Raw genomic sequence first — 72,089 nt, forward strand, 5'->3', positions numbered from 1 at the left:
TCAAGCTTCACCATCACAAGGATTTTCTCACTTCATTCAACCATCCACCTCATTCCACCCATTGTAAATACATCATTAACTTTCTAGTGATTACTAACACTAACCATTAACATACTAACACAAAATAGCCATTGACCTAATCATAAAAGACACATCACCTCAAGACATGTGTATAGTAACTCTCTCTCTCTCTCTCTCTCTCTCTCTCTCTCTCTCTCTCTCTCTCTCTTTCTCTCCCCTTACTTATTTTCACCTTATCTACCATCAATAATGCTCTTTTTTGAGCCCACATCCATTACCCAAGCAGAGAAAGAAGGCCCACAATGTTTTGATATTCAAAAAAATCATAATCCTGATTTGTTAGCTTGTAAATTAGGGTTTTCAATAATCTTAATGAGGGGTCTCCAACCTATAAATAGGCCCCTCTCCTTCTTGTAAAACAACCTCCAGTATTTCACATAGCACCCCAACACTCTATGCGTGAGGAGAGACTTAGGTGTAGCAACCACTTTGTGAGCTTCACTGTTGGTGTGAGAGAAGCTTTCAAGCTACACATTGCAAGTAAGTGAGCGTGAGTTCAATATCTCAAAACCACTATTGTATATGTTCCTCCATCATCAATAAATTGATGTTTGGTGCATCAAAGGCGTGATTCGACGTTCAAATCTTCATCCTTCTACTTGTGCGATACGGTTTAGTGAATTCAAGGTGACTTGTGTACTTTGAGTTTTATCGTTTATCTGTTTTAAAAAGTGTTTTAGTGTGTTTTCATTGCCAACTTTGTGTCCATTGTAAGAGGGTATTGTGGTGAGAGGTCTCCCACACCCTAAGATAGTGTGAGTGTGTTGGCAATGATTAGCAATCACTAAGCATTGAGTGAGTTTTTATACAAGCTCTACGATAGCAACATAACGAACCATCTCCATTTGCAAGTCACAAATAAGGTATTACGCAAGATCCATTCCTCTCTCTCTTCCCTTTGCTCTAGCTCTCTCTGGCCCATTTTATGTGAGTCTTGGTGTGAGGTTGCTTGTGTGTGTTTTGTGGCGCATCCTCTTAGTTGTGCCAAAATCTCTCTTGCGTCCTAGTTCGCATACCATAACTAGGTGGTACCCCTTCATTTGTTTGGATATGGGTTTGTTGTTGTTGTTTCTTGCTTGTGGTTGCCCCAGCCCCAATTGAGCAGCAAGGGAGCCTTGAGAGGTGTTTAGAGGTCGCCTCTCTTGTTGCTCGCCCCGGACCCGCCTCAGTAGCATTGAAAGTCGAAAGACTAGTACTTGTACCAATACCAATATACCAAACATGTATCTATACCAGTATACTGGCTCTCAGCATGACCCTTATAGAATTGCCTATTTCCTATCCTGAGGAGATTCTTAAGCAAATGGATGCAGTGGCAATTTATTGGCAATCTAGGTTTGGCAACGTAGATATAGAGATTATGTTTGATCATATTGTGTTAGATGCATTTAAGAAAGCTTTAAAGAACCCTTAATTAGCACCAGGGGTGTTCATAAGGGTCACAGAAAATGGATCCCAATGTGAGAAAGATGGCAGTATGGTTTTGCATGCATATAATCAAGATGAAGTGTTTTTCAACATGTGGATTGTAGCCTATCTTTTGTATACGCTATGCACTTTGGTACAGCATGTATCAAGCTTGTCTTTAAGCTACAGGCTTGGTGGCTTATTACCAATATCAGGAAAGGCAATGGACCTTTTTGACAACACCCAAGAGGATAGTGACTCTTTTGCTAACTTCACATGTAGCGGTAAGCTAGGTTCTGAAGAAAATTGGGACTTGCCACATCAACAAGGAGGCCATAAATAGAGGAATCTTGGTACAATCTCCGGGATCATGATCCTAAGTATTTTTTTGGAAGGAGCTAAAGTACTCAATTATCCTTTCACTCATGGTGGTTATAAATCCTATCCTTTTTGGAATGAAGCAAGACATCTTATTGTTAGGACATTGCAGGTGACTATATATTGGGATTCTGGAGAATATTGGCACAAAATTTTGGAAGCCATAGGCTTCCCATTTACTCAAAGTCGGTTTGAGTTGTTGATCATTGATGCTCTAGTCAAGGAGCCTTGTCTATTGCTTTTCTTAAAATTAGGTGAATGCTCTAGAGATCTCACTAATGGCCAAATGCAATGGCTAGTTCAAAAGGCAACTAGATATCGGCTCCTCTACTACTCAATCAACTCAATTATGGAACTAGAGACATAAATGCGTCTAGATTCAGGGGGAGGGCTAATGAGGGCCACTTTTCAAATTTTGCTCCACCTCTCTCTTAGTATGCACTTGGTGGCAAGGCTTCAAGGACCCTAAGAGGAGGAAGGACCTGATGCATGAAAATCACAAAAAAAATCTATGTTTATATTTTGTACATAGTTATGGTTTTGACACATTTGGATGTTGGAAATAAGGAGAGGTAGGAACAAACCCTATGGAAAATAAATAATTCACTAATGCTGATTCTACCCGACGGTCACTACAGGTGAAGAATAAAAGTCAATAGTGAAAGGGAAGAGAGTATTATGCATTATGGAGTTGGAGTCAACAAAATATTATCAAATTCAAGCATAATTCACTTGTGGACACAAGGCTTGCACATCGAGTCAAGAGGGGACCACCTGGAAGACTTTTGAAAGGGAAAAGACGGGCATATATTTTTGTGGGATTTTTCTCATATTGAATTGAAAAAAGTTTTCAACAACAAAGTTGTAGGCGTTGAGCTGATCTTTTGGTCCCTATTTTTTTTTTAATCTTTGGAGCTACAATTTGGGAGGTATGACCGAAATGGTTGAGCCTATCTTTCCACTTGGAAAGAAGTCACGGTTATCCAACTACACACACCAATTTCTTATAGATTTCTCTCCATTATTGCTTTATTTTCTCTTATTTTGTCAAGATTATCTCAAATATTATAACGAAGCTCTTGGACTCAAGCTATGGAAGGTGGCATGGAGACAAAGCTCGCCATGATGAAGGCGATTAGGAGGAAATTGGTCAATAAGCAAGGCACATGGAGCTCACTGATTGGGGGAATGCCTCTAACTGAGGTTACTTTGTAATAACTCCTCTTGCTCATAATCTCTTCCCTAATCACTCTCTTGGCCTATAAAAGGAGGCCTCCTCTTTTGTAAATGGAGACTACACTACACACACACACACATACCCACACACCTACACATACACACCCTTGTGGTACATGCTAGTAGCATGAACCCTAATCACATAATCACAACACCATCACTATGCACAAAATGAGCACCATCACCATCACCATGCACAAAATGAGCACCATATCTCCACACACTTGTAATGAAGGATTGAAGGCATGATTTCAAGAAGAAGAATGTTGGCTAAACTCATGATATTCCTCGCCATCAACTCCCATCCCTCCATTATGCTTCATATAGTCTTGTCCCCTTCTCACCTTCTTTCCCTATTCTACCTATTGTATTCATCTTTTGCAAGCAATCAGCACACTCCATCTTGGTGCCATACCTTGGGTTGTTTGGGATACACTTCATTGTGAGTATGGGTTATGATTGTTCTTTCCATTTTGCTTATGTTACGGTGTGTAGATTCGCCACCATATACACACACTCTCTCCTCTCATATTCCTATCATCTTGCTACTTGCATCTTAAGGTGTGTGGATTCGCCAGTGAGCATACTTGCATGTCTCCCTTACCTCATTATCTTCCTTACTACATGCACGAGTAGCAAACCCATTCTCACTCACTCGTCATTCCTCTCATCTTGTTTTCCGACCACCCCATCCCACATTTGGGCGTGGATCTTGAAATTGTTTTACATGGCATGTTTGATTGTGTATATGTATGCTTCCTAGCCGCATATCTTGCTAGGTGGTGCCCCTATTGTGTATCTCCCATGATGAGGCCATCGTTCATAGTCTTGGTGTAGAGGCCATTGGGTCTGTGCACTTCCGCCTCTCATTGCTATCATCCTCCCTGGCTCCCTCCTCTTCCTCACTATCCTCATTGTCCACCTCTTGCACCACTACAATGGATATGTATTTCCATTCTTCAATGTATTGCTCTTGCATATCCTCCATTGCCCACTTACACATGCATCACAAAATTGTGAGAGTATACGAAGACATAGAGCACATGGGTCCTTGGGTGAATAACCATCTACAGAATGGGTCGCACGCGAGCCTTGAATTCTTTGACATTCCCACTTGATATCCCGTTGCACTTCATCCAGAGAAGCCAACCAAAAAACTCTGTGTGTGTTAGATATGTGTGACCCAGTTGTGTCTCCAAATTTTGCCTTTAAAAAATTAACAACATAAGCCACACCCTTCATCAGTGCCCCATCTGGTTTCAGCTTTTCATGCGTTAGTCTTCTCTTGATGACAACACAAGCTGCATTGTGCTCCCCTTTTCCATGCCCTGATGCGAAGAAGTTCCACATCATGTGCAAGCATGTCAAGTGATGGTACCTAGCAACAAAATAAAAAGGTCAATGTGCCTTGAATTGCGATGTTGCACCATCTGACCACACCCAATGATATCGCAAATGGTGACCTTGATCTTTCAGCCACTTGTCATGAAGCATAAAGCAATGCTGCACAAACAAAGTATCATGCTGCTTATCATCAGATATGTAGAAATGAAGTGTCTTCTGTATGGCACCTCGCGAATTTCTAACATATGTAATATACACAAGGATTGTTACTTGTGTTGACCACCAATGCATCGATTTTATTTCATGATGTACTTTGAATGAATAGTTCTCCGCAAAGTCAATTATAGATATGCCAACATTGTTAGGAAATCTAGGCATGCATTCTTTAAACTATTGTGCCTGCCACCAAAAGGTGAAGTTGCTCTTGATGAAATATTTTAGATGCTTTGCAAAAAGGCCATGGAAAGAAGCACCTGACATTTTTCGCTTCCATCAAAAGCCACATGTCCCAGCTGACATCCATGAACACCTTGACAAACACCTCCTTGCTATCGTTGGAAATCTCATCTGGGAAGAAGGGCAACATGGTTACGCCACATTGAGAACATTCCCCGACCAAGCATTTCTTTGCGTGGAACTCGTTGTCAATCGGCTTTGGACACAAAATGGATTCCCACAAACTACTTGTGTACTGCCATACTACCTGGTTTGTAGAGCACTGATTTGCATCATTATTGCTACAACACACAAAACATCCGCATGTATGAGCTTTTCCACAATGCCCAAAATTATTCTGCCACGAGATTGAAAGCCTCCTTGAGGAATAACATCTGCACATGATACACCCAGCAAAACAAGTATACCGTTCTTTTAGCTTTTGGACAAAGAATGGCTTCAAGGCCTCAAAAGACCTAAGAGACAACTCGATCGTGGGGTGCATTCATTTGAATCTCTTGTACAGTTCCATCTGAGATACGAAAACAATGTAGGTTATAATCCTTGAAGATGACATAGAGATGCAAGCTTGAAACGTTACAATAACTAGACCCAAAAGTTGATAGTAAAGTACCAAATTTGAAACTGAGAATTCAGCACAGTACCAGCCTCAGGGACTTGGTACTGTGCAAATAGTACCCAAGCCATTGTAAAGTACCAAAATGAGTGCTTTGGGTACTGATTAGCCTTGAGTTTTGTAAGGTCATTGGATGAAGTACCAAAGTATTAATGACCTGGTAGTGTGCAAATACTACCCACAACATTGTAAAGTGCCAGGTTTGGAACTTTGGGTACCAATCCCAGGGACTGAGTACTATGCAGATTATAGAGTACCAAAATTGGTGGTTTGGGTGTTGTACGGCTCTAAGTTTTGAAGAATTATTTGATGAACTACCAAAGTTCCAAAGTCTCAATGACTTGGTACTGTGCAAATACTACACACAACATTGTGAAGTACCAGGTTGGGAACTCTGGGTAGTCTAAAGTTAAGATTACCAAACAAAGAATACTACAAAGATACATGATAATAGCAGTCCGGTGGACTTGGGACTCAGAGATAGTACCCAAGCCATCCTAAAGTACCAAGATTGGTGCTTTGGGTGCTAGCCAGCTCTGAAGAATCATTTGATGAACTACCAAAGTTCCAAAGTCTCAATCATGACTTGGCACTTTGCAAATACTACACACAGCATTGTGAAGTACAAGGTTGGGAACTCTGGGTACTTTAAAGTTAAGATTACCAAACCAAAAACACTACAGAGACATGATAATATTAGTCCCATGGACTTGGTACTGAGAGATAGTATTCAAGCCATCCTAAAGTACCAAGATTGGTGCTTTGGGTGCTGGTTATCTCTAAGTTTTGAAGAATCATTTGATGAATTACCAAAGTTTGAAAGTATCAATGACTTGGTACTGTGCAAATACTAGCAACAACATTGTAAAGTGCCAAAATGGGAACTCTCGGCACTCTAAAGTTAAGATAACCAAACAAAGAACGCTACAAAGAGACATGATAATACCAATCCCATGGACTTGGTACTGAGAGATAGTACCCAAGCCATCCTACACTAGCAAGACTGGTGCTTTGGGTGTTGTTCAGCTCTAATTTTTGAAGAATCATTTGATGAAGTACCAAAGTACCAAAGTTCCAAAGTCTCAATGACTTGGTACTGTGCAAATACTAGCAACAACACTTTAAAGTGCCAAGCTGGAAACTCTTGACACTCTAAAGTTAAGATAACCAAACAAAGAATACTACAAAGAAACATGATAATACCAATCCCATGGACTTGGTACTAAGAGATAGTACACAAGACATCCTACACTACCAAGATTGGTGCTTTGGGTGATGTTCAACTCTAAGTTTCAAAGAAACATTTGATGAAGTACCAAAGTTCCAAAGTCTCAATGACTTGGTACTGAGAAAATACTAGCAACAGCATTGCCAAGTGTCAAGTTGGGAACTCTCAACACTATAAAGTTAAGATAACCAAACAAAGAATACTACAAAGAGACATGATAATACCAGTTCAAGAGACTTGGAATTGTGCTGATAGTAACCAAGCCATCCTAAAATACCAAAATTGATGCTATGGATACTATACATGTCTAAGTTATGAAGGGTTATTAGATGAGGTACCAAAGTTCCTCATCATTTGGTTCTAGCTTTTGACAAGTACCCAGGTGAGAAACTTTAGGCATTGTGAGTTGAAGGTCTTTTTGAAATATCAATTGGGTATGGTATGTAACAAACAATACCTAGACCTCTTTAAAGCTTCGGAATGATTACTACCTTCCTCGGCCTCAAAGCATATTGCCATAAGAGGTAGAATTGCTCCCTTGAAACTATGTACATGGTTGCATAATACCAAATTCAAACCTATTCACATTGTACATAACCCAAGCAAGAGGAAACATTAATAGAAAATGATATGATGTACCTGAGAGTCATCTAGAAAATGAACCGGATGTTTACAACACTCTTCTCTTTAATTTTGAATTTACAAATGTCCTTTTTATTAGGACAGACCCTAGTCTCCAATGACCAGAAGGCATAGACTATATCCCTTGTCGAAGCGATCTTTGACAGGCAAACAATGGTAGTACTTCATTCTCACCTTTCATGTGTAGCCGAGAAGTTGTTGCTGCAATGTTCCTACGATGAATACCTAATAGTGTTGCAATTTTAGATTGATTCATTGTTGAGCCACCTGTAGTATTTAAAACCATGCTCAAAGAGGTTTTCTTGACGAAAAGGTCGTTTGCAGAACGAGGGACCTTGAGCTGTGTAAGTGTATTGCGGATGCCAGACACAAGATCGGATTCAACATCGGTGACCTAGAGCTTTGAAAATGTATTATGTTGGAGTAGTTCCTGGAAGAGCTCCTTTTACTCACTAGCCACAAGACCTCGTGTTTGGTTGCACCAACATCGGTCCACTGCTGAGAAAATATTCTCCCTTGACTTGCATGTTGAAGCTCTCCCAATGATGTTGGGAACCCTTTCCTTGCTTCTTTGTTAACGCTTCTTTGTAGCCCAATAATCTCTCATGTAAGCGAGGTTTGTGAGAGATGAAGTGGCTGGAATGCTCATGCTTGGAGTAGTATCCATTTCGTGTTCAGTTGTTGGCTCGTAGGCATCAAAAGACGGGAAGCTCTCTAAGACCGGTATCTCCATTGGTGTGTGCAGAATTGTGTGCAGCTCGCACCCACAGAGAGAGAGAGAGAGAGAGAGAGAGAGAGAGAGAGAGAGAGAGAGAGAGAGAGAGAGAGAGAGAGAGAGACTACTATGGCTATGGTTTTGGCTGCTTAGACCATGGCTAGCATAGCCAGGACAAGGAGCATGTTGTTTCTGTTGTAGATGTAATACTTCATTTTTTTTCAACAACAGATTCACCAAAGGTTTGTTGTGTCAAGGACACCACATTTTGTACCACCAATACCTGCTTTTAGCCACATTGCTAGTCACTATGCTACACACTCTTTGGCTAGTTTTACTTAGTTAGATAATGTGAGAATTATATTTTATATGTAAGATAGGGGTATGATAGTTTTCTTCATTGATTGTCATATAAGCGTAGAAAGGAGGGTCATATTGCCTAATATGAGTCGTATATAGGGGTTTTTTCAAAGTTTTCCGCTCACAGGTGGCATCTCGTTTTGTATATAGAGTGAATCCCTCGGGCTTGATCGCATGTCTGTCTTGGCCCTTGGCTTGTCGCCCAGTCTTACCCTAGGCCTGACATTACTCCTCCCTTAGAGAAGCATTTTCGTCCTAAAAAGCAAAAGTGGTTGTATCTTCATAAGAACACTAATGTTTTCCACAATGGCATCCTTCATGGATTCAGTTGGCCGTTTGACCGGAACACGGTTCAGTAGTAGGAGGTTCAATGAAATCAAGAATAATATCTTGATTTTCCAATTGTCTTGTGTAACCGACACATATCCAACATAGTGCGTATAGACTCCCTTTAGGACTCACTTGAGTATGTTAAACGAGTTCACAACTAAGATATACCCAAAAGAGTACCTCTTTTCACTTTCCATGAAAGTAAGTGGCTGGCGTAACTCATCGGAAAAGTACAAGTCCTTGACTTGTTATCATTCTTCATCAATAGACAAGCCCTCCATAACTAGTGTTCAAGGTTGAGAATCCGACTTAAACATGAAGAGACTAAATCGAGTCACAGACATACTTTACCTGATAATAAGCAAACTCCAACTAGAGTGATACTTGCTTACTAATTGGATTACTTGGTGCTGACGTACATGCTTTTCATATCCTTTAGCACAAGATTACACTTGAAATTTATCTATCCTCTTTGGATAAATGATAGTACTGAGTTGTGTTTCCTCATCGTTTACAGATAGTCTTATAAAATGATTGGTAAATAGGGATAACAATATCTTACAACATGACTGAGGAATCAACAATGCTATAAATACGCATCTTGGCTAACTTGAAAGATCTACTTTCTACACAAATTGAGCCATGACCTCTATTGGTGATTGTTAGATCTATGTCATTAATATGCATGCTGCTCCAAATCAGCCTTTGCTAAACACTAGGGGCCATTTACCTAGTGTGCATGCATTTAACATAAAGCAGACCCAAACCTGCATATCCATGACCATACTTGCCAATATGGCGAACATGATTCTCATATCACACATGAAAGAGGAGTGTAAATAATTCTGGAAAGATTTCTATTGCAATGATTTGCAAGCCTTGCTAAAACGTTTGAACCATAATAGAATGTGAAACATAAATCACTTTTAGGTACAGACAATGAAACATTTTCATTAACAACACATAGCCTTGCTATATGCATAAACAACCATCCATTAATGTTGTATAGCAACACTTGTAACCTTAACAAGTCATTCTAAGTATCTGACAATTTTTTGCCATTGAAATTGTTTTTGATACTACATGCTCAAAATGGTCTATAAAACAAATTTGACCATCACTTAGGGACTTTGTTGTGACACATAATTGAAATAATGGGCGTCAATGTCAGTCCCAGAGACTCATATTCTCCACATGTGGAATATGTCTTAGATAAGGATGTCTAAAAAAAGAATATCCTTCAAGTACAAGATGTATGTGAGTGTGGAGGTAACTATAAACATTTAGCAACATGAGTGAGAGGGACCCCCATATACTTTGCTCCACATTTGCTTAACCGAACTCCTTGAGTTCCTAGACCATGTTGTATCCCATGTGACAACATGTGCCAAATCAAAACCGGGCCATATAGGCTTATCACTGCAAACTACAGAAATTACATGGTACAATACTTCCTAAAAGTTTCTTTTGCTCTCACGTGACCTTGTCATGTGCATGGTGAAAAAAGTGGAAGTATCATATACATTCCATTCTAGGAACACTTCCGTGGAGTATCGAAGCCTGACTTCAAGAGCCTCAATACTTACACAACCTGTCAACTAAACACTAAAGAGAAATCAGTGAATAGACACAAACAATTACCTGATTAGTATTGCCCGCGTCTTAGGAATGTAAAACCCTTGGCATATTCCAAATGATACGGTGATTACCTCGTGATAAATGAGAAGATATTTCCTTGAAATTACAAATGTGAAGGTTCCAAGAATTGACCATCAACACTTAGTGAGTGATTTAGTAATCACGAGCTGGGGCCTACCCTAAAACTATGCTCATATAGACACTCTGAGTGCCATAGACAAAATAGGAGATCCACTCAAGTTGGAATTGTATTCTGAACTGGATCTTTTCTAGACGTGAAAATCCATAATCTTCGGTTTTTGTGAATCGCCGTGTTGTTTTAAAATGTGTGCTTCGTCCATACACCATGGTAGAGATAAGCCTTTACAAGTTTAAAACTTTCAAAAACTCAACTTGATGTTCACACTTAAAGTATGTAGTGCTAAAATAACACCCAAAAAAATAGTAATGGCAAGACTCTTGCTTATCCATTAGAATCGATGGATACTCAAATGGATATAATTATTCGATCTTGAAAGCAATCATTGATGGATTACAAACAGATGGCTATTAGCCATTCCAAAATAGATGGCTCTTAGCCTTCCAAAAATAGAGGGCTCTTAGCCTTTCCTGTTACCATATCGTCATATTTTTTTTATAGTAAAATTATGCCTAATTTAACTTTTCCCACAAAGAATTAGGAAAGAGAGAGAGAATGCAGGGTTGAGGAAAATCCCTTATTCTAGTGTGTTATACGCCCCTTGCTACATATGCCTCTGTGCAGACAATGGTTGTGCCGTAGCTTATCTTATAAGCGTACAATAGTGTGCGCGTACAATGCTCTCGTAGAGAGAGATAACATAAGTCACATCTTGACCCACCTACCTTGTATGTGGTCGTGAATTTACCAAGGTGACTTATGGAACTTTATCTGTTAGTAAACATAAATAAAAAATGTTTTAAGACATCAATAACTTACCTCGTCCTTGACAGAGTAGCTAGTGTTATAGTGAAAGCATAAACACTAAGGAGATGGAATTATGTCGACCTCATTAGCATGTTGTGCATGCAGAGGTATAAACCCCTGGCAAAATGATGGCCCCTACAAATTGATATGATATCAAAAGTGCCTTGCACAAGTGGACATGGATACATCACAATTCGCCGCTGTCATACGTAAATTGTGAGCTTATATCCTCACTTTGCCAAATTCCCATAACTATGTGCCACTGTCGTTGATTCGAAGTCAATGACAGGATCTTGGCACGGGTTAGAAGCCTTGCTTTTCATTATGCTTTCAAAGCACTTTGCTTTGTACAATAGGCAATCCTTGCCAACTTAAAGGTTAAGATGTAGACAAAGAAGAAAACTTGAAATTGTCTAACCTAGGTGCTCTGCTGTGACCAGTTGTCTTGAGTTTTTAAAATAAAAACTTGCCTAAATTTGGCTCATAGCCATATCTGTTGTGCGAGAGAGAGTTGTCGTATGCATCATATACATTGTCTTGGCACATAATGAAATAACCTTGCAGACACTTGCCAAGTCCGCCCCACATTTGTATGCTCATAGCATATTCCAAATGTGGGAAGTCTTGTCTTTGCATGATACATCTCAGTAGCCCCACTTTGAATGCTACCATTGCTCATATAGTGACAGATACTCTTTTGCTCATAGACAGATGCCATAGCAAAAGAAAGTCAACATGGTCGATCATTCACAAAAAATTGACCTTGTCTAATTGTAGATCTTATTAAGAAGCATAACAATACGTGCAAGTTATGCATCTCGTACCTGCTTGGCTTGATGACTATTATCCTTGATCATTCACAGACATCCATTGCATACCATAGCTATCGAGCACATGCTCAATGAATAAAAATCAACTATGTACCTAATTAAGTACGCCTGTTCGGGTCTTGCTGTCTTAATAACCGAATGAGTTGCAATCAAGAAGAAAATTGAGAAATTCTTTGTCAGATATCCTTGCTTGGTTCAATAGATTCTCTACTTCTTTGCCATATATACTTGCTTGAAGTCCTTCATTGTTAATCCTTCTTGCAATTTCTCTCCAATGAGGGTTCATGATAACCCCATCAACTTTAGACAGCCAGGGGGGACTAGTGCGATATGGAGTTTTGGAAGTATCTGGTTAATTCACCCCATTCCATTGCCCCTGTTGGTCTATTGCACTTTCACACCAGCTCTCCTATGATGCCACTCAGTCTTAGGCTAGCCCACCTCAGGGCTAAAAGTTTTTTGTGCATCTCGATCCCTTTCCACTGACCGCCTTCAGAGAAATTTTTTTCCTTGTCAATCATATCCTTGGTCATGATAGCCCAAGATTGGTCTTGATTTGCATTTGAGACCACAAACTTGGCACATAGGGCCTCAACATGAAAAACACGGTTGAGAACCCGAAGGCCACCTTGGGCCAACGGTCGAGCAATACCTTCCCACTTTGCCCATTGCCACGGCGATGAGGCTTTAGTGTTGTTCCTCCATAAGAATATTTTAAGTGGTTTCAAAAACTCCTTCCAGTTACATTTGGCTATTTTGAGGAGCAAGCTAGTGAAGGCAATATAAGGAAGCATAAATAGATTAATCACACTGAATCGACTATGGAAGGGAATCAGCACATACTCCCACCTTCTCATTTTCCTCTAAATCTTCTCAAGGACCCACTGGAACCTTTGCTTGTGAGTAACATCCACCCCTAAGGGGGCCCTCACATGCCTGAAAATCCCACCTTTAGACATAATCTCCCCTGACCAGACCTTTGGGTCAAATGAGTCGTTTCCATCAAGGAGATTAGTCTAGATTTCACAATACTACACTTTGACCAAGAAGCCACGACAAATATCTGCACAATCTCAAGGGTCTTCATGAGCACCTTAGGGTAGACTTTCAAGAAGAGGAGGGAGTTGTCGCAAACATCTTGGCCAAGAGCTGGTCGTTGTCGGGCAAAGTTAACACTAATGACTAAGGCTTTATCTTTTCTACCTCATAGTCGAGGAAGACTATGATTTCAAGAGAGAGGTAATGTCATAACCAACACGGACCCAATGGTAAAGGGGTCCAAATGAGAGATGGTCTGTCAAAGAGCAAGGCTAGCTAATGGAGCTAAAATACCTTAGGGTCAGCTTCATTAAAGACCTCCGAAGGTTAGTATTAAAAAGTCCTTTGACCTTAGGTAAGCTAGGACTGAGCTTGAGGTGGGAACCCGGCCTAAGCTTAAGGTGCTTGTCGTGCTTGATGACTAAGGTGCTTGAGGTGCTTGTCGTGCTTGCTGACTAAGGTGCTTGAGGTGCTTGTTGTGCTTGCCGACTAGGAAGCTTGAGGTGCTTGTGGGAACACCACCCAAGCTTGAGGTGCTTTGTTATGTTTGCTGACTAAGGTGCTTGAGGGTAAGGTGTGCAAAAGTCAACATCTATCCCTACAAGGAGGGGGCGAGCCCTACAAGAGGGGGGATGAGAGAGAACACACACACACACTCACACAAGGCAAGCTTGGTACAAAGAAAGCAAAAGGGACACTTGTCAAATTCTTCCTCATGTTGCCCTCATAGTGTGCCTAAAGCCTATTGGTTGGCCACCCAAGGGCTCCAATGATAAATTAGTAGATTTAATTAATTGTTTTTGTATTTATCAAGTCCTCTCTCTCAAAGGGGAAAGGGGGACACTTGTCCCAAGGCTAGCATGCTTGCTTGACATGCATCTTGCTTGTAATTGGCCAGACTTGTAGGGGTCCAATGAGCTTCAGACTTGTAGGGGTCCAATGAGCTTCAAGCTGGTGCTAGAAGAGGGGGTCAACCAAGGAAGCTAGGGGCATGCTTGGGGGGTATACTCTCCCCCCCCCCCCCCCCCCCCCCACACACACACACTCTCTCATTGTGTGAAGTGCAAAGTGCAAGAGCTCCATCTCCTTCTCCAAGCAAGTAGAGAAGTTGAGAGCCTACACCAACACCCTTGGCTATGGAATGCAAATCCAACCAAGAGCCATGCTTCAATGCTTAAGCTTGCCATCTTCTCCGTCTTCATTACTATGCTGTTATGTATGCTAGCAAGAAGAGTGATAAGTGAGGAACTAGTTCTTTCTCCTATGAAATATTTCTTCTTCCTCTTCCCTACCCTCATTTCCCGCTAGCTCTCTCCACCTTCGAAGGTGTTTGAGGCCTTGGGATTGAGGCTTGGGTAGTTAATGCTTTCCACAAAGTTTATGTTATGCTTGGGATGCATGAAGCTTTCCATCTTCATTGCATCACCTAGGTCACAAGGAACACAAAGATTGTATTGGACCAAGTCTCTCTTGATGGGAGAAACTATAATACAAATGCCTATTGGAGGGGGGACCGGCTCCACATAAATCTGAATACCCAATACATCCACAATCACTTTCTCACCACCCCAAGGACACGCTGAATACCCAATACATCCACAATCACTTTCTCACCACCCCAAGGACATGCTATGCCAAGAGAGAAGGGACACTCTTGTTGAAAATCTACTATACCCTTGGATGGGGCACCGACCAATATGGGTGTGTGTACATGTGTGTGTGTGTGTCAGAGAGAGAGAGAGAGAGAGAGAGAGAGAGAGAGAGAGAGAGAGAGAGAGAGAGAGAGAGGAGCCCTGGAGGCATCCACGTGCCATTTAAAATGTGACTCTACTTTTCCTTTTGAAGGCCATAAAGAAACTCAAGTCCTCAAATTTGATGGGTGACTTCACTTTGATACTCTATCTTAAAGAGCATAAGGAATTCTCATCGCTTTCTGCTTCCATGCATCGTGCAAGAGAGAGAGAGAGAGAGAGAGAGAGAGAGAGAGAGAGAGGGAGAATTCCAACACACTTCAAAGATTCACTTGACCAAGACTCGAAGCTAGAGAGAGAGAGAGAGAGAGAGAGAGAGAGAGAGAGAGAGAGAGGTTTTAATGTCATAGGAACACATCAAGAGACCTCGAAGCTCTATCTGATAAGTCTTGAACTCAAGACATGGTATTTAAGAGGGAAGAGAGAAATCCCAAAGATTTACTTGACAAGTATAGTTTCCTTCTCTTATTTAATGAGAGAAATCCCAAAGATCTACCCGACAAGTATTGAACTCAAAACTGTGTGTGTGTGTGTGTGAGAGAGAGAGAGAGAGGGAGGGAGGGAGAGAGGGGGGGAATTTTTACTGTCATAAGAACGATCCAAATAGATATCATCGACAAGTCTTGATCTCAAGATCTAATAAAAAAAAGAGAGGGAATTTTCATCTTTCGACAATGATTACCAAGACTAAAAGTACACCCTCCTCGCTTATGGATACAAAGACAACTACATATTTATGTATGTGTGTGACCCAATGGCCATGCTTTTCTTGGCCGTAGCAACCTGCGGGTCACACACACCAGTTCATTTGGAAGGCATTTGTTACAGAGCCTTCAAAAATTAGGAGGGCGGGAATCTTACTCGGAGTGGAACGATGGAGAAAGTAGCGGAAGATGAGTCCATGGAGAGCATGATGGCTGCGCTCTTCCAAGCGGAGGATGACGACGACGAAGAAATCAAGCAGCTGCAAGCTCACATTCAGACATTGGCCGCCAAAGCTCAGGAATATAGCTCCCATGGCCCTGCCCTCATCTCCTCTCGTCTTCAGACATACCTCCAGAACAGACGGCCCCTCTTCACCCCTGACCTGCTTTCAGGCAAGTAGAGAGGGTTTCCATTATTCTGGAATGTTTATCTCTAAGTTTGGAAAAAACATGCATGTTCTAGGTTTAGAAACTACTATAAAATTATTAGGCAGAGTTAAGTTCTTCCTAAAAAAAATTAAGTTCTGGAGAAAGGTTGCCCCCCCCCCCCCCCCCCCCCCCCCCCCCCAACACACACACACACACACGCACACACACAAAGTTTAAGAAGCAGCCATATCCGCTTGCATCTTGGAATCTTATTTGCAAACCCCAAACCCTCCTTCACTTGCATTTAGGCTTTTCAGATGTTTGAGGTCTCGAGTATGGATGAGACATTTGAATATCATCTTTTCAAGCTATGTTTCTGCTCTAAAGAAGTCAGTGATCTGATCTCCCTTTGTGATTGTCTCCCATTGTCTAATCTCCTTTAGAGACTCTCCCTGTGTCTGCTCGACTCTAGCAAAAACAACCCGAGGCATCTGTGATCTTGATATCTCATGACTCTAGCTAGTGATGCAAAACCCTCTCTGAATAGATCGTGAAAGTGGCCTTGTATCTCATAGTATACCGGACAATGACATATGTGATGTAACTCTGGCTCTGCTCTATATGACACAACTGGTAATTCCTGGCCTCTGCTGGTACTCATCTAAATCTGCCAGTCTCAATCTCTAGCTGATGCAATGATGTGCGCATCTGACTAAGAGCATATCGTATCCCATGGGATAAATTAGTCTTCATGTAGGTCTGATCACATATCCATCCTCTGGTAGATATATATATCTATATATATATATATATATATATAGAGAGAGAGAGAGAGAGAGAGAGAGAGAGAGAGAGAGAGAGAGAGAGAGAGAGAGAGAGAGAGATATGAAGAATCAAAAGCCAGAGAGATAGAGCGCCCACTAAGTAGGTCACAAGTGGCAGACATCAAACAAATTCTGGTAAGTCCCCCACTTGCTCAGAATCTAGAAAAGCCTCATAACACTGGGTACAACCACAAAGAAGCCCTCACTTACTAGATCTAGATGGAAAACCCGAGAGATGACCTCCAAAACTCTTAACACCCCCTCTCCAGTCCTAGGTGCGCAACAAGACCAGGTATCTGGCTATAAAAGGACACTTTATTGCTTCTCCTTGGATTTGGCATGCTTGTATTGTCTAGTGTACACTCAGGCTAGCCGCCCACATGCATAGCATGGAGGTTGCATCTTCTCCTGATCGGGCCATTTTGGCTGGCCACACACCCTATTAGGGCTTTTATCCCATTTATTGTGGGGTATATTGTATCTCTGAGGTTAGCCGACTTGGCATTGTCGGCGCTATATTGGGGGTCACTTCCCCTTGCTTTTCATGTATATTGTATTGTGCCTAGAGGCACCCCCAATGCGGGTCGCCATCCACACCATGGTCAAGCTATGGGATGATGCCCTTCTTCACTCTCTCTCTCTCTCTCTCTCTCTCTCTCTCTCTCTTCCGTTGGCTACACATACTTGATATCAATCTTTAGAGCCTAGTTGTGCTTGATCCTGGTCATCCCTTCTCCCCGTCTCAAAATAGTAAAACTCCGCTTTCTTCCCTCTCTTGCTACCTTTTAAAAACAGAAAGTCAGGCTGGGGCATTGATTGTTGGCGTTCTTTACTACCTTTAGAGTTGCTTACACTCACCCTCGATAACCTTACAGTAGACTTATCCCCCAACCTGGCAGTAGGCCACTCTCAGCTCATTCACATGAGAGCCACACCGAGTCGCGGTTTGGTGGCATTGTTGGCGCGGATTCTGTTTTGGTTGACACCGAAGGATTGGAGGCAGGAGATACAGGCAAGACGGCATAGACAGATTGGTCTGGCGTTTCCTCTTCTCAGAGGATCTTCACAACGCAGACTTCTCAGTCTGGCTTCCTTACTTCTTCATACAGGATGATCACGGTGCAGACAGCTTGGTCTGACCACACCTCCTCTTCACAGCGCAGACTGTTGAGTCTGGCTTTTTCCTCCTCTTGCATTACCCTACCTACTGAAAGGACGGTCAATCGGGTGGTGGTCCATGCGGTCTCTCGGTGACTGCTGCAGCTTACTATAGCTTCTACAATGCAGATTGCTTAGTTTGGCTTTCCTTGATTCGAAGGACGTTTACGGCGTAGAATGCTACATCTGGCCTTCCTGGAGTTTTACATAGCTTAGCCACTTGGCCACCTTGGGTTGCAGGTTCATGCATTGATAGGCTTCTGGTCATTCTCATGACAGTTCGTGGGCTTCTCCATTTTCTCCAGACGGTTTGACTACAAACACCAAAGATCCTATTGGGCAGAACACTTGAAAGTCTATTGGCACTTCTCTTACGACAAGGAGTTGTTTCCACACTCAGTTTGGGACCTTCACGCAGTATCTTCACCTTGTATCGACGGAGTACAACAATTTGCTACACTGCCCGTGACGGCACTTTACCATGGAGATCTCTCGGAGGTTGGGACACCACAGACTGCTGCTACACTCGCGGATTTTGGCGGAGTATTGTCTTTCAGTGTTCCTGGCGTTTTACATAGCTTAGCCACCATGCCACCTTGGGTTGCAGGTTCATGCATTAACAGGCTTCTGGTCATTCTCATGACGGTTCTTGGGCTTCTCTATTTTCTCTAGACAGTTTGACTACAGACACCACAGATCCTATTGGTCAGAACACCTGCAAGTCTATTGGCACTTCTTTTACGACAAGAGTTGTTTCCACACTCAGTTCGGGACCTTCACGCAATATCTTTTCCCTGTATCGGCGGAGTATAGTAGTTTGCTACATTGCTCGTGACGTCACTTTGGGACACCCCAGACTGTTGCTACACTTGTGGATTTCGCCGGAGTATTGTCTTTCAGTGGACATCGCAGCAAACATCTTCATCATTTGCCTCACGCTACACTCACGGATTTCGCTGGAGTATTGTCTTTCAGTGGACATCGTAGTAGACATCTTCATCATTTGCCGCAGATCTTTGGCTTCATGCGGTTTGTTCAACATCAAGTGGTGAGAGGAGGTGTTAGGCTTACACCACTCTGCTGCTTCACAAGTCTAGGCGTACTTGTACGACTAGTATGTCTCCGGGCTGGCCACCCATATTCTAGGTTGCTCCTGGTCCGGGCCGTCCGAGTTGGGACCGACAGCCCACCACCTTTGTCCGGGCGCCCTCATATATTTCCATAAATCATTTTCTTGTTGGGTTGTGGGGGATTTTTCCAGGCTTTGCCCTACCTCCCCTTGGGCACCTATTTATGGGGCCAAGGGGGTACCCACTTCCATCATATTTGTTGTATTGAGGTTCTCTTGCTTTGGTAGTCAGTGGGGGGCTGATCGCCCCCTTTTCTACACAGCGTTTGTGGTCTTCTCTCTCTCTCTCTCTCTCTCTCTCTCTCTCTCTCTCTCTCTCTCTCTCTCTCTCTCCCTCGTGATTTCTCACACGCGCACTCTCACAGTTGTGTTATGAAGATTTATCCGCGTTTTGGGCTCTCATTGTCTCCCGTTTCCAGTTTGTTGCTCATCCTCTCTCTAGCGTTTTCTTGCAAACACATCGATCTCCACGTATTGGCATTTCTGCACTTCGATCTCTCTTCCACTCTAGTGCTTCCTCTCCCAAGCGATCTACACACCTTTGCGGTGGTGCTACACCCTCGATGAGATCTGGTGCCTGTTCGGTGGGCGGTACGTGCTAGTGTCTTGACGGCGAGGAGAACCATCGCGATAGATACGAGATCTATTGGTTGCTCGTCACGGATGAGGTGTCTTGATCGCGGTTGCAGACGAGTCTCTCATCCGATTTACCTTCTTTTCGTGTCACAAGCTTGGGCACCCCAAGTTGAGAATCCGACACGGCACACAAGAGAATCACTTAAAATACTTAACAACTTTAAAAACTTGAGTCGACACGGCCCGGCGTAGTTCCGCGGCGTAGTTTTGATCCGAGAGGTGTTGGTCCCAAAAGCTGGCGCCCCTTTCGGTATTTCTTTTATATCAATACTTGAGCAAAGTACAACTCCCGAGGGGTCATTTGCTCTCAGACTTTTGCGTCTAGATGCTCTGAAGAGTGAGGCCCTTAGGGCTTATTTATTCTTACAAGGGATACCTAAAAGTAGACCCCCAAAAGCTTCTAAACTCAAAAGCAATTTTTTCCAAAAGCAACTTGGTCCAAAAACTGCTAGAAAAAGCAGTGACGTAATTTGCGGAATTCTGTACGACAGCCACGTCAACAAATTCCATATAGTCAACCTGTCATCAGCGCTTTTTACGGGCTTCCGTATTGCCACATCAGCAGCCTGTGCAAAATTTGGGTTGTCTATTGCGTCTTCTGTCCAGGCAGACATTGCCACGTCATCATTTTGTGACATTCCGTTGCAACTTTGACATGGTATCAGAGCCACGGCGTGCTCTTGAATTGGATTAGCGATTTGTGCGAGTTTGTGCTGCTGATTATTCGCGACGAAAAGAAGCGGTTTGTGTCACTAGGCTGTGGCAACCACTAACCTCAGTTGTTGGTTTCTTTCCCTTGATTTTTACCTTGGCTGTGGCAACCACTAACCGTAGACACTGCTGTGTGAAACGGTCGGCAAGCGAGAGTTTCACTTGTACTCGGGAAGGGGAGGTCGCCACGAGATGGTCGGGCAAGTCGGTACTGGAATCCGAGCAGAGAAATGGTGTCTAGGCTTAGGTCAAAGTCATTTAGGCCCCTAGCTACACTTAATAAGTCAGTGGGTACTGGGAATTAAACTCAAGAGAGGCAAAGTGGACACTTGGCGGCTACAGAGAAAATTTCCAAGTCAGCATGAAGAGGGGGCGCCCAAATTAGAGCTGGGTCAGTTTTTAAGTGAACTACTGTGTGTGTGAGTAGTGGGTGCAGGTGATCACAACTTTAATGAAAAGCTTGCCTTCTCCCTTGTCTTATGTAGCGTGATGATTCTGCTCTCGTGCATCTCTCTCCCCCTTTGAACACAGAAACGTGATGTCCCGCTCGAGGGCTTTTCATCTGTATGTACAGATGTGTGGGTTCATGCGCGATCGTCGATGCAAGAGCCTCTTGCAGAGGTATTGGATTAGCTAGTTGCTAATCCCCCGTAGGTACAAGTAAATTCGGAGAGATTTCACGCGAGAATTCTCGTCCGATTCAGAGGGCAAGTAGCCCTACAGGTGCATAGGCTTGAGGGCTTGCTAAAGATGTGACAGACACGCAAAACGGAGCCCGAAATAGTGAATTATAGCCTGTTGTGTTATTTTACAGGTTTAGGGTTTTTGACCCTAATTGATCCCTAATACTTTGTCATGTGCACATCTAACCCTATGTGCACGTGGACAAGCTATCTCAGGTCTAGGGTTCAGGTTAGCCTAGGAGGTGTTTTGGCACGTTTGTGAGCGCGTGCACAAGCCGTGCATGTCCAGGCACTTCGAGTGGATGCATATCCTCTGATTGCACAACCAAGTACCACCCAGCATATGCATTGTCCAAGCAGTACACCCAAATTCCATAACAGTTTGGGGGCAGTCAGTTCCAAGCATTTTATTTATTTTTTACATTATTATGCCATTTGGTCAAGGTGGTGGGGTTGTTGGGAAGATTGCTCGACCAAGCCTTGTCCAGGTATATAAGCAGAGGGGGGGCGCTTACTCTACAGGTAGTAGAAGAAGCTCAGGCAACTTGTAGTGCACCTTCTCAACGAGACCGGCGGAAAGCCTTAGCGTTTTCAGCCATCCAGACCAGCTAGCGTTTCGGAGTTCCAGATCAGCCAGCGTTTTTGAGTTGCAAATTTCCCCTAGCGTTTTCAGTCATCGGCAGCCGATCCAGCCACACAGCCCAGCGTTTGCAATATCCAGCCCTTAGCGATTGCAGATCCAACCCTTAGCTTCGTAGATCTCGCCTACCCGTAGCAGATCCTCACCGTACTGTCGGATCGGCCAGTGTTTTCAGTTTCAGCCCGCTGATTTCAGATTTCAGCATCTGCATTTTCAGCGCATCGTCGTGGAGTCATTGCCATCGTCATCCTCTCCGACACAATCTCAGTATCCAGCAGCAGATCAATGTTTTCCAGATTTCAGCATTTCAGCCCTAGCGTTTTCAGTTTCAGCCCGTCCTCGTCGTCGTCATCATTGTTGTCGACATCATCGGCAAGTCCATTGCATCTGAACCATTGTACCAGATTTGTGCAATCTATAGCATAGACCTCTCTCAGCATAGAGGGGGGGGTCCTTGGAGGAGGGTTTGAGAACCGTTTGGTGTCGTATTCTTCTCTCTCTCTCTCTCTCTCTCTCTCTCTCTCTCTCTCTCTTCTTAGCATTTCATTCACATTAGCATTCACTTGTTTGTGATCATTGCACTCTCTCTCTAAAAGGAACGGAAGGCTCTCCTTTCTGTAAGTAAAAGGAACCCTTGAGCACAGTTCGGAGCACTCATCTTGAGCAACATCAACATTCACTTCCGTTGCACCTTACATTGGTATCAGAGCTTTTTGGCAGTGTTCTGTATCACTCAAGGAAAGAACCACAATTTTTTTTTGCTTGTTGCGGTCTCACGTAACCCGAGTCCACTTGGGCGTGTCCATTTTTAATCGTGTTTCTGAAGAGTGACAGGTAACCCAAGAAAGAAGGGCTTGTCCAGCCTCCCCTTGTTCCTCTTTTCACTGATTGAGAGCGGACCGGCAGTTTGTTGTCAGAGGATTGCTTCCAGGGGAGGAGCCCTGGAAGGAGTTTTTGCTTCAGCGGCTTAGAGCTAGAGTGCCTCACGCAGGAGGCCCTCGGAGACCTTCCATCAGATGGATTTTCACAGAGATGCGCAGAGTTGGCATGATCAGGAGTCTGGAGGATCGTTTTGTTGTGAGCGTGCTTCGCTCCTGGGAGCAGTTGTGGAGAGGCTTGGAGCAGCACCAACCCACTTGCACGGAGGAGCGCTTGAGACATCCCCTTGTTTGGAACCCCATGGTAAGCACTCAAAGAGGCCACTTGGTTGGTAGTAGGCCTCATGTTTCTTGGGGTCCCATGGCAGGAGGTCCAGCCCGCACTTTAGGTGACTGGCTACAGTTCTTAGGTTTGTCAAAGGAGCTTCACAGCATCCAGCCACAGGGCATGAGAGGGGTGCAGAGCATGTGTTAGGACATCACAGAGGCAATACCAGCTAAGTGGCTTACACCCCTCGAGTCAACATCGCCCAGACGTATGGGGGCCTTCACGCGATTGGAGGTCCTCACCGCAGCCTAGGCTTGCTCAGAGACTGTACCCTCCATGTTTTTTCGAGCTACAAGGCGGGGGTGGATTACACAGTCTCAGTAGAGGCCCCACAGGTTGCAAAGTGTTGTTTTTAGAGGATCTAACTTGTGGGTATCTGTGGGAGGATTTGTGTCATAGATCCTGACCCAGCAGCTCTCGAGACATGCCACTGAAGGTTGTGGGCTTGGGAGAGCTGTCCACTGGCACAAGTGCAGTGGGATCTTGGAGAGTGGTTTTTGAGGGACCCTTTCTCCTCAGTTGACCATCCAGGGGTCCCTTTCTTTCAGTACACTGATCGACTCGGATGTCACATACTGGCAGCACGGAGAGTCTTGACTCTTGCTGCAGCACCTCATTGGCAAGAGGAGGGTCTCACAGCTGACTTCTTGTCAGCTTTTTGAGGAGGTTGTGGGACGCCAAACAACCGCGGCGAGTCACGTTGTTCCAGTGGTTGGTTTCACATAGAGCTACGGCAGTGGGGAGTTGGCTAGTACATAGTGGCCTTTAGGCTAGAGTTACAGGGGAATGCCAATTTTCATGCCTGGAACGCTGGAACGGCGTTTCGGTTTGCTGGGATTGGATGGAACGCTCCGGAACGGGCTGTCATTCCGACAGTCGGTCTCAAACCGGAACGGATGGGGGAACACCACCGGAACTGGCTGAAACGGGCATTTTCGGCCAACCTTCATAAACGGCAGAAAACGGGCAGAATTAAAAACAGCCCCTCCCTAAAAATTGTGCCACCCCCTCACCCCTTTCCTTCACAAGCTACCAAGCTCTCAAGCTCTCTTGCTCTCAAGTTGAATCAACTTCTAAGTTCTCAAGGCTCTCTCTCTTGCTCTCAAGCTCTCAAGCCTCAAGCTCTCAAGCTACCAAGCTACCAAGCTCTCAAGCTCTCAAGCTCTCAACTTCTCGCTTGCTCTCAAGCTCTCAAGCGTCAAGCCTTCAAGGCTCTCAACTTTCAAGCTCTCTCTTGCTCTCAAGGCTTCAAGGCTCAAGCTCTCTCTCCCTTGGGCTCAACTCTCAATTTCTCAAGAAGTGAAGCCTCTCTCAAGCTCTCTCTCGCGAGTCTCCATCGCACATCATGTAGATTGCATGGGCGGACACTTTTAGCACGTGTCCGATCGGTCATTTTTAGCCCTGGGTGCACACATTTTAGCCATTTTTGGGCTTTTATGTTTTTTGCACCAGTTACACATTTTGCCCTACCTCAACCTAAGATTCTATAAATAGAATGCTTAGGGTGTTGTAGTCATTCAGATTGAGATTGTGTATTGAGAGCATCATTTGCAGAGCACTTGTGTTTTCTCTCTCTCTCTCTCTCTCTCTCTCTCTCTCTCTCTCTCTCTCTCTCCAACGTTTTCGGCGCGCGTGGCTCACACTCTTTCCGTTGCTCACTCTCATAGAGAATATACCCACAATTGAATTGTGCAATCAATATCCAATACACAAGATGACAAGAATACTCAAAGGAAGAGTAAAGGAATTGACTCGGAAAACAAGCTTGTGAAGAACATTGGGACCGATCTGTAACATCCCACAAAACTGGGCAAACATCTGCAAGGAAAGAACCTGCTATACTTGCCAGCCTTGGCCAAATTTGCACCTGAAGGACGGCCCCCAAGGTTGGATCTCTCCAAATGGATATATGGAAGAAGCATCCAAATGTTTCTTATTGCGGGAGTAGGAACTAGATGTCCCCACCAATTGTCGACACTACGTGCAAACATGTCATCCAAAGGATCTCGACAAATATACTGTCGAACATCAAAAAACCCACCCATAATAGGTTGCAAACCTATCCCACAACTGGTGTTGATAAGCTCACAAGAGAGCAAAGGAATGACCAAATCTGTAGAGCCACACTACCATCGGGGAAGGAGAGAACATGGAGATAGGAGAAGTTCACACTCCAACAAAACCCCCTCGTACTATTGTCATTGTCGGCTAAGGGTTTGGCACCACATGCTCCACCTCTAAACCTCATCCAAGAGAGTCGGATGATCAAACAACAAGTGGTTTTGGAGGTAAAAGTATCACCCTTTGCTTGTCAACGCCAACTCCAACACCTGCACTAGAACATGCACCTGAACTGTTGCATACCGAATGAACAAGAGTCACCTGAAGCCGGAATTGTAACTTCCATCCTTAGATGGACAAGGAAAAATCTGAGAACATCCTCTATTTCAAGAAGGATAGAGATCCCCCTCTGTCATTAGAATCCACAATCTAGTACAAAATCGCAACTGAATCATCAACTTGCTACCCATCAGATAGGTAGCTCTGTTGACAATTTCAAGAAAGGCGTGCATTTACAAAAGGCATTGCAAATTTGCCCAGGCCCCATCCATCTCCTTGAAGAAAACACAGCCATAGAAACTTGCTCAAAAAGTGATGAAAAAGATCGTATTGCTGTTCAAACACTTCTCTCTGAAGAAGAAGTTGGAAATGAATAGCTCCCCCTCTTGATCCAACAAGCACATGTTTGCTCCCCTTGCGTGAAGACATGGCAACATGACTCCATCTAGGAAAACCAAAGCAATCCAGCACTGCTGCACATCCTGAAACCTCCATCGGGTTCCCCTCGATAAACAAGGGTAAAGTCGGGGTAGTCGTAGACGAGGATCTAAGGCCTCCACTGGGCAAAATCTGTCCAAACTTGGAGAAAACCAGGAGAAAAAACAGCAAGCTTCCTTCCTCTCAATCAAATCCAAAACGGCACTGGATCATCCAAATCCGAGCATCCAAGGTGGTGGTCGTGTCACCGAGGGTTCTGATACCATGTTGAAGGTGGCAAGACAAGAACTGGCTCGTGATATGGTGGACACCGCGATTCCGATCTAGAATACTTGCAATGCCGCACACATGAACAAGGCATACCTGTGGAGAAGAGAGATCACTGTGAGAGAGAGAGAGAGAGAGAGAGAGAGAGAGAGAGAGAGAGAGAGAGAGAGAGAGAGAGAGAGAGAGAGAGAGAGAGAGAGAGAGAGAGAGAGGAGAGGAGAAGAAGAAGAAGAAGAAGAAGAGAGTTTTAACGTCGTAGGAAACTATCCCAAGAGGCCTTAAAGTTCTAGCCGACGAGGAGAGTTGAATTCAAGACCTGTTATGAGAGAGAGAGAGAGAGAGAGAGAGAGAGAGAGAGAGAGAGAGAGAGAGAGAGAGAGAGAGAGAGAGAGAGAGAGATGAAATGTTATATTAACGTCTTCAAAAGGCCAAAATGGCCTATGAGACCAAAAAAGTTACAATTGGTGAATCTGATACCATGTCTGAGTACGGAAATTACAAAGGTACAAAGAACTAACACTAAGACGCTAAGGAGAAAGGAAATGGGGGGGAGGGGGGTTTGTGGGCTCAGATGATTTTTTTTTTTTTTTTTTCCGAGAAAAAGATCCTTCTATTAGTTAATGAAAATTGCCCATAGGGCTACAACCACCTCTGCAAGAGAGGGCTACAACAAGCATGACGGGGAGACTCTCCCAATGAAAAAACAACATATATACAATGAGGCTAAATCAAGAGATGGGAGGAGGGAAGAGCCACACAGGTGGACAATAGTGCCATCTGAGCACCCCCTGGACTATTGTGTAGAAAGGCCCAGGGCGCCAGAGTCGAAGGAAAGCCTCGCGGCGCTCCCGCATGCGGTCGGAGCTGCCCTGTAGTCCCTCAAGCTGTCCTCTGAGAGTATGGATCAGCTCTAGCCAAAAGTCACGAATAGTCTCTGCTGGTGGCACAGGGCGAGCCTCAGAGATGCGGAAACAGCGGGCTCTCCAGATGAACCAAAGTGTCAGGCCACTGATGAGCTCCCAACACTCCTCTCTCTCACTGCACCACTCCTGTGGAGTAAGCTCTGTAGCAGGCTGGAGTGTAGGTCACCCCCCTGCATCACTATCATCCTGCTGGTGGAAGATAGCTCAAACTGAAGTGCCGGGCCCGTGAGGGTGGACCAAGCCGCTGCCCCCCAAGTGTACTGTCGAGCCGTGGAGAGAGCAGGCATCAGCCGAAGAACTCGTAGCCACACCTGCTGGGCCGAGGGACAGTCCCAAAGACAGTGACGCTGACTCTCCACCAAATGGTCACAAGCTGCACATGTGGCCGAGAGGCCACTATGCACTAGCCAGCTCCCTACCGCTGTGGCTCTATGTGCGACCAGCCACTGAAACAAGGTGACTCGCCTCGGCTGTCTGGAGTCCCACAACCTCTCCCAAAAGTTTGCCAAGAACTCGACTGTGAGACCCTCCTCCTGCGAATGACGTGCTGCAGCGGGGAGGGTCTCTCTGTGTTGCTAGTATATGACGTTGTCAAGAGTTTTTTTCAGCAAGGGATTGCGCATATGTACATACACATGCATGGTGCATCGAATAAAGGATTACCCAATTTCCATAGCCAGGTGGTTACGTGGGGCCCACATGTGTACAGGTAGGACAGCATGTACATAGTGCAGCGATTTTCACTATTATCAGTACTAGTGTGTTTTTTCTACAATAAGGAGGAGTTGGTAGCGCGTAAAACTTCTCGAGGAAGCTATCCGCGGGCCGACGACATGAGGTCAGCAAGTGCGTCAGATGGCATCTAGTGGCGTCAGGAGGGCGAACGAGGTCAATATTTGCACGCGGATGAGGACGGACCCCAGTCTACAATGTCAAAGTGCTCAAATCCGACCTCGGATGAGCAGTTTACGGCCAAAACAGGCTCCAAAATGAGCAAAAACACACCTGCGGCTGTTCCTCCTCTCTTCTCCACGTTTTTTCTGGTCTTCTCTCTGTTTTTTCAGTTCCCACACTTAGCTTTATTACTTGGGCACCCTTGGCCTTTTAGATGACCTCAAACGGACCCCGAACAGGCCAAAAATTGACCTCGCAGTGCATAGTTGTCACCTTTTTGCATCATTCGCACACCTGGCACTCAGCTTTTTTCCAATAATGCATCTCGCCACCACGTGAAGTGGCCCCAAAAAGTGGTCCTAATGATGACCTTTCTGCATAACTCTCACAAGAAAACACCCACGTCTTTTCCTGTTGTTTTTCTGTGTAAGTTTCTCCTATGAGCGAAGTTTCTGTTCCAGTTTGTGATTGTGTATGGCTTCTTTTACCCATATTGTGTGAGCTATTTGCCCCATTGGTGTTGGCCCAAGCTCAATTGTATCTAAACATCAGAAATTCTCCTCTTTTGAGCTGAGTTTTTTGGGTGTGTGTGTGTGTGTGTGTGTGTGTGTGTGTGTGGAGTGGGTAAGTGGATAGTCTCTCTCCTTTCACTCCAGAGGTGTGTTCCCTGTCTCGGCCAGGTGTGTTGTGTAAGCCGAGTGGTGCCCCATCGTGTGTGTGTATATCCTTCCAAGAGTGTGTGTCGGGTCGTTATAGAGGCACTGTGTGTGTTTTCATCCCGCTCACATTCTTTTGGCGCCCCCACGGAGGATCTTCTTCGAGTACCTTCTGCTTCGAGCTTCGAGCTTCGAGCTTCGAGCTTCGGGATTACAGGTTGCAGGTTGCAGATTACAGGTTCCAGGTTACAGGTTATAGGGACAGGTACAGGTACAGGTGATTCACACAGGTACAGGTAGCTGGAGTACAGTGATATACTAGCAGTGATGTCACTTGCAGTTGTTGTGGGAATGCATCACTTGGCGCCTATTTGAGCGCATTGTCTGCTGGATTGTACGTTACTTGTGGAAACTGCCATTGTACGCATTTGTGGAGCTATACTTGGTTGTATTTGGCAATCCCAGCCATTTCTGAGACTTGGTCTGGAAGATAGTCATTTCTGAGACTTGACTATATGCGATTTGCATTAGCCTTCGTGTGAGGGTCGATAGCGTGAGGTTTTTATTGAGCTGGGGGATTCTCAAATGTGGAGATCCTTTCGGTGATACAGGTAGCTGGAGCACCCTTTTTGTGACCTCGCCATAGGCTATGTACTAGTGAGTCCTACTTGATGCTCGGGTTCTATTGTGACAGTTTATGCATACATAGACAGTCTATATTTTGGGTTCCTACTGCTCTACTTCTGGGGAAACTCTGTCGAAATTTTCCCAAGTTATGATGGTTGGTTTTTTGGTATTTTGAGCCATTTATGCTGTTATGTTGCTGAAATTTTGGCAAAATCAGAGGTTGAGTCAGGTGTACCTTCTTGGGAGCTTCATGGTTGGCTTTAATGGATGATCAAAATGGCCCTCAGTTCACTCCTTTTCATTTAACTCAAAGAATTCAGATTAATGTTCATGTGTCCACGAAGATCTTTTTCCAGCAGCGCATAGTCTTTATGTTTGGGCCAAGAAGATTGAGAGAAATCTTGGAATGTCCTTTGCCTGTTGTCATTCCGATGATTAACTATGAAAACTCATTTGATGTGCATGTGTTTGTCCTTATCTAAAGTTGAGCTCCATTGAAGTTTCTGGGGATTGGGTAGTGAAAAGTTTTGGGTTCTTGCACGTGTGTTCGAAGGGGTTCTCAAAGCATCATAATTTGGGTAGCCATGGCTTTCTCTTATCCGGAGTTTCATGGAAGAAGTGATGAAGATGTGGAAGAATTTTTGGAAAAGATGGAGGTTGCCTGCATTAGCAACCAGATTCATGACCCTACGCAAATGTCACGCCTTCTCCAAATTTGTTTGAAGAGTGATGCACGAGTTTGGTCTAAAGCATTTGAAGAGGAGTTGCGTATGGCTGATCCACCTGTAAGGTTGAGTTGGGATAATCTACGACATGGGTTGGAAGTGGAGTTTGTGAAGATAGAAGATCCTGACAAGGTGTGGCAAGAAGTACAGGCTTTGGTGTAAAAGGAAGGTGAGCCAGTAGATACGTACATACGTAAGTTTTCATTGGCATGGGAGCGAATGTGCAAGGCCTTAGCACCACAGGTACCCCCGCCTGACATGATGAAGAAGGACAGGTTCTTAGCTGGTCTTTGGGAGAATATACGTTGGAGAGTGGAGCTAAAGAAGCCTAGGACATATGAAGATGCACTAGAGGTAGCAAGGAACAAAGAGTGGAAGCTGAGGAAAATGAGTCGGTTAGGGGTGGAGTCTTTGCCAATGAGGTCTGAATTTCAGCCTATAGAGTCTTTACAAGGTCGTATGTCAGGGGTTCATCATGAACCAGTGGTTCCTCTTACTACTCAGGTTATGCCAGCAGTGGTCACTACAGCAGTGCAAGATGATGGGCTAAGGCAAGACATGAGGCAAATGGTAGATTTGATGAAGAATCTCAGCCTAAACATGCTAGGTCAAGTGGGAAATAATCGAGGTCGAGGGAGGTTTGCAAATCAGCCAGGATGTGAAGAAAGGCCTAGGAATGGTGTGGGACAAAGCAATGGTAGGTTTTGGAGGCAGACGCCCACATGTTATAATTGTGGAGAGTTGGGTCACATCAGCTCGCAATGTGATAAGCCACCAAGGATGGGGGGAGACATGTATCCATTGCCAAGACAGGTGTTAACTAGGTCAAATGATTATGGCATCGAAATTAAGGGAGACGAAGGAACCAGTGGACTGAGCCAGGAGAAAAAGGGAAAGACAAAAGTGCTAAGTGTAGTCACCTTGGAGAAGGCATCAAAGCTAGAGGATACATTAGTGATGCCTATTGGGAAGAGGACCACAGAGGATAAGGAAGGAAGAAGTACCCCAAGTCCTAGTAAGAAGAAAGGAAAGAGCCATGAAGGCGAGGATGTCAAGGCCAAGAGGAAAAGGAGAGCTCGTCGAAAGTTTCATGTTTCAGATTTTCCACTAGGGGATGGGCAATTAAGCTATGACTTGAAGGAGGATCTGACGAGCAGGAAGGCAGATGTTACTTTTGGGAAGCTTATAGAGATGGTGCCTAAGCTAAAGCGACAGTGGAAGAGGATGGTTAACCCAATGGAGAAAGAGCCAGAGAGAGGTTCAGTAAAGGTGTTGGCAATGGATGAGCTACCAGACATTTGTCCAATAGTAGATGTGTGGCATAAAAGGAAAAATTTGGGACAAGGTTATGTGGATGGCGGAGCCCAAATATGCGTCATAACACACTCATGTGTTGAGAAGATGGGTCTCACAGTGGCTGGGGTGTCAGGGTTTCGGATCAGATTGACAAACCATCAAAAAGTAAAATGCTTGGGTGTTGTAAAGAGCTTAGAAGTGGAGGCATATGATGCAAAGGCAGTGGTTGATTTTCATGTGATGTCAGCAGGGTTGGGAGCATATCCTATTATACTGGGAAGACCATGGTTACGTGCAGTGGGAGCTGTTCAAGATTGGCGACATGGTACGATTAGCCTCTATGGAAAGACAGGTACCAAGAAGCTTTATAATATGGACACAAGGAAATGATTAGAGGAGCTTTATGAAGATGAGGATGAGTCTAGTGATGAAGACTCATCCACGGTGACAGATGAGGACAGTGATAGCACTACCAGCAATGATGAGGATGCTGATGTTGCATTTCTTTTGATGGACAAAGAAATCCAGGAGATTGGTTTAGTTGCATTTGCGAATGAGGTTGAAGATGAAAGTGAAGGGCCTTATGAAGTGATTGAAGGGCTGATGCAAACCAAGGTTGAGTTGTCAAAGAAGCAGGAATTAATGACGCAAATGATTAGTGGAGACCTCTCAGCTATGGAGAAGGATATATTTTTGCATATGCTGGCTAGTTTTCCTGATTTGTTCATTACTTCATATGAAGAGATCAGAGGGTTCAAGGGTGAAGAGATGCATATAGAGCTGAAAGAAGGTGCTAAGCCAGTGCGGCAAAGGCTAAGAAGGATGGGTCAAGAGCAAATGGAAGCCTTGCGGGTAGAGGTGGACAAGTTATTGAAGGCAGGGTTCATAGTCCCTGTGGAGACCACAGAATGGGTGAGTCCAGTAGTAGTCAGTCTAAAGAAGGATGGGAAGTGGAGGATTTGTGTAGATTTTAAACCCTTAAACGCAGCCACTAAAAAAAACCCATATCCTCTTCCATTCATTGATCAGATCTTGGATTCAGTGGCAGGTTATGAGAGGTACAGTGTGTGTGATGGTTTTTCAGGCTATTTTCAATTGAAGATTGCTCTTAAAGACCGCACAAAGACAACTTTTATTACGCCATGGGGTTGCTATTGCTACACAGTATTGCCATTTGGGTTGTCAAATGGGCCATCTTTCTATCAAGAAAGAGCAAATTGGGTGCTGGAACCATTCATTGGAAGTTGTGTTAAGGCTTTTATGGACGATTTCTGTGTCTACAGCAGTAGGGCTGATCACCATGAGAAGCTGCAGATGGTATTGGCTCGATATGATGAATGTGGAGGACAACTAAATCCAAAGAAATGTCATCTAGCACAGCCAAGGGTGAAGTTATTGGGCCACATGGTGTCAGAAAATGGCATTGAGGCTGATCTAGATAAGGTGAAGTCTATTATTCTTCTTCCATCACCTATGAGTACGAAGCAATTGGCAACCTTTATACACAAAGTGAAGTACATGGCACGGTTTATTCCATTGTCTTCGTAGCTTCTTTATCCATTACAACAAGTGGCAAAGCATGATCCATTGCAATGGGATGACAAGTGTGAAGAAGTGTTTCAAGAGGTGAAAGAGGTGTTAGGGGGGTTGTCAGCCATGCAGGCTCCTGATTGGGAGAAAGTTTTTTATGTAAATCCATCAGTAGGGGATGATGCCATTGGAGCCATGTTATTGCAAAAGGGGAAGGGCAGCCATTATATGAGGCCAGTGTATTGTGCAAGCCGAGTGAAGTTGGTAGCGGAGAGAAAGTTATCGGAAGTAGAGCTAGTGATGGCCAGTGTAATATTTGCTTGTCGACGATTTCGTCATTACTTGCTACCACGGCCTTTTGTTTTCTTGACGAGTTATGCCTTTTTGCCACAGTTAATTAATGGTATTAACATGTCAAATGTGGTGAAGAAATGGGTAATTGAGCTGCAAGAGTTTGAGTTCTCTTTTCTAGTGGAAGATAGTACAAGGGCTACCCTAGCTGATTTGTTGACCTACAAGGAGAATCCCCTTATTGTTAAGGAAGAGGTGGTGAGAAAGGTAGTTGAAGAAGTTCCACAGATCAGCAATGCACATGTGTTGTTCTTTGATGGTTCATACAGAAAGAGCCACGATGCAACTTTAGGGGGTATAGCACTTTATGATCCAGAGGGGAAGCTAGTATGCAAGAGAGGGTTCAAATTGGATGCGCATAGTAACAATGAGGCTGAATATGCTACATTGGAAGCCGGATTACACATTTGTTTGAAGCATGGGGTTCGAAGGTTGAGCATAAAAGGTGATGCCTTGTTAGTGGTGAAGCAAGTGCTGGGTGTGTGGAAGAGCAAGGACACCTCATTGAAGGAAATGTGCTTTAGAATTAAAGGCCTGTTAAAAAAGTTTGAAGCATGGAGCATCAAACACATTGAACGTGCTCTAAATGGAGAGGCACATGAAGCAGCTCAAGGCATGATTGGGGAGCTATTCGTGTTGAGGACCAATTTACCTCTTTATCATGGCCGGGAAAGTTTGGCTCAAGAAGAGGAGTTTTTGCTAACAGGAATCATTTCAAAGGAGATTCAGAAGTCTAAGAAGTATGGCTTTGTGCGTAGAGCATACAGGTACAAATTGATTGGTGATGTCTTATACATGAAAGGGGCTGATCTCGTGTTGAGACGTGTACCTTGGCGGGAGGAGCTTTATAGAGTGTTAGAAGAGAATCATGAAGGCGCATGTGGTGGCCATTTTGCTCTAAAGATCACCTTGCATAAGATTTTGCAAGAGGGATATGTATGGCCTAGTTTGCACAAGGATGTTCACCATTGGTGTAGGTCTTGCAATAGATGTCAAGCATTTGGGAAGAGAGTGTTGGAGCCAGAGCTACGAAAAACCATTATGGCGTTTGATGTGTTTGAAAAGTGGGGGATTGATGCAATAGGCCCGTTACCTATCACAAGCAGGGGCAAAAGCTATATCTTGCCGGCAGTGGACTATCTCTCTAGATGGGCAGAGGCTATAGCAGTAAAACAGATCACTGCAAAGGATGTGGCAAAATTTGTGTATGATGAAATATGTTGCAAGTTTGGGGTGCCATTAGAGCTACTTTCAGATAAGGGGCCAGGATTTAGAGCTAAACTGCTAGACTTCTTATGCACAAAGATGAAGATTAGGCACCAGCATACCACTCCTTACCCGCAGTGTAATGGCTTAAATGAAAGATTCAATGGTGAGTTGGTACAAATTCTTTCTAAAGTGACAGAGCACCAAGGAAAGAATTGGGATTTGGAATTGCCTAGTGCATTATGGGCTTACCGTACTTCGGTGAAGACAGGTACAGGGTTTACTCCATTTCATTTGGTGTATGGAAAGGAAGCACTATTGCCTGTGGAGGTAGAGTTGCCTGCGGTCAAGATGTTAGAGAAGTTGCTTGGGTCGCCTAGTGATGCATTCAAAGAGAGGCTCTTGCAGTTACAAGAGGTCCAGTTGGATAGGATGAGCGCATTGGAGCATTATGGGCAGATGCAGGATAAGGCTTTGGCAAAGATAAATGAAAAGGTTAAAAGTAAGGGTATCAAGAAACATGACTTGGTTTTGCGCTACAATAGTAAGCTGGACAACACCTTCCAAAAGAAGTTTCAAATTAAGTGGGAAGGCCCTTTCAAGGTAGTGGAGTGTTTTCCAAATGGCACATATCAGCTGGCTAACCTGGATGGTGTTCTACATAAGTCAAGGGTAAATGGATTGCGTCTTAAATTGTATCATGCTAGATTGATGATGGTGGAGCAAGATGAGCTGTCTGTGGAGCAAGCAATGTTGGTGAAGGATGAGGAGACCTGTGATGCGGCGAGTCTCATATCTCTCTTTGCTGCTGCTGATCATGAATGATCTAGCAGGCTAGGGGATGGGCAAATTATGTCAGGAGTTTTTTTGAGCAAGGGATTGCGCATATGTACATACACATGCATGGTGCATCGAATAAAGGATTACCCAATTTCCATAGCCAGGTGGTTACGTGGGACCCACATGTGTACAGGTAGGACAACATGTACATAGTGCAGCGATTTTCACTATTATCAGTACTAGTGTGTTTTTTCTACAATAAGGAGGAGTTGGTAGCGCGTAAAACTTCTCGAGGAAGCTATCCGCGGGCCGACGACATGAGGTCAGCAGGTGCGTCAGATGGCATCTAGTGGCGTCAGGAGGGCGAACGAGGTCAATATTTGCACGCGGATGAAGACGGACACAACGTGGGTGTTTTCTTGTGAGAGTTATGCAGAAAGGTCATCATTAGGACCACTTTTTGGGGCCACTTCACGTGGTGGCGAGATGCATTATTGGAAAAAAGCTGAGTGCCAGGTGTGCGAATGATGCAAAAAGGTGACAACTATGCACTGCGAGGTCAGTTTTTGGCCTGTTCGGGGTCCGTTTGAGGTCATCTAAAAGGCCAAGGGTGCCCAAGTAATAAAGCTAAGTGTGGGAACTGAAAAAACAGAGAGAAGACCAGAAAAAACGTGGAGAAGAGAGGAGGAACAGTCGCAGGTGTGTTTTTGCTGATTTTGGAGCCTGTTTTGGCCGTAAACTGCTCATCCGAGGTCGGATTTGAGCACTTTGACATTGTAGACTGGGGTTTTGGGCCGTTCCGGACGCGACGGCGCTGTCCATTTTGCCAAATTCCTCACTCTTTTCCTGCTGTTTTTCTGTGTAAGTTTCTCCTATGAGCGAAGTTTCTGCTCCAGTTTGTGATTGTATGTGGCTTCTTTTACCCATATTGTGTGAGCTATTTGCCCCATTGGTGTTGACCCAAGCTCAATTGTATCTAAACATCAGAAATTCTCCTCTTTTGAGCTGAGTTTTTTGGGTGTGTGTGTGTGTGTGTGGAGTGGGCAAGTGGATAGTCTCTCTCCTCTCACTCCAGAGGTGTGTTCCTTGTCTCGGCCAGGTGTGTTGTGTAAGCCGAGTGGTGCCCCATAGTGTGTGTGTATATCCTTCCAAGAGTGTGTGTCGGGTCGTTATAGAGGCATTGTGTGTGTTTTCATCCCGCTCACAACGTCCCAGTCGAACAGTGTACTGAAAGAAAGGGACTCTTGGGTGGTCTGCAGAAGAGAAGGGTCCCTCCATAGCCACTCACTAGGATCCCACTGTACTCGTGCCAGCGGACAACACTCCCAAGCCCATAGCCTCCAGTGTCCTGGCTCAAGAACTGCTGGGTCAGGGTCAATGACGCAGGTCCTCCCACAGATGCCCACTACTCGGATCCTTTGAAAAAAGCACTTTGCTACCTGCGGGGCCTCTACTGCAACTCGCTGTAGTCGTCCCCCACCCTGAAGCTCGAAGAACAAGGCTGAGACAGACTCTGAGCAGACCCTGATTGAAATGAGAACCTTCAGTCGTGTGAAGGCTCCCATCCACCGGGGTGCTACTAGCTCGAGAGGCGTGAGCCACTCAGCTGGAACTGACTCTAAGATGTCCTGACACATGCTCTGCACCCCTCTCATGCCATGTAGCTGGAAACCCTGAACCTCCTCTGAGAAACCTGTGAACTCTAGCCAGTCACCTAGAGAGTGCGTTGGACTTGCTGCCATGGGACCCCAAGAAACATGAGGCCGACTACCAACCAAGTGGCCTCTCTGAGTGCTAACCATGGGGTTCCAAACGAGGGGCTGTCGTAGGCGCTCCTCCGTGCACGTCGGCTGTCTCTACTCCAGGCCACGCCGTAAGAGCTCCCAAGATCGAAGCAAACTCATAGCGAAGCGGTCCTCCAGTCTCTTGCTCAAACCAACTCGGCGCAACTCTGTAAAGATCCATTTGGTCGAAGGTTGCCAAGGGCCTCCTGACTGAGGCACCCTGGCACGAAGCCTCTGCCGCAAGAACTCCTTCCAGGGCTCCTCTCCTGGCAGAAGTCCTCTGACTACGAACTTCCCAAGAAGGGCTCTGCTCTGTTGTGCTGGATCAATGATCCCAAGCCCTCCCTGAGAACAAGGAAGTGTGATGACCGACCAAGCCACCTTGGCTCGGGGAATCTGAGTGTCACGACCTGACCAAAGGAAGTTCCTGATCAGCCTCTCTACCTGGCTGATACAAGAACTCGAGAAGATCTAGCAAGAAGTGATGTACCACATAGTCGCCAACAACACCTGGTTGGCAACTACTACTCTACGAGCCAGCGAAAGTCGTGATGAGCTCCAATGTAACAGTTTTCTCCTGACAGGAGAAGAGGAGCAATCTGCTGCTTGGGGGACAAGTCTAAACCAACCTGACAACCCAAGTACCGAACTGTAGTCCTCGGGGGAATCCACCTGAAACCCTCTCTTGGCATCCAATCTGGCACAGGAGCACTGCCAACCGAGAAAGCCACTGTCTTTCTCCAGTTGATCAGTGCGCCCGTTGCACAACAGAAGGTCTCCAAAGCCTACTCACATCTGTGCAGATTGGCCTCCTGACCCTCTAAGTACAAGGCTGAGTCATCGGCAAACTCAGCGTCCAATAGCTCATCTCCCCGAATAGGGAGTGCTAAGCCCCTCAGACCAACCTGCTGTGACACCAAAAATATGCTCATCGCCTCCGCACAGAACAGAAAGAGAAAGGGGGCAAGAGGACAACCCTGTTTGACCGAGCGTGTGAGCATGAAGCGCTCACCTCTACCTCCTGCCAAAAACACCTGACTGTGAGCCCGTCTGTACAAAGCTGACACCCCTCTGATCCAAGCATCTGAGAAGCCCATCCTGCGTAGAGTGCCCTCAAGAAAGTCCGAGTCAACTCTGTCGTATGCCTTCTCAAAATCGAGAAGAAGAATCACAAGGTCCTCCCCACGGAGTCGTGCCAGGGCAGAAGCCTCCCAAAAAGTGAAGATGTTGTCAAGGATACTGCGTTCCTTGACAAAACCTGTCTGAGTCCCATGTATAAGGCTCTCCAAAAGTGGCTGAATCCTCAAACTCAGAGCCTTGGCAAGAATTTTGTAGGCTGAGTTGAGGATGGTGATGGGGCGCCACTGTCGAATCTCATCCAAGGAGCCACCCTCCTTTGGAATGAGGTAAATCAGGCCCTCACTCATGCTATCAGGCATCACTCTGTGTGCAAAATGTACTGAAAGGCACTACAAAGAACTGAGCCAAGCAGGTCCCAATACTCCAAGAAAAAGCTGGGAGTCAGCCCATCCTCACCTGGACAGCTACCACGAGGGAGGGCCCTAAGAGCCGTGTGCAGCTCCTCAAGCTGAAGTGGCATCTCTAGCCTCTGGCGCATCTCCTCTGTCACAAGACAAGGCATCTGTGCCCAAACCCGCTCCTTGCATGCATCCTGCCGCTCTGACTGGGGCTCAGCCGCAGTAACTCACGGTAAAAGTCAGTAGCCACTGAACGCATATCCTCGGGCTCACAAGCAACTGACCCATCGGGTCTCCTCAACTGATTGACCTTGGCATGTGAGTGCCAAGGTCCCACTATCTCAAAAAAAGCACCTGTCACTCTGTCACCCACCTGAGTCCACTGAGATGCCTGTCGGTGAAAGGCAAACTCATCACACCTCTCCTCTGTGCTAGCAAGCTCCTGTCGAGCCTGCTGTATAACTGCTCCTCCAACCATGGACTGTCTGGATGCTGCTCCTGCATCCTCTGTAGTGAAGCAATGCCTCGTCTGAGACGTTGCTCCTCCTCTCTCGCTGCAGCCCGGCGAGCCAGAGACTCCTGGAGAAAAAAGTGGCTAAGCTGAGCTAGGCCTAAGGCCACTCTGTCTTCAGGTGGAACCTGGCTGTCCATGCCCTCTGTCCAGAGAGCCTCTATCCTCTCTCTGAGTGCCGAGTCCAACAAGACCCGCTCTGGGATGCGAAGCATCGTGCTCTCCCACTCCTCTGCCTGTCTGCCACTGTGAGGATCACTGGTGCATGGTCCGAGAAGAATGTCCCTGCCAGGATGCCCACTGATCCCCCCAAGTCACTGAAGTGGTCACTAGTGTAGAAGCGATCTATCCGCGATAGATTCACTCCTCCCACTCTGCGGTCCGATCTAGAGAAGGCAAGACTGGCTGGAGGCCTCACAAAGCCAAAGTGCTGCCATGTATCCGAGACTCTCAAAGTCATACACAACCTCTCCCAAGCTGCTAACTCGACTCCATGCACAGTAGCATGGTTGCCTCCAATCCTGCCAGAAGGGTCCTCCAACATGTTGAAGTCCCCTGCTACACACCAATGGTCAGCCTGCGGCAAAGACTCAACAATCCGTGACCAAAACTCTGCACGAGCACTCACCACATTGGGCGCATAGATGTTTAGGAAGCCCACAAGGCCACCCTGAACCTGCATAGTAATCCATTGAGCCCTGCCTGGCACAATAATCCCTCTGTCCACAATGGCCTGTTGCAATGAATCCGCAATAGTCATACATACCCCACCCTGGATGCCTCCAGGTCCAAAAGCAACTGACCAAAAGGTATCATATCGTCCACGCAAAATCTGACCACATTGCCGAATGCGTCTCTCACACAAATGGTGCTCCTGAAGCATAAGGAGATCAATCTCTCCTCCCACAAGGCAACGCTGAAGCTCCTGACGCAATCGGCCCCGCTGTTGTTGAAACTGGGGCCCACCTAGTCCCTGCACGTTCCATGAGACGATCCTGATGGGGAGCGAGAGAGGACAGATGCAGCCGCAACAGCAAGACGGGCTATCTTCGAGGCTGGCTTGGATGGGGAGTAATCCGCATCCGAGCGTCCTTTAGATAGGCGAGACTGCAGTGAGTGCCTAGCCCAAGCCCAAGCAGAGCGAGCCATGCGTAAAGCAACCTCCTCTGTCCAGGAGTCCTCATGAATGTATACATAGCAAGGCAAACACTGCGTATCAGCAAAGAAGTACACCACAATGTGCCTACATCCTGCTGAGTCTGGGGGTGTCACCGCAAACTTGGCCAATGGCCAGAAAGTCTGCAGCAAATCTGTAACTCCAAGTTCTCCCATGTGATGAGAGAACTCGAGAACCTGTGTACGCAACCATCCCAACACTGAGTCGAGGGACCACTCTGTCTCGGCCCTACCACAGAGGGGAAAGGAGAAACCAACTGCTGAGTCCAAGGCCTCTGTCCCCCTAGCGGCGAGGAACAAAGCATGGACCCTGAAGCAGGCTGCCTCGTGGTCTGCTGCGGAATCGCCGAGAAAGCGAGTGAACCCGTAGTCGAAGAAGTCCCAGCGGCGTCGGAGGTCAATGCTCGTCAGACCACGAGGGATAGCTGCAAGGGAAGATGTCTGAATCTGCAGAGGGGGCCGCAAGAAGGGCCGACCCTCTCTCGCTAGGCGACTTGTGGCAAAAGCGTTGCCAAGAGATCTCCTAGCCGCCGGAGAGGGACCAATCTCCTGAGTCGACTGTGGAACTAGAGCAGGAGGGGGGGGAGAAGGAGCTGTGGGGAGCGGAGGAGAAGAGGAGCGGGGTGGGGCGACAGAGGTAGAGGGGCGAGGTGGAGAGGCGACGGGAGCAGAGGGTGGGGGGGAGGATGAGGAGGAGGAGGGGAACTTTGAAGGGGGAGCGGATGTAGAGGGTGAAGCGGAGATGGAGGCTGGCGTAGGGGACTCCTCCTGCTCAAGAGGACCAAAGCGGTTCCTCGTGGGAACCCACTGCTGCTGAGTAGGCACTTGAGGGCCACTCTGAGTGCCAGGCTGTCGCTGTGGCCCTTGGCGTCGACGGCCACGGGCCTGTTGCCACCCTCCTCCGCTGGAGCCCCAGGCTCGGAGGGTGGCTCTGAATCTGTGCGTTGTGCCGCTGACTGTGGCTGCGGCCCAGCCTTGGCAAGCTGGGGTTGAGGCTGAGGTGCAGGTCGTGGCCTCCTCTGTGGACAGGCCTTCGCTAGGTGGCCCATCTGTCGGCAAATGAAGCACTGGTTCGGGAGGCCCGAGTACTCCACACTCTGTCTAAACCAACCCCTACTCACCCGAGGCAGAAGGATGACCTTCGGGAGTGTGTGGGTATCTCTGACTAAAACTCGAACTGAGGGGATGCCAGCCGCCTTGGCATCTACTGATGCTGTCGTACGCGGTGTCTCCAGGACAGTCTCGATGGCGGAGCCAATCCTGGAAAGAAGTGGTAGGTACTCCCTCCGTAAACCCGGAAAGCAGACTGAGATGGGGATGTCTGCCTCCTCTACTAGAACATCCGAAGTCGGGTCAAAACCATGTCGCCACTGTCGAAAGTGGGCGCGTGATGCTCGGATGGCCAGTGGACTCATAGCTATGACCTTGGACGCCATCTCTGAGGTCTCGAACTCGATCTGATAGTACCCCCGTCCGAGAATCTGGACATCCAAGATCTTGCCCACCTCTGCGAGAAGGCGGGCCTGGAGAAGGTCTCGCAGCTCTCCTCTGCTAGGTCGGGTGCCGAGAATCTTGCAGATGACCGAAGTCGCCTGCCATCGCTCTACCTCTGCGGCAAGGCTCGCTTGCTCTCGGCGAGAGAGCAAGTCGAATGGTGGGCTCAGTGGGGTCGGGCGAAGGGGCTTTTGGCGAGTCCCTCTGTGGCGAAGCTGGAGCCTCCATCTGTGTCTATTGCTGTGTCGTAAGAAGAGGGCGACGGGTGGACGCTGCAATCAGGTGCAGGAGACACTGCCCCAAAAAATGAAGCAATGCCGAGGAGGCGGAATTGCAGGGGATGACGGGGAGAAACCGAGGTGGCGGGCGGGAGGACAGGTCGGGGGGGCGGGGGCAGCGGGTTGGGGAGGGTGGAGGGCTGGCGGCAGGAGGAGGAGGGGGTGACGGGGGCGGCAGCGCGGGGCAGGCAGCGGGCGGGGGCGGCGGCGCGGGGGTGGGCAGCGGGGAAGAAGGGCAGGGGGGGGAGGCAGCGGGCTGAGGTGAGGGGGGGGAGCGATGGCATGCGCAGGTGAAGCAGCAACAGCGAGCGGCCTGGAGCATGATTTTGACAGTTGGTGTACCTCTCGGGTTCAGATGAAATTTCTCATTGGTCGCTGTCGGATCTCATCGACCTCCTCCATGGTCAGTACTCTGGTAGGGCGTCTTGCATGTCGAGCTAGAGTGATCTGTATCTTTTGTTGCAGCCTTCGTCTGTAGTGGGAGACCCCCCGAGGTCGTGGATGTCTGGATCTGCCAAGTTCCGTGGCTCGATCAAGTAGTGTACCTCTAGTATGAGTAGGCTCTGAGATTTGTTGTAATGACTGCTCCGTTGGCTCTCCTGTGGTTGGTGTAAAGAAATCTGTGATTCGTCTCTGAGACTGTCTTTCCTCTGATGTTCTCAGCAAGCTCTCCCTAAGTTTGCGCAGCTCTAGCAAGAACAATTCGAGACACCTCTGATCCTTGTATCTCATGACTCTAGAAAAAGGTCCAAATCCTTCTCTGAACAGGCAGTGGAAGCGGCCGCGTATCTCATAGTATGCTGGGCAGTGACATGTGTAGTGCAGCTCTGTCTCTGGCTCTAAGTTGCATAGGTGACATATCCTAGCTCTTGCCGGCAACCCTCGAAATCGGCCAGTCTCGATTTGGAGCTGATGTCAGGATGTGCGTATCTGTCCAATAGGGCATCTTATCCCATGAGATAAGTGTGTGTCCATGTATGCAGGCCTAGTCACAAAGCCGTCCTCCGTGAGTTGGAGAAGATGCTCTCTGTAGAAGGCCATCTTCGTGCCCAACTCCTGTGTCGGCTGTATCCATGTGCTCCTGGTATTTAGCTGAATCAGATCCTGACGTATGAGTCTGGTGATCTCTGTCCGTGTGAGAGACAGGGAGGGTGCATCCAGAGAGTATTGAAGCGGAGGTAATGTATCCATCTTGAGACCATGCGACTGAAACCATGCCGTCATCTGTCCATACCAACATGTTGTATCACCTTGTAGAGCTAGTTGTCGAGGTGACTCCAAGGCAGCCGAGCGTATCTTTCCCTGGGGAGATCCCATAGACCGTGCATAAAAGAAACTGATCTCGTCAACGCCTCCACCACGAGGGGGGGGGGGGGGGGGGGGGGGGGGGGGGCCGCTAGCTCGGCTCGGATAATCTCATGTGGTATTGAGGCCTTAGCCCGAATCATCCGAGCGATTATAGAGACCAGAGGCCTCTCCATACATCTCCATCCATCTGTGTTGCCAGATCTCCCCCGGCGGTCTACTGAGGGTCCCCATACCTGAACTCCATAGAGCATAGCTGGAGTCACTAGAGTGTCAAAAAGCCAAAGCTTTGTTCGCGGTTCCTAAAACTGAACCTGCGAACACATCCTCTCTAGTCCTCCCAAAGCTGCATATGCTCTCGTCAGTCTAGTCTCTGATGCTCTCCTTAGTGAAAACACCGGTCCACCGAAGACTACCCCAAGATAAGTATATGCATCTGTGTACTCCACAGTCTCCTAGCCATGCATAAATGTGGGTGCCGACCTCCTGACCCACTATGGTGTGGTGTTGAACACCATAACCTTGGTTTTTCCCAGATTGACAGACAATCCATTGTCACGAGCAAATGTATGCAGAGCATCCAAGTGACGCTGCATCCCCTCTGGTGAGTCAGAGATCAGCACGATATCATCAGCATATAGTAACAGCGGAATCCATGTCCCTTCTAGTTGGGCCCCCCTGTCCCCCTGACGCTCTACATAGTCCGAAAACTCATCCACATACATCCCAAAAAGAGTCGGGGATAGGGGGCATCCCTGCTTTACTCCAATATTGGAGAGGACCATGTCCGACATTCCCTCAGTGGTGCGTACCAGCCCCATCACTGTCCGTATAGAGCCAGAATCCCCCAAATCAGCTCTGTAGGCACACCCATGCCCTGTAATGTGCGTATGAGTCTAGCTCTCGGCACTGTGTCGAAAGCTTTGCGGAAATCCAGAAAGCAACAATAGATCTTCTTGCCATGGTGTCTACCCTCCTCAATAATAGCTCTGAGTGTCAGAATCTGGTCAAGAGTGGAGAAACCTCTCCTGAAACCTGCTTGCCCTCGTGCTCTTATGCCCTCTCGCTCTGCCCATCTACTCAGCTCTTGTTCAAGAATGGATGCATACAGCCTAGCTAATGTGTGCCCAACCATGATGGTGCGATAATTCCCAGGAATCATGGGATCTCCTGACTTAAAAATAGGCACAATCGTGGACATACTCCAAGTCTCAGGGAAGCCTTCATACATGGCTCGATTAAACATCATAGCCAGGAGCTTTGCGAGCACATCCCTGGCATGGATGAAGTGCTCTGCTACCAGACCATCATGATCATGTGTTCTCCTTGTCTTCATCTTGTCAATAGCTTTCCTTACCCTCTCGGCAGTAAAGAAAGAACATGTCTCCGGGCATGTCTCTAGTGAGTCCGGTAGAGGTGGTTGTCCTGGTGTTGTGTAGAGAGATGTGGCATATTCCCCCCATGTCTCGGTGGAGGTGACCGCTGGTGGTGGTGAATGTTCGTGGAATAGCCTCCATGCTTCGCCCGAGTCCTGACTTATAAATAACTGATACAGATCTTGCTCTAGCTGGGATATATAAGCCCTTTTCTTTCGTCGCACTAGGCGGCGAAAGATAACCCGTGATTGTCTATGTGTGGTAATACCCATGATCACTTCCCTCTGTAACTTGATCCTCATCTCTCTACACTCCTCATCATACCATCATCATACCAACTGTTCTGGAGCATTTTTCCAGATCGTCTCCGTGTAGGCTGGTTGTGGGGGTATGCTTCGGATGTTGCATCATGGAGCTCTCTATCAGTATCTGACTGAGCTCATCTAGTGGCCGTCCTGGCTCCTGGGTGCATAGCTTCCTGTATATCTCATCCATATACATAGAGTCCGTCTCCCTCATGAAGGTATACCGGATGTGTGTAGGGACCTCTCCTAATGGAGCTGTGCTGAACTGAAACGTCAGGGTGAAGGACAAGATAGCATGATCAACTGCTACTCCAACTGGCCTAGTGCCCACCATGAAATCTTGAAAGAATGGAATGAAACCTGGCTGGGCCATAACATAATCCACTGTGCTGGCACCATGTCGGTGTGGAAAGCAAGTAAAACCTCCAGCTGTCGAAAATCTTTGTAGGCCATTCAAAATGGCCAATCTATGTGCGGTTCCCATATCTATCAAGTATCTGCCATATTCCGTGTATTCCTCATCTTGTGATAATCTGGATAGACCCATCTCTGTATCGTCCAGCTCCCTAAGCATTTCCTCAGAAGTATCATAAAATATTGTCTGGTGGTGGGCAGTCCTAGCATTGAAATCCCCTAGTATGATAATGTCACCATCCTTAGAAAACTCCCATATGTCATTATCCAAAATAGCAAAGGGAGATTGCCCCCTAGGTGATGCATATACTGACGTACTAGGAGGAAAGTAACAAATAGCAATGTAGAGGTATCTGCCCGTCTTTGCCCTGAGCCCCACCCACATGTACCTAGCATGCTCATCCCTGCGCGCTATATATATCAATGGCTGCAACTCCTCCCTAAATAAAACTGCCACTCCCCTTGAGCCTCGTCCTCTATGCTCTGATCTGGTCTCTTGTCTGCAGGCTGTCTCCCATATATATCTGCTCACCTGTGGCATGGATTGCCCAGGGGCTTGATGCGTCTCCGAGTAGAAGATGATGTCTCTCCCTGTGAAGCTATCCTCAAAGGCCCCTACATCAAGACGAAGTGAACCGTTACAATTCCAGGTTGCCATCTTTAGTGTGGTCCCATGGGTCTCGCACCGTCATGCGGGACGTCGCTCCAATATCACCACCTTTCCATCTCTGTAAAAAGCAATCTTCCCCTTTTTCCTTGCTGCTCTAATTTCCGCATTACTTCTTGCATATGAGCAATCTGCGAGAGGGTGAGGTCATCTCCAAGAGAGATGCCAGTCTTCTTTAGAGTCGGTCTCTTCTTCAGGAAATCCTTCTTCGCTTCCATGGATGGGAAGCAGAGAATGAGTGCCCTTTCCTTCGAGGTTTCTCCGTTGCTTTCGCTTTTCTTTGTGCCCACTCTCCAAGCCCTCGTATGTGTCTGTTCGTTGACCCCCATCAGAGTGATGAGTTCTTTCACCTCTTCCTCCACATTATCTTGGTCTCTGAGGCCACATATCCTTACGTGTAAGGCCCGCACCTGTCTCCTTTGCTCCTCTTCTAGTGTCAAGTTGATGATGGTTGGTGTGGGGGTTGGGGTTATTTCCTTGCCTTTCCCTTTCTTGACGATCTCGATCCATTTTTCGGCCTTTTCTGCTTTTTGTTGGGTCTTTGTGATGACATCTACCCACGAGGTCGTCATTTCTTTTTGTTGCTCCCCACCTTCTTTGATGGCCCGCACTTGTTCTTTAATCGTGTTAAGCTCTTCAATTTACTGAGGGTTGAAGCTCTCCCTCTTCGAGGACATTCTGCGATCGCACCTCTGCAAGCTCTTTCTTGAGTAGTGCGATTTCCTCATCTTGAGCCTTCACGCGATCCTCGAGTGTATTTATTGTGTTTTCCTGTGCTGCCACGCGCGCGTCGAGTATGTTGATAGTACCTAGGAGGTGGCGGTTGATCATGCTAATGGACTCGCTCAGTTCTTCTTTGCATTTTTGGATGGCATCCTCCACCGGGTCATCCTTGCCACTCTGCTTCCTCATGGTCGGAAGGCCGCCCCGAGAGATGTAGAAAGTCTCCCCGCGGCTAAGGGTTTTTTCTTTCTTTCTTTCTTCTCTCTCTGTGTGTGTGTGTGTGTGTGTGTGTGTGTGTGTGTGTTGTACGCGGCTAAGTCTCTCTTTCTCTCTCTACGTGGCTAATTTTTTTTTCTCTCTCTACGCGGCTCACCTCCCTCTCTCTCTACGCTTGAAAAATCCTCTCTTTCACTCTCTACGCTTGAAAAAGTCCTCTCTTTCTCTCTCTCTCTATGCTTTTCTGTTTCTCTCTCTCTACGGAGGTTTCCCCCCTTCCTTCTCTCTCTACGCTAGGTTGGGGAGTTGCGGGGAGAGCACGAGGGAGCGGGGGCAGGGGCAGCGGCAGTGGCAGCACAGCACAAGCGGGGGGCAGGGGCGAACGAGAGAGAGAGGGTGCGGGAGCAGCAGGGGAGCGCGAGGGGCAGGGGCGGGTAGGGAGCGCGAGGGTGCGGGAGCAGCAGGGGGGGAGCGCGAGGGGCAGGGGCAGCACACACACACAGAGAGAGAGAGAGAGAGAGAGAGAGAGAGAGAGAGAGAGAGAGAGAGAGAGAGAGAGAGAGAGAGAGAGATCTTGGAAAGGCTTTCCATGCTGATAACAAGCTGCTCATACAAGTGACCAAGCGTGGTCCGGCATAGATTTGACATGCCCAATGGATAGACCCGAGATACACACAACTGCGACTGCTATTGACAGTGCCAACTGCTCTTGCACACGAGACCATTGACATGGTCTCCACATGGGCTGCTCTAGCCTCCTAAGAAACTGAGGCTGTGCTGGGATTTCCTAACAAGAAGATCGATCTGGAGGGAGAGAGATAAGCCTCATGGCATGGATGCCGTCTAGAGGTTGTGGAACACCTCTACTCCGTGCGTGCACCTGATGTGGTGCTTTGCATCTGAATGATCACCTTGTCTCCTCGAGTATGTCAAACATTTATGATTTTTAAACACTAAAATTTGCTCCAAGCAAGTTATGTCGTCATTGAGTTAAAGCGTGTATCATTGCTAAAAGCTCCTCCTTGTAAATCTGTGGAAACCTCTCAGGTTAGTATGTCAAACTTTTATGATTTTTAAACACTGAAATTTGCTCCAAGCAAGTTATGTCGTCATTGAGTCAAAGCATGTATCATTGCTAAAAGCTCCTTCTTGTAAATCTGTGGAAACCTCTCAGGTTTAGAGAACATTCTACTCTTGTAAGCTATGACATGGTCCTTCTGCAATAAGACCGCTCCCAGACTGTTACCACAAGCATAACAATAAACCTCAAAATGCTTATGCAAATTTGGTAATATCAAAACAAGACCAGCCGTCAACTTCTCTTTGAGTGTATTGAATGTTGCAATTTCTGAGGGTCCCCAAGTAAACGGAACACCTTTTTGCGTTAGGGTGTGCAAAAGCGAAGCAATCATCACAAACTTTCTAATGAACCGCTTGTAATACGAGCATAAATCCAAAAAGCTTCGAACTTCATGTAGAGTCTTTAGTTTTGGCCAAATTTCAAATGGTCTCTATCTTGGTTGGGTCCATTTGAACACCTTTTGTTGAGATGACGTGTCCCAAAATTTTTTTATCTTTGGCATGAAAACCTCTCTCTTTTTCCCGTTGGTCTCCAATTTGTGTTTCTACAGTGCCTCAAAACCTTGTAAGAGATGTTTCAAAACCTTGTAAGAGATGTTTCTGGTGATCTTCATAATTCTTGGAGAATACGATGATATTGTCAAAGAAGGTGCCCACAAATAGTCGATACTCTCAAAAATCCGGTCCATCATCTTGTTGAACGTTGGAGAAGCATTTGTGAAACTGAAAAGCATCCCCACATAATCAACAAATACTCCTACAATTTGAAGGATGTCTTGAAGGTTGTCTTGTGCACATCTTCAGGAGCGATCTGGATCTGATAGTAGCCACTTTTCAGATCGATTTTGTTGAAACACGAAGAATTTTGTAGTCTGTCAAGTATATCATTGATCTTGGGTATTGGAAACATGTTCTTGAAGGTGACTTTGTTGAGAGCTCTGTAGTCAATGTACATTCTCCAAGATCCATCTTTATTCAAAACTAGAAGCATTGATGAACAAAAAGGCAATGCATTAGGTTGAATTAGACCCTTTTCAAGAACTTCTTACTTGGCTCGTTATTTTCTCATTACTCACTCTGTAAGGTGGCCGGTTTGATGGTGTATTGCCAAGTATTAAATCAATCGTATGATCTTCAGGTCTCTCAGGAGGTAGCTCTCCAGGCTAACCCTCAGAGAAATAATCGGCATGAGCCTGCAAAAATTCTTCTCATTCTTGTTCTAAGTGTCACAAATTTGTCTTGTTATGTTCTTCCAAATCTCTCAAAAAGATCGAGTAAACAAAAAGATTGGATTTCATGAATTAAGAAGCCGATAGAAGTGGTATTGATTTGCCATTTAGTTTTACATCTAGGAGGATTTCTCTGTCCTTCTCATTTTTCAATGTTGCCTTCCTAGCCCAATAATCAACCACAACTGTCGACATGGTTCGTGTGAAACAGACGTTATGAAGGGCCTTCATCTCGGAGAGAGGTCACTCTTGATAAGTGTAGTAGCGCTCAACTGGGCAGGACAAACCCACACAAGAGGAGACCAAGACACCTGTAGACAATGAAGAATCATTGAGCACCATAGGAGGAAGATGCCCAGGCATGCTAGCTATGCCTAGATACATCTTCCCATGGGAATGATACTCCATTGAGTGGTATCTTGTTTTTTTAGACGATGGATGACATCTAGATAGGCAAGTTTATTAGCCTTTAGATTTAGGGAATTTTCCCTAGATGAGAGAAACATTTCATTGTGTGTCCTGTATTGTTGTCATTAGTCACATTGGTTTCTCAAAGGTTATTATTTCCATATGAATAATGGAATGCATTTTCTTTTTTTTTTCCATATTACATTTTTGGAGAAGCTGGTTATTTAAATTTTGTATACACCACAAGTCTCCATTACAGTCATCTCATTTTTGAAGAGGGCTTGCAATTGCCCTTTTAGAATCTAAACCTGGAAGTTAATCAGCATTCCTCATAGGCCTCGTGAGTAGTTTGCTTCAATGCAACACTTGCAGAGGAGATGACGAAATGGTGAGGGGACTAGCACCCTAGGACTCTTATCATCTAGAAGAATGTCATACATGCAGGTCACCCGCTAACATAAGCCGTATAATCTTTCTGCTTTATGCCTCCATTGATGACAAAGCCTTCGAGGATTGTGATTTACGAGAGCATAACCGCCCAACAGAAGCCTTGTAATCTTGCTGCTTTCTGCCTCCATTGATGACAAAGCTTTCGAGGATTGTAATTACGAGAGCATAACCTAAAGGAAGTTCAATTCTGGTAGGAGAATGCCAGGTAGCCCAACTACCAGTCTTGCAGAATCAATTTGCTAGAAAGTGCAGTTCTGGTAGGAAGGTAGCCCGACTATCAGTCTTGTAGAATGAATCTGCCCACTAAGTGACATCCTTTGCTATGAAAGGTGTGATAATCTGATAGTGGCAAAGAGTATGGATGAGTAACATGTTTTAACAAGGCTTGGTGCAAAAGAAAAGGAAATGGGGCGTGCTTGACTTGTCAAAGCTGTATTGAAGATTGCGTGCAGCAATGTTGGCTAAAGACAGAGGAAATATAGTATGAAAAGGGCACATAACGAAGGGTTGAGTTAAGTGCCTTTGCTGCTATTCAACGAAGGTTAAGTGCCTTTCCTTGATTGAATTAGAGGTTAAGTGCCTTTGCTGTTGGCTAAAGAAAGAGGAAATATAGTATGAAAAGGGCCCATAACGAAGGGGTGAAACGTAGGGTAGGACTGTTGCGGTCTCAAGTTTTACATAATGACAAGGTAGGTGGTTTTTTGTTTTGCAGATTCAGAACTTCTACATCCTACCAAGGATGGTGATGATCCATCCATTGCTCAAGCTAAAACGTTGAAGGCGCAGATAGTGACTTTGACAGATGGCATTCCGGCGCTTGTTCAAAGAATGAAAAATTGCTTGGATGCTTGTGAAAAGAAGCAAAGGCTTGCAGAAGAAAGCAAACAACCTCTACCTTGCTTTTTCCAGGTATTTTAAGTTTGCTTGTTGGAGTATCCATGGGATTGTCAGTGCTAGAGGCACATGTGTTTAACAGAAGCTTTTGCTTCGGACTTAGGATGTGCATAAGGTTTGGGAGAGTCTATCGCCTTGTCGAGGCTAACGGATGACATCTCAGACAGTGGTTGAGAAGAAAAAGGATTGATCCATGTGCTGTATGCCACATTTGATCTGTAAAAGCTTGTTTGTTAAGTACTCAAAAAGCTGTCACTAGGTTTTTTGTGTGAAGTTTTATTTTTGAGGAATGATAAGAGGACTGGTGAAACAAGCAGATGTGCTTAAATTTGGAGGGAATTATGATGTAATGTGCCCGTGTCAACCTTTCAAGCATGTCATGTCAAATTTCACAGGGATTTCTCAAACTAATCTTCGAACTGTTAAGATGAACCGTTGCAAGAGGTTTGGTGCTATTGAAGTTGAACACTGCAGGACCTTTGCTTATTCCACAATGTCAACCATGGTCGCTACAATGTGACCCCCATGAACATAATTGTATAGTGTAGAGGATATGTGGGTCCTCATGGAGTACTTTGCTTCATTTGAGCTTGGCTTGTTTTATATATGTCAACCATGGTCGCTACAATGTGGGGGCATATATCCCCCATGAACATGGTTTTATTTGATATGCTATTTGTCATCTTCCACGAGTGAAGGGTGAGATTGCAATGTTGTCAATATGTTGCGACTAATGTTATGTTGCAAGTGGAATGATGCATCTTTGTCAACGTTGTACGCGCATTCTAGTGAGGATTTCCAAACGTCGAGCAAGTTTTCCCGAGCGATCCCAAAAAGTGAGTAAAACAAGGGAAAATAATACATAAGAAATCACAAAGCATTGAGTATTTTCACTACCTGTGAGCACTATAACAAGAGGGTGAAAATAAATATTTCTATATAGTTCACACATTCCATCGTAGAAATCTTACTCAGTTCTATAGACATGGTCCACACTGTGTTGTATTTTGTTGATCAAATATCCATATTCTATGATCATAGAATATGGCTCTCAAAAGAAGATATTTTTCTCTTGTCACCTTGAACTGGGAAAATGAAAGACAAGGAAAATGAAAGAGAGCATCCACGATCACACTTTTTGAAATACCCCATTAGGTTCGTCTCACTCTGAGCTAGTATTTCTTCGTTTGGGGCGAGAAAGTATCAAGCTTGCAAATACAAGTTGCTCGTTTTAGCAACCAAGTGTGGTTGCACAAGTGGTAGATACTTCTATTTTTTATGATGATTATCAGATACCAATCTCCATCATGTCATCCTATGATGCCTTTTGTGGATGGCCACTAGACTTGAGATTTGAGTTGGTTGAGAGGCAGTGTTCGGGAAAGGTTTGCCTCAGCTTAGCCTAGAAAATCTAGATTAGTCGAGAGGGGGGGGGGGGGGGGGGGGGGGGGGGGGAACCGATAAAAATACAAGGAAATATTTTCAAAATCGTACAAATTTGAAAGAAATTATTAGGACTTCCGGTTTGGATCTCGAGGAGGAAACATGGTCGTTCGGGGAAAAAGACTTTCTAGAACACTGTTGAGAGGTTGAGGTTGCCCCTCTAATAGGTGTTTTGCCAAGGAGTTTAAGCTACCTTTATAACGTGTGTTGGGATTTTCTTAGTGGGGGTAGTGTACAAACCCCCAGTGGAGAAGCCACCTTTGTACAAACCTGGCCTCCTTTATACAATCCTACAAGCTCGGTCCCTACTACAAGCACCCCTCCAACTTGCCTAAGCTCAAGCTGCCCAACTTCATGTTTCCCTTCGACAAGACCCGGGGCTTCTCCATCGGCGCCTTCTTCACCATCGGTGGCTCTCTGTTGGTCGAGCCCACGTAGACAGCTCTTTGTGTGTGCAGACTGAACTTGGTGCGATGGTGTTACCTGCTATCGGTGAGGCATGGTAGGGTGGATGAAAGTCAGAGGGTTGCGAAGAGGAAGAGACAGATGTAGGTGAAGAAAGAAAGAGCAAGATCTCAGGCATCGGGTGGGAGGAAGTGTACAAAGGAAGGGAAGGGAGGTCTGCGCGCACGGTGAGGGTGCTATGTAGAATCTCTCTCTCTCTCTCTCTCTCTCTCTCTCCCCAAAGGGGGCATTGTGCTCCATGTGCAGTAGTAGCAGGTGAGTACGACTGTCTGCAGCTCTCAAAGGTGGAGCTGCAATGAGGGAGGTAAGCGGGGTCCGTCCATGCGTGGGAACAAGGGAGAGATGTCGGATTATGCTTTTGCCAAGTGAGTGAAGAGAATCTCGATGTCAAATTAATGTGAAAGTTAGAAAATGGACCCAAATATCATGTTTGCACGCACACAATTTGTTGTAACAAAAGTGCATGTGTGCTTCCTTTGATCCACGTTTTAAGGGCATTTTGTTGTAAAAAAAGTGGAGGTGTGCTTCCTTTGATCCACGTTTAAGGGCATTTTGTTTTGGATCAAAATATTGATGTTCCTTTTCAAGAGTTTGAAAATGAATGTAAGACTTGTGGTCTCCTTCAAAAAAAAAAAACTCCGGAGGTTACAACAAAGCTGTCACAAATAATCTAATAATCTTGTTGAAGACTACAAACAATTATTAAGTAAGGTTAGTAAGTGCACAAACTAGATGTTTAAGCCAATAACATATCTTTAAAAGGTATTTGCTATTGCAAACAAAGATTTGCATAGTTTTCTCTTGCTTATCATTCTTCAATAACCAATTTTAAAGATAAAATTTAGAAAAATAAAATGATCATGAACACGAAAATCAAATGACCAAACGTGCTCTTTTGTGGAGCATTGCTTGTAAATGACATAAGCAACCAAAGACTTGGAGGAAATTCCATTGAAGAGTAGCAAATTATTTTCTCTCTTCTCAATATATATAAATGTGTAGACATGCATGGTATACTCTTTACAACATGAAAAACTGTACACGATACATAGATAAATCAAGTTATACTTACTCCTAAACAATGGAAAGGTTCCTTGCTCTACCTTTAAAAGCAAGTATATTCCAAGAGTGGAGTACACTTTGCCTTACGAATTCTATAAATTTCACCCACATATCATGCAGCTAGCGTTTTCTTATGATGTTGAAACTACAGAGGATATCCAAATTAAAAACATCCATAATTAAGAAGAGAAACCCTTCCATACCACCACAATTTATGGATTCAACTAATTCCAGCTAAGGACCAACGACATTAGTGGATAACAATATTACTAAGCAGCTTTATTCAAAATATTTGGCCAAAGAAAGCTCAACAATATAATACTTCTAAAACCTCGATTTTATAGTTAAAAAAACAACAATAACAAAAACATGTAACGACACATTCCATATGAGGACTTTTGTTTGCTATAAATGTCACAAAAATAAGCATACACCTAATAAACTTCTTGAAACCAAGTGGGCAGATTTTGCAACAATCACGTACATCATATCATGTACACCAACAATGGCAACAATTTTAATAATAGAGCTCATGAACGTAAAGATAAAGTAATCAATGTAACACAATTATTGTTACTTGTTAGCTACCTAGTATTTTATGTGTGCAAGCCAAGATTGATGATGATGTTTTTTAGCTATTGTGCTATGATGAGAGCACAAATGATTTTTTTTTTCATATATTACACAAAACTTGAATATTAAACGAATCCTATCAATTATCGCATAAAAGAAGCTTTCTACGGAACTTGTATATATGGTGAAGGTTTCCAATAAAACCAAAGAGGATACTTCACCAAATAACGAGATTTCCTAATTGCATTGCAAAAGATCGAATTAATCTTAGGTAAGTTTTGGAGACACATTGTCAATCTAAAAGGCAACTATCACAAGCATACAAATAAAAACCTTACAAGCTACAAGAAGACCTAAATCTAGAACCTTTCCTTAGTCACACCTAATCTAAAAGGTTAGCATTGAAGGTTATCAAATGATTTTTGATTATTATCGATGAAGTTAAAATACTTGAGAGGTCAAATATATCTGTACAAAGAAAATTTTTGATGTATAAAGAAATTTTTGTTGAAGACCTATCTCCAAGATTTCATCTCTCTAGAATAGAAAACCATACCATGAAGTTATTCCCATGCAATGTAGTTTCTTGACAATCACAATATTCCCAATTTCTAATTTTCATTTGAATAACAAAAAGTGACAAAATTATTGAATCATTGAGTATAGAGCACTTAAAAAGTCACAAAAAAGAGTCAAGTTAAGTTGGATGGTGTATCTTTTTCTGATTAGATATCCTTCACATTCCAAGATTGAATAGTTAGTCCCTCCATTATAAAAAACAAATAATAGGGAAGAAGCTAGTGTTCTATGAGGAGGGACCACTTGGTTTTAGTGGGATACTAACTATTGTAGATAGGGATAGAACCATAAATGGTGATGAATCATGGCTTAGGGAGAGTTCTGGGCGTGATGATCAAGTAGGCAAATCAATATCTCACCATTAGTAACATATACAACTTGCCAAGAGAAGAGCAAAACTTTGGGTGGATCTTAGGGATATGCCTTTGGAAGGAGATTGGTGCGTCATGGGAGATTTTTATATGGTACAAGCTAGAAGGGACAAGACGGGCTGTTCTAGCCCATTAATAAGTTCAGAGAAGACAAAATGAAAACCTCTCTATGAGAAATGGGCTCTGACCAACTTATATATGGTTGGTTCATGGAGTAGCTCACCTAGCTTAACCTAAAACAACGTCCAATATGCCAACACAGCCTCTCATCTAGATAGATGCTACCTCTCACACCAAGCAGATTGGCTTCCAACATTGGAGGAGACGAGTGCTGGTACTATTTGAAGCATGTAGGACCATTTTCCCCTAATGTTTAAAATTGCAAGGACTAAGAGGGAAGATTTCCACCCAAAAAGGAAGAAAAAAAAGTCTTGGGGGAGAACATCTTCAAGGATCCTTTGTTTAGGTCCCTTGCTAAGATGACATTGAGCAAGCTAAAGAAATATGTGAAAGCAATATACCCTTGAGCTTGGTCCACCCTAGTGCAAAACATCTAGACAACCATAAAAAGAACTAAGATTAAGAAAGATCAAGATATCAAACACAAAACAATCAATGAAGAAGTGGAAGGGCAAAAAATACAAGAAGGCAATGCTCCAAAGGAGGAGCACAACAGATGGCTTGAAGTCAAGGTTGTGCTTGTTGATTTGCAAGCTGAAGAGATAAAAAAGGCCAAGGCATTGGCCAGAGTGCTTGCCCTTCAGCCTGTGACTGCCAATGAAGCTCATTTTTATAGACCTCTAAAGGTCAAAAGAAGGGACTCAATAATATCAATCACGGATGATATGTGGAGCATATTCAAGACCAGAATGAGATGGCCATGACCATCTTAGCCATATTATTGGTCAACTAGAACTCTGATTGTAAGGGGTCAATGATCCAAGATCTTTGTTGCTTAGCAAGGTGAAGAGCAATGTATTACCAAGAGATGTAGAAGCATTGGAAAGGCCCATATCAGATGATGAATGCTGGGTTTCCTTGAAGAAAATGGGGAGGGAAAAGTCCCTTGGGTGGGATGGACTGACAAACAATATTTTCAAAGAGTTTTGGGAGGCTCTCAAAATCTTGATAACTCAGATGGAGAACAAGGCTTTGCATGAAAAAGGGTTGATCAAGCCCATTCCCAAATTAGTATGTTGCTCTCTCAAAATGTTGGTGACTATCTCAATGATGATAATTGCTTACAAGATTATAGCCGAGGTTATAGCAATAACGCTTGCTCCAATCCTAGACAAAGTTATCATCCCCATCAGCATGGATTCATCAAAGAGAGATCAATTCATGAAAACATTTTGGAAGCAATGATAGGCTCTCACACATGCAAATTTCACCAAGCAAGAATTCATCCTCCTTCAACTTGAGCGTATGATAAAATGAGAGAGGGGGTCGTACCCCCATCCACTAGACCCTTCCTAACTAGATTTCCTTTGATGTAACAATCTAGCACAAGTGAAATATCCTCATTGAGGTAAGGTGCATAGACTATTCTCAAATATGAAATGTATACATAATGGAAAAAGAACAAGTTAGTGCATAGACTATTCATGGAATAAAAAATAATGGCACCTCTACATAAATATAAAATTCCCAAAAAATATGAAATAAGACATGAAAAATATAGGGGAATCAAGTGAGGAACCTTCATTTGTTTTTTATTGATGCAATTTCATTATGTAAAGAGAAAATGCATGTAGAAAATAATTCTCTAGATAAAATGAATGATTGAGCAAAATGTATTTTGTACACTTTTCTTAGAGTGGATTCACCAAAAATTTTAGGGAGGCTTGCATGCATAGATTTATTTATAAAAAGGGGCATGCACAATGGTAAGGGGGATAATGCAAGTGACGAGCCAATATAATTGGCATACTTAGGCCAAAAATAACGCACACCTAGGTGTAACTATTTAAATAAATACCAAAATAGAAAAAACCTATATCTAGGCCCTCTGTAGAGGAAACTCATTACACATAAATGGGCCATAATATACTTTTCATATTTATTTTTATTTTATTTTGGTTCATCTACCCAAGTGACTAGCTAGCTGAAGGTTTCTAAGGGGATATGGTAAACATCCCCAAATGCATGTATGCTAAGGGGATAGCCATAGTGTTAGGGTGATTTTTCTTGGGTGAGGAAATACATTATGTCATAAACGATGGTGCAACTAAAGTGAGTCGGTGCTAGAAAGAGGGCACAATAGTGCTATAGGAAGCTACAGATGCATGCCAGGGTGCTAAAACAAGTATCAAGGTCAAGGGCAAGTAGGTGGTTGTAGAGGTGTATGCTTTATGAGGTTATTTAGCCAAGGTGCTATGTTCTAGGGCCTATTAAAAGTGGTTGATTTGAGGGTCCAAAGTGCTAGAATGGAAGTGCCAAGTGCGGTCTTCAAAGTGTTCTCCAAGCTGGCCTATAACGAGTTCCTCAATTAGGGTTGCAGGATGCAAGATATTGAAGTTTGAAGGTGGAGGCGATTTGCAGATCCTTGCCGGAGTGGACAAGTGCGGCAAGGCCATGAAGTGCATGCGATGGTGCTAGGATTGAAGTGTTTGGTTTACGATACATGCCAATTTTTTCAGTTTGCCAAACAGAGTCCAGACAGCCAAGTTATGAGCATATGAAGTCTTGCTAAGGGCGAATTGTGTGCTGCTTAGGTCACCTTAAAAAGTATGCAATCAGGAGGTTTTTTGAACTTGCCCTTGGGTTCTCAAAGGTAGTATGTAGCATTTGAAGTTGGACAAAAGTGACGGCTCCTTGATTGGGGTCCCAAGCGCAAAGATATGCCCATTTGAAGTTCGGAACAGTTGCAAGGGAGATGGTAGCAAATGATTTTTTGCAATTTTGACATCGATGGTTTGTAGTCGTGGAATGTTGGAATGCTAAGCAAGTGTTGGGAGTCAAAGTCCATAATCTGAGCTTTTGATGAGTTTTTACTAGTGTTCCATTTGATGGGTGAGTATGAAACTTGGGTGGTTCAAAAGGGCACTAAAGAAGTTTTTTTAATGAGTTGATGGAGATTTTTAAAAGGTTTTTGAAGGCACTTCATGGAGTGATGCCCACGTGGCAGTAGGGTATAACCCACATGGGGTGCATCAAATAGATATGCAAGGCTATATATAGTAGATTGAAGCACTCCCATAGGCAGCGGTGTTGTGGCAGTCACAATCATCCATTTGTTGTGCGTCAATCGATAACAATGTTCTCTATTGGCTACGATGGTGGTGTTGGAGCGCGATGGGGTGCACTCACACAGGGCCACATGGAGCCTCCTTTTTTGAAGACAAGCTGCCCCCCAATAGTGCTATATCTTGGGGTGGGGGTGTGTTCACATGAGAGAGAGGAAGAGGAATGCAAGCACCGCCCTCCAAAAATTAATTCTCACGCATGCAAAAGTTTCTAAAGGAAAAGTGGACAAGTGCTGGATGTTAACTTACTAAAAAAGAACAAACATTTTTTATAAATAGTTAAGGATAGCCCATTTTAGGGGCCTTTACTCGGAGAGGTTTTGGCCCAACTATCAAGAGGATGAGCCATCAAGTGTGTATGTGAGTGTGTGTGTGGAGTTTTTTTTGAAGGAATCAAGATTTATAGCTCCATTTTGCTACCTATTCCCCTGCCTCTCCTCTTCTTCTCCTGCTACTCTTTGGTGTGTCGGTTCCAGCGTGTGGGTGTGACCTCAGACCGTTTTTGGTGTGCGAAGAGAGAGAGAGAGAGAGAGAGAGAGAGAGAGAGAGAGAGAGAGAGAGAGAGAGAGAGAGAGAGAGAGAGAGAGAGAGAGAGAGAGAGAGAGAGAGAGAGAGAGAGAGAGAGAGAGAGAGAGAGAGAGAGGTGTTGTGTGTGGCAGTGGCTTATGCTATAGAATAATTGTGGATGGTGTATGGTGTATGGGTGTTGAATTTTGAAGTGATGTGTGCATGGAGTGTTGGCAATGTGCAACCAAGTGTGTGTTTGATCTTGGTGAGAGTGTGGGTCCATTGGTTTGTGTCCAAAAGAAGGTTTGCTACTGAAAAGTGTGTTTTTTTGAAGGTGTTTTCAGGAGGAGTGGGCTGCTATGAGTACCATGGGCTATGGAGAGGCAACTTTGTGTGTGTTCCCATACCCCCTCTCCATCTTTCCATGCCCTCACTGAGGAGCATCTAGGTGCTCTTGGTTGAAGGTGAAAGCAGGTTTTTGGTGATGTTTGTTAGACAAATTTTGAAGAGTAGGTGCTCTTGAAAAGATGTGGTTGGGTTTTCCTATTTTCATTGGGCTTAAAGACGCGGAAACATGGCTACATGACTACGGATCGTTTTCTCTTGAGAGCAATTTGTCGAGGGAAGAAGGTGTGGTTCACGTTTTTTTGCTCTTGGTTTGTGGCAAAGCAAAGAAGTTGTATGAAAGGTTATGTGATGAAGAAAAACTAAATTGGATGGCCTTGGAAGTGATTGTGGCGTAGGTATGTGTCAAATATGCAGCTGGATGAAGTAAAGCGGAAGCTGGAAGGTTTGAAGCAAATCTTGGATGGTAATTTTTGGGAGTTTGAGTGGGAGTTTGAAACCCTTTGGGGGAAGATTATTAAGGTATTTGTTGCACAAAATGTTGATCTTTTAAAGTTGAGCAAGTTTATAAATTGCATGTATGAGCATGTTTGTGATAAAGTAGAATTGGATGGACCTGTGATGTATGCGAAAGCGATGAATTTTTCAAAAGGCAAGATCAAGAAGATTTGAAGAAGAATCAAGTGAAGCTGGGTTTATCAAATCTGATGGCTTGTCAAATCCAATTGGTGTGGTGGAAGGAAAGACAAGGCCGATGCAAAATAGTATGCGAGGAGAGGAGACAAGGGTTCTTTGGTTGCAGGGAGATGAAGTTTTACCTATGCCCAAGATTCTGGCTAGAGAGATTCCAATTGTTGAAGAGGTGTCAATAGATCCAAAAAAATGGAGAATGTATGGTCGGGTTGAGGTATTGTTAATTGGGTCCATTTGGTTTGTGGTTGTTATCAAAAAGTAAGGTTTGTAGATGAGGTTGAAGTGATAGAGATATATGAAGTTCAAGATCTCAACACAAAAGGGGAGAATGAAACAATCTATAACATTTCTCTAGATGTGGATACAACTTGGGAGAGTGATTCTTCGCATTTGAGGTATGAGCAATATGATCTCATGCATGTTGACAAAGATGTGGTGGATATGTGTGAAGAGCAAGGGGTTGTGCAAGTGTTTATGCTGGACATAGACCAAACGGAGGCATTCAGGCCTATAGACAAAGACATGCAAGCCAAGGTGGTGTGTGGTACCGTGTTAATGTCCATGCTTGTGAAAGTGGCAATGGAGTGTGCTACATTGGTGCAGAAGTTATGAAGCTTTCTAGGAGGGACAAGGCTGCTTTGTCTATGGAAGACAAGTAGGTGGTTACCGATCTACCTTATGGCTATGGTGAAGTGGACCCATGTTTGAGTTTGGTGGAGACGGGTAGTGATGAAGCTAGGCACAATGAGTATACATTCTCTTATGAAAAGGGAGATTCTGTTGATGCTATGACCCAAGGTAATGCAGTATGGAATCATTTTCTTTCTTCTTTATCTGAGGATGTGGGAGTAGGATAGGTGCTTGAAGAGCAGGAAGGTAAAGTCATCATGCAAGAGGATGGGGGAGTAGGATAGGTTCTTGAAGAGCAAGAAGGTAAAGTCAGCATGCAAGAGGTGTTGGGCGACCCTTATGGACTAGTCGGTGTGGAAGGGCTTGATGATGCTGATATTGAGGATGCTACATGTATGGAGGCAAGCACAAATCTGATGATGGAGGAGGAACCTATGGTGGAAGAGTTTCCAACATAGCATAAGTGTCCTGTTATACGTGGAGCAAAGTCCCATGCTCTGGCCTTGTCGAAACTTTTGAAACAGAAATGTGCTTCATGGTTAAAGGGAATTCTTGCGAGTGCAGCCGTGCAATGGATTATCCGTCGCGTAAAGGGTTTTGTTGAGGAGATCTCTACTTTACATGGTTGGGAGGGAGGGTCAAACACACTATATTTGTATGTTGATGTGCAAGATTCTATAGTTGAAGATAGCTAGAGGGAGCAGGATGAGGGGTGGATGAAGCACTATAGAAGGGTGTTATAGATGGATAACAAGGCCCATATATTTTTAATCAAGCCTGGAGGTGAGGGTGATGGTCTGCAAGGGACAAAAAGTGGTTGGCCGTTTGATCTAGGAGGTGTTACCATATAAATGTGGTAGTGATGTGTGTGAACACACTAGGACCGCCGGGGCATTTTTTTCCTCTTTAGGAGGTTTTTTCCCCCGTGCATTGTATATACACCCATCACTCTAGGGCTATCTATCTTTCCATTGCACACTAAGTAATACACTCTCTATTGTGTACCTTGAGCTTCCTTCATCTTCTCCAAGCTGTGTGTGTCTCTCTGCAACCCTAATTCCAACAATTGGTATCAGAGCAGGTTGTGTCCTCCCGGGCTTATTCGCCAGCTGCTCCAGTACACACGGCTGCTCACTTTCTCCGATTTCAGTGAGCTTTAGCGAGTGTTCATAGGTCGACAAATACTTTGGGAGAGCTCATAGAGTTTGGTCTACTCAGATTTTTGATTTGGGCTTATTTCGGCCTCCGTTTCCACTACAGGCAGTACTGCACAGGCTATTTCGTCATTTTGTGCAGAATCTCTATCAGTGACATTTTCTGCATAACAGGTGCCTTATAGTCTTCTACGGTTTGTGCTATATAGCACGTGTTGTTCTCGCTCCATTTCTCCTATTTTCAAGCAGTTTTCACATCAGGTGCAACATTTACCATGGCTAACAACAACAACACAGATGTATTCAAGATGTTTGCTGCTGAGGACAGGTTGGATGGGGACAACTACCCTATGTGGGCTTATATGATGCAACATGTACTTGTGTCAAAGGGCGTCTGGAACATTGTGCAGGGCATTGATGTACGTCCTGGTTCTGAGGATGTAGGCGATGTTGAGGATGTTGCAGGTCTTGCTGCTGTTAGAGTTGTTTTGCCTACGGTAAAACAAGCTCGTTGGGATGTTAAGGATGCGCAGGCTCATGCATTGATTGCGTTGTCTGTGAAGCGCACCATTGTTCCTCACATCCGTTCATCGAAATTTGCAAAACAGGCTTGGGATATCTTGGCTGGTCTTTATGCAAGTCGCAATGAGGATAAAATTGCTTTGTTGCGTAAAGAGCTGGAGTCGAAGATTATGCATGAGGAAGATGATATGGAAACTTTCCTTGCTAGTATCAAGGATATCAACGAAAAACTTATTTCTGCAGGTGAAGTCATTTCAGACAGTTCCCTTGTGCAGACTGTTCTTGATGCCTTACCAGATTCTTACCAGACTTTTGCTAGTACTTGGAGACTTATGACCCAAGGAAATCCTGAAGTTGTCAAGTTTCATGCATTATGCACATTGCTGTTGCAAGAGTCACTTTCCAGAAAAAACAGGACTAGGCAGCGTGTAATTGAACGGGCTTTTATTACTTCTCAAAGAAAGGGTGGTAACAGCAATGCAACTACTTCTTATGTTCTGTTGCGAGTGGAAAAAATTATGTTCCTAATGCTTCTGATGGCAACAATTCGTCTGGAAATTCTGGTGATAAGGGAAAAAAGAAGATGCGTTGCCATTATTGTAAAGCCAATGATCACTTGATCAAGTCTTGTCCTAAGTTGAAGGCCAAAGAGGCTAAGAAGAAAGAGGGTGGTTCCAATGCAAATGCTGGTTCCACTACAAATGCAGCCATTGTTGAGTCTTCTGTAAAAGGAGATTGTAATGCTGATGTTGATGCAGAATGGGCTTTTAGTGCAGAGTGCACTTACAATCATGCTGTCCATGATGCATGCTTGTCAATTGTTGCTGCATATTCACATGTGTGGTATTTCGACAGTGGTGCTACAAAGCACATTACCTCACATCGTGAATTGTTTACCTCTCTCAAGTCTGTCCCTCATGGGAATTCAGTCACTTGTGCCAACAATACCTCTTATCCAGTTCAGGGAGTTGGAAAGATTGTGCATACTGTTGCTAATGGCAGTTCTTTCACACTTGTTGATGCACTTTATGTACCTGGGATCAAGAAGAATCTCTTGTCTGTATCCGCACTTGCTAGACTTGGACTTGTAGTCAAATTTGTGGATGACAGATGTACAGTTCATGATCTCAGTTTTGGTGATGAAATTGTTGCATCTGGCCTCTTGTGCCGTGGGCTGTATAAGCTCACTTTGTATGACAAGTGTGGACAAAATTTTGCAAATGCTGTTGCAGATTCAAGGGCTATTTCAGATGCAAAACTTTGGCATGCACGTTTTGGTCATCTGAATTTTGCCAGTTTGCTGTGTTTGCAGAAATCTGATATGGTTGCTTCTTAGCCGCCTCTTGAAGCACCTGTCAAACATGTTTGTGAAGGCTGTATTCTGGGTAAAATGCAGCGTTCTAAGTTTCCAAAGGATGGTTCAGTTAGGGCCACATGCAGGTTGCAGCTTGTGCATAGTGATGTTTGTGGGCCCATGCAAACTCCGTCCTTGGGCAATTACCTGTACTTCGTGACTTTCATTGATGATTACTCCAGGCATGCATGGGTATTTCCGCTTAAAGCGAAGTCCGAAGTTTTTATGTGCTTCAAACAATTTCTGGCTATGGCTGAAAATGTCTCGAAATGTACTATGGGCACCCTCCGTTCCGATCGAGGGGGGGAGTATATGTATCATGAATTTAATGCATTTCTGGCTAGTCGTGGGATAAAACACCAATGTACAGTGCCTTATACACCTCAGCAAAATGGTGTTGCTGAGAGGAAAAATAGGTCACTTACGGAAATGGCACGATGTATGGTCAAAAGTCAAGCTTTGCCGCATTCTTTTTGGCTTGAGGCCATCATGTGTGCCACTTATGTACTTAACATGTGTCCTACAAAAGCTTTGCAGTCTATTACTCCATATGAAGCATGGCATGATAGAAAGCCTTCTATTGAGCACATGCGTGTTTTTGGCTGTTTGGCATATGCTTTGGTGCCAGAACTGCAGCGTAGAAAATTGGATGATAAGCCTGTCGAATGTATTTTTGTTGGTTATAGTGTTGAAAGCAAAGGTTACAGGTTATATCATCCGCAAACAAAACGTATTCTGGTTTTACGGGGTGTAGTGTTTGTGGAAGATTCTGTTTAGCCTTGCTGTCATGTACTAGAGACAGTAATGTAAGCTCACAGGACATTTATCACACTTTGTTGCCTCTTTTCAGTGGTGGAAATACGAATGTAAGTTCCAATGAGGCAAATGTACAGCCTATGGGGGTTTTTGAAAATGTTTTAGAACAGCCTATTACTGATGCACATGTACATGATGTACTTGATGAGGAAAGGGCTGAAAATGAGCAGGCTAGAGGTATGCCAAAATGGCTGGTGCACACTTTGCGTGACAGTAAATTGGATGCACCTTTCTCTAGTCGTACTCGTTCAGGCTCTCGCCATGCATCTTATGCATCAGATTGTTATGGTTTGGCTGTGTCTAGCTTACATGATTTTGAGGAGCCTCTGTCTTTTGATGAAGCACAGAATTCAGAAAATTGGATGGCTGCCATGAAATCAGAATATGATGCACTTGTAGAGAATGACACATGGACTTTATGTGATTTGCCTCCTGGCAAAAAGGCCATTGGTACGAACTGGGTTTACAAGTTGAAACACAAGCCGGATGGTGAGATCGATCGCCATAAGGCTCGACTTGTTGCAAAGGGTTATGCACAACAAAAAGGCATTGATTATGAAGAGACTTTTGCTCCCACTTGTCGTATGACTACTATCCGTTTTCTATGTGCATTGGCAGCTCATTTTGGTTGGGATGTACATCAATTAGACATTGTTACCGCTTTCTTGAATGGTGACATATTTGAGGAAGTTTATGTAACGCAGCCTCGCAGTTTTGTCATAAAAGGACAAGAGGACAAAGTGTGCAGATGTAAGAAGGCTTTGTATGGGTTGAAGCAATCTGCTCGTGCTTGGTATGAGAAAGCTGACACTCATTTGGTTAAACGAGGCTTTCGTAACAGTCCAACAGAAAGCACATTGTATGTAAAGCGTGAGGGTGATGTACTTCTCATTGTGGTTCTTTATGTCGATGATTTGCTGATCACTGGACCAAATGAGAGACATATTGCTGAATTTAAGGCTGATTTGAATGCTACTTTCAAGATGAAAGATTTGGGGCTGTTGCATCATTACTTGGGTATACAGTTTAAGCAGTGTGATGGTGGTATTGCCTTGTGTCAGAAAAGTTACATAGAGACATTGCTATGTAAGTTTGGACTTGAGGATTGCAAACCTATTGCCACTCCCATGGAAACAGGTTTGAAGTTGAGTCTACATGATGTTGGCGATCCTGCTGATGTCACTCTTTACCAAACTGCTGTTGGCTGCCTCATTTATGTATGCAACACGAGGCCAGATATTCAGTTTGCAGTCTCGCAGGTCAGCAGATTTATGCATAGCCCAGGGTCTAAGCATTGGCAGGCTGTCAAGAGGGTTTTCCGCTACCTTAGTGGCACTTTACATCTTGGCTTGTTTTATCCCAAGGGGGGATCATTGCCGCCAGACTTACATGCTTTTTCGGACTCAGATTGGGCTGGTTGTTTTGACACGTGAGTGTCCACAAGTGGTTTTTGTTTCATGCTTGGCAGTTCATGTATATCATGGTTGAGCAAGAAGGAACCTACTGTGGCCACTTCGAGTTGTGAGGCTGAGTACAGGGCAGTCTTCACAGCTACGGTTGAGTGTGTATGGCTCAGACGCCTTATGGCTGACTTGGGTGTTGGACAGGACACTGCCAGCACTATCTACACTGACAATCAGAGCGCATTGGCAGTTGCGAGGAACCCAGTTTTTCATGCTCGCACAAAGCACATTGAGGTGCATTACCACTATGTCAGGGAGAGGCTCTCAGCAGGAGAGATCAGCTTGGCTTATGTGCCAACACAGGACAACCTTGCAGATCTTTTCACAAAGGCATTGTCTCGTGAGAAGCTTGAAGCTTTCCGCAAAGCTTTGGGCTTACTCCCCTTTGTGGACTGATCCTGTCCTCAGGGCATGGCACTTCCCTTTACTCATGTGCCAGCTCTCGTTCACCGCATCACTCCAGGGGGGATTTGTTACCATATACATGTGGTAGTGATGTGTGTGAACACACTAGGACCGCCGGGGCATTTTTTCCCTCTTTAGGAGGTTTTTTCCCCCGTGCATTATATATACGCCCATCACTCTAGGGCTATCTATCTTTCCATTGCACACTAAGTAACACACTCTCTATTGTGTGCCTTGAGCTTCCTTCGTCTTCTCCAAGCTGTGTGTGTCTCTTTGCAACCCTAATTCCAATAGGAGGCAGCCAATTTGTGATCCAAGGGGTTGGGCAACCCACTTAAAAAGAGGTGGCGAATAAAACTTTGTATATATGGTAGTGGTGTTTTGTGTTAAAGGGTTCTCTAGTTTTCCAGTTTCAAGTTGAATAAATGCTTAATAGAATGTTGGGCAATGATGGTACAGCTAAAGTGAGTTAGTGCTAGAAAGAGGGCACAATAGTGCTATGGGACGCTACGAGTGCATGCTAGGGGTGCTAAAACTGGTATGAAGGTCAAGGGCAAGAAGGTGGTTGCAAATGTGTATGATTTATGAGTCTATTTGGACCAAGGTACTCTATTCTAGGACCTATCAAAGGTGGTTAATCCAAGGGTTCAAAGTGTTGGAATGGAAGTGCCAAGTGTGATCTTTGAAGTGTTTTCCAAGCCAGTCGAGACGGTTCCTCAATTGGAGCTATGGGATGCAAGATATTGCCTTCCTTCCAAAAGAAAGTGCAAAAATCTATTCCCTTAAAAGTTCAAGACCATATGACCCTTGCATAAAAATTAAAACAAGAGGTAGCAATGGTGCCAAAAAAAATGGGATGGGTTGGGGACAGGGCGGGGCGGGGGGGGGGGGGGGGGGGGGGGGGGGGGGGGGGGGGGTTTATGATTTTGAGAGGAAGGTTAAGGATTGGGGTTAGAGGTGAGGATCTTGCCTAGGTTGGAAGCCTTGAGACAACAAAGGATGGGTTTAGGAAGGTTGGCAAGTTTTGGATTAGAAGAGAGGAGCTTTGATAGAGGCTTGTTGATGGATTTGGCTAAGCCAAGCTTATGAGTGAAATGTGAGAAATGTATTTTTACAACATTTAGGGAGGGTTTCAAAGGCATAATCTTTGAAAGGAGAGATTGAATAGAGCTATAGGGGACAAATTCAAAGCATGCCAAAAGGAGGGATATGGGTGACCCTTGGCTCTCAACCTAGTAAAAAAGTCATCGCGGATGGTTCAAAATCCCAAGAGGGAGCTTTCTCTAATGATATATTTGCTTGAGTTTTGAGATGATGAAGGAAATGTTTTGGTGCATAGGGTGCCAAGAATGCCAAAGAATTTAGTTATAGGAAATGAGGGACTTTCGGTGGCAGTGGGAGTCAAGGATACCCAAACTAGAGAAGTACTATCCTTTGTAGAAGTGTATATCAAGGATGAAAGCCTCATGAGGGGAAATAAAAATGGTGATTTTGATGTGCTCCTATAGAGGATGCCCATAATAAGCAAGGATCTTAGTCAAGCTATTGTGAGAGCCCTGCCAAATACGAAAAGAATCATCCACATATATTTTGTAATATAGAAGATGTGGAGTATCCATGAGATTGATGCTATCTTCTATATGACATAGGAATATACAAGCATGCACTACCGCAAAGTTAGAGCCCAATATGGTGCCTTTCACTTAGTGCCAAATACCACCATTGAAAGAAATGTAATGATGATTGAGGACAAGTGAAACTAAAGCTAGAATGAGGTTGATTTTGGGAGTGGAAAAATGATTAATGTTGATACATTTAAGAGCAAGGGGTCCCTCTGTGATAGGGATACTAGGATAAAGAGACTCCACATAAAAATTAAAGAGAATGCTATGCGGTGGAAGGGGGAGAGAGGAAATTTCCACAAGAAGAGATTGTGAATCCCTAAGGTGTTGCCTTATGGAAATAAGGATAGGATAAAGTTGTGAATGAAGACACTTGGATGCATTCTACAAAATATAGCCTTTGTAAGAGCAAATAGAGAAACCCACAAGATTAGGTTTATGGATTTTGGGAAGGAGGAAGAAAGTACCCACTTCTAATTTGTACTCAAATTGTCAGATATTGTTTCTTTAGTAATGTCTGGAAGGTCAGGAACTGTCGTGTCTTTGATAGCAACCTCTCTATGGCCAGCTTCTCAAAGATTGTACAAGAAAACAAGGAGATAATATATGTGGTAAGTAGAAGGCATAACTCAGATGATTGGCTTAGGACAACCCTCACCATCCGGTCGAGCCCTACTTTGTAAAGGATTGGGTTGTTTGCAATAGTAAGTTACTAGGTACTTGTAACTAAGCTCGGATGTAACCCTCTGTCCCTCAAGGCTTGTCCTAAGCTTGAGGCTGATTTTTATATCTATTGGTGGTGACTTTATAATAGAATCACTTACAATTGTGAGTTTTGCAAAAAAAAAAGAAAGAATTCACACCCTAATCGTTGTGAAGGAAGAAGCTTTTTTTTTGTGGGACAAAACTCACAATTGTGAGTGATTGTATTAGAATGCCACCAAGAAATATACAAATCAGCCTTAAGCTCATGCTGAGCCTTGAGGGGTAAATGATTACATTAGAGCTTAGTTAGAAGTACGCAGTAACTTACTATTACACAACAAGCCTCGATCAGAGGTGAGGGTCACTCTAAGTCAATCATTTGAGTTTTGCCTTTTACCTATCACATATATTATCTCATTAATTTCTTGTACAATATCTAAGAAGCTAGCCACAGAGATGTCCCTATCAAATATATGGCACTTCCTGACCTTCCAAATATTACTGAACAAATAGCATTTGACAATTTGAGTACAAATTAGAAGTGCAGGACTTCGAAACTGTTCCCACCAAGGCACAAATCCTTCTTGAAAGACCCTACCTTCCACATTCTTTGTATCCATTTGTACACCGTCCCTGCTAGGCCTCTAATTACTGTGCATTCCATGAAAAGGTGGCCAAGGTCTTCGCTAGCCAATCTTCACCCTGAACATCTATTGGTGGACCCGATACCACATGAAAAGGTGGGCAAGGTCTTCACTAGCCAATCTTCACCCTCACGTCTATTGGCGGACCGGATACCACATGCCTGAATCTTTACGCCTATTGGAAAAGCCCCCCACAACACCTTCCATAGAAATACCTTCATAAAATGAGGCCATTGTGGATTCCAAATGTTCTTCGTGACCTTAACCCATCGAGCTTCCAACCATTGTTCTTCCATTGTTTGTTAAAGGGGTGAACCAATCAGCCTCATGCATTAATGCTTGGTAGATGCCCTTGGTATGAGGTTTAAAGAATTGGCTACTCATGCACCATTTCCAAGCTTTTTTCTCAAAAGTAGATTCCCAGATCAGTATCAAAATATTGTCCAAGGCTTCTACAACTCTGTTGACAAGTAGCTTCTCAGTGCCATTGAGTTGAAACTGGGCAGCCAATTGGTCAGAGGATTTCTAGTAGTTGTTGTTTCCATCCTTGAAGTGTACCAACCACTGGAGTCCTTTATTGTTCATCTTTCTTGCAATTTCTCTCCAACAAGGTTTTGAAATTACAGCAACAACTTTAGACATCCAAGGGGACCAATGCGAGATGGAGTTCACGAAGTATCTGGTTAATTCACCCCATTCCAGTACTCATGTTGCTCTATTGCACTTTCACACCAGCTCTCTCATGATGCCACTCAGTCTCAAGCTAGACCACCATGGGGCTAATAGTTTTTTGTGCACCTCAATCCCTTTCCATTGACCACCTTTCATCTTGGTCTTGCATAGCATTCCCATTCTCATCTGGGAGCGAGTGAACAAAGCCCCGATTTTTCTTGATTTTCAAGGCCCTAAAAAAGCGTGGTTGATTAGAAGCCTTTGGCTAAAGGAAGGCCTCCATGGATATCAATCTCGCCCTCCTAGACTCCTCGAGCTGCTGCTTGGCCAGGTTGGCTTTAGCTTCCAGCCACCATTTGTGTTCTTATTTGGAGGCTAGACCAAAAGCTTTTTTGGAAGCTAGACGAGAAACCTCCTCATTGAGATGCTTCTAATGTCCTTCTTGGGCCTTTTTCATCCGAGGGCCCAAGCTTTTGATTGCTTTTTGTATACTCCAAGCAAAGAGGTCCCAAGCTTTCGGTTTTTCTAGATTAATATCTTTATTGAGTTTACTTGAGGCTTTCTTGGCAAGCCTTCTAAACAGAGGGTCTTTGAACATGTTTTACCCAATGACAAACAACTTCTTACTCCCCTTTGAATTTCCCAATTTTCATGTAAAGAGGTAGATGGTCTGACAGGCTCTTCGTTGTTAGCACCTTCATCTCAAGTAGCGATGGGATCTAGTGAGCTTCGTGAGACCAATAGCACCTATCAAGTTGGGAAGCCATCTCGGGCATATTGAAGGCTTGTGTATGTTAAGCCCAACGTGTTGTTCCAAGGATCCACCTCCCATAGGTCCATCAAAGCCCATTTCTCATAGAGACCCAACCATTTAGTTTTTTCAGAACTTGTCAACAGATTGGCTGAGTCTGCTCTATCCTTGCTCTTCTCCACATATTGAAGTCACCTATCAGTATAGACACTCTCCTTCAATAGGGGAATCCCTAAGGTGCATCCACAATTTGGATCTATCCTTGGCATTGAAAGGGCCATATATGTTTACTATGGTGATGGTTGATCTGCTCAAATGACTCTCACTCCTAGAACACTCCCAGAGGGGTGATTTAGGACTACTTTGGGTTTCAGGTCCTTGTTCACAATAGAGAGGATGCCACTGAACTTGTACACTCCCTCTCCATAGAGAACCAACTTCTTCGCCACTGCCTGTTTCCTTATGCTGCGGGCATCCAGATGATGTTCTTGGATGGCCCATCAATAAACTTCCTTATCCTTTCTAACTTCTTCCCAGAAGAGGATGTGCTTCTTCCGGGTCTTCAATCCTTTCATGTTCCATGATTGGATAGCTAGAACTTCCATCATTGGGAGAGAGGGACAAATTTCTCAACATCCGATCCTTGCCCTGTTTCTGCATCCTTGAATCTAGGAGAGTTAGGAGGTTCTCCAGCAACCCGGGGTTCCTTCACCTGAAGTGCTTCAAAGGGATTGTGGAACGGAAGGACACAAGTTCTCCCTTTAGTTGATCAGGAGGGGGGAGGGACTTTCCATTTCAAGGCTCCAATATCCTCCAATGATACGGATTCTCTTGCAACCACCTTCGCCCTTTTGATCCTCATTAATCATGGAACTTACACAGCTGACGAAGTTGATACTATCAAAAGTTTTAGGTATAGAAGCATGAAAAAAAATCAGGCTATCATTGTATGGGCCTTCAGGGACTTGTTGTGTGAGGCTCCACTTTTTAATAGACTTCTCCTGCAATTTGGTGGCTTCATTATCGCACCTCATAACCTCTTTTTACTCCCCTAATCCTATCCCTCCATTACTCTTCATTTGTTTCTCCTCTTCCACAATTGCTTCCATCACAGAGACATGGTTACCAAGCCCTACACTAAAATCTTGCATTGCTTGATCAATATTCCCATTAACCTTCATGGGGTATTAC

General features: G+C 44.7%; 1 protein-coding gene across 2 annotated transcripts; it reads left to right on the forward strand.

Annotated features, from left to right (window-relative positions):
• The first annotated feature begins 15,732 nt into the window (after positions 1 to 15,732).
• Positions 15,733 to 51,551, forward strand: LOC147461023 (uncharacterized). Of its 2 annotated transcripts, none has more exons than XM_086499982.1 (3): positions 15,733 to 16,093; positions 50,696 to 50,892; positions 51,273 to 51,551. In XM_086499982.1, the coding sequence occupies exons 1-3, from the start codon at positions 15,871 to 15,873 to the stop codon at positions 51,306 to 51,308; spliced, it is 456 nt and encodes a 151-aa protein (XP_086356108.1). In that variant the 5' UTR covers positions 15,733 to 15,870; the 3' UTR covers positions 51,309 to 51,551. The 2 variants fall into 2 exon arrangements, with proteins under 2 accessions (XP_086356108.1, XP_086356105.1); XM_086499979.1 differs by lacking the exon at positions 51,273 to 51,551 and adding an exon at positions 50,981 to 51,216 and having other exon boundaries at positions 15,738 to 16,093.
• The last annotated feature ends 20,538 nt before the right edge of the window (positions 51,552 to 72,089 follow it).

This window comes from Adiantum capillus-veneris, chromosome 3, assembly GCF_014529385.1.
Source record: "Adiantum capillus-veneris isolate H3 chromosome 3, ASM1452938v2, whole genome shotgun sequence".
In the NCBI taxonomy this organism is placed as follows: domain Eukaryota; kingdom Viridiplantae; phylum Streptophyta; class Polypodiopsida; order Polypodiales; family Pteridaceae; genus Adiantum; species Adiantum capillus-veneris.

What these genes read in the sequence shown, in the direction of transcription:
- LOC147461023 (XM_086499979.1), top strand. Translation starts at nt 15,871, where the DNA reads ATGGAGAAAGTAGCGGAAGATGAGTCCATGGAGAGCATGATGGCTGCG. An exon ending in CACCCCTGACCTGCTTTCAG is followed by an intron (nt 16,094 to 50,695) that starts GCAAGTAGAGAG and finishes TTTGTTTTGCAG; the next exon opens with ATTCAGAACTTCTACATCCT. An exon ending in CTCTACCTTGCTTTTTCCAG is followed by an intron (nt 50,893 to 50,980) that starts GTATTTTAAGTT and finishes CTTCGGACTTAG; the next exon opens with GATGTGCATAAGGTTTGGGA.